The 62,419-nt window shown below is 43.9% G+C and overlaps 1 protein-coding gene across 1 annotated transcript; it reads left to right on the top strand.

The window, feature by feature from the left end:
- The first annotated feature begins 2,497 nt into the window (after positions 1-2,497).
- HSD17B2 (hydroxysteroid 17-beta dehydrogenase 2) lies at positions 2,498-36,810 on the top strand. Its single transcript, XM_016197918.2, has 5 exons — positions 2,498-2,765; positions 23,429-23,641; positions 25,802-25,987; positions 31,485-31,622; positions 36,428-36,810. The coding sequence occupies exons 1-5, from the start codon at positions 2,498-2,500 to the stop codon at positions 36,796-36,798; spliced, it is 1,176 nt and encodes a 391-aa protein (XP_016053404.2). The 3' UTR covers positions 36,799-36,810.
- Positions 36,811-62,419: the final 25,609 nt, after the last annotated feature.

Genomic DNA, 62,419 nt, shown 5'->3' with positions numbered 1-62,419 from the left:
GATGACAAGGGGAAGGGGTGTGTGACGAACTGAATGAAGAAATAAATGAGTGAGAAGAAAGCTGGCAAGAGCCTCTCCATCTGCCCAGGAGAAAAGGGCCTTGGCCTTCTTAAGGCAGTGAGGACTCCTAACAGCGAGCAAAGTGGGCATCTTCCCGTCATTGCCAGGCACAATGCGAGAATTACATCATTCACTTTAAAAACAACACAAGGGAGCGGGGCTTCCTTTATGGAGAGAAGGAAACTGAGTCTCAGGACGGGCAGGTAGCTTGCCCAGTGCTTCACTGCTAGTAAGTGGCAGAGTCAGGATTCACATCCAGTTCCGGGAGGCCTTAAAGCTCATGCGTGGCTTCGCACAGGAAAGAATTAAAATTCAAGCCAGCACAGGGTTTAAAGTGAAAGTGAGTTTATTAGTGAAACGTCAAGACAGAGAATGAGCTACTCCACCGACAGAGCAGCCCCCCCTTTAGCAGAATTTGCTTCCTTTTTGAGGTATATTCAATGGGCGGGGGGCTGGGAGGTAGGGGATTCAATGAAGGGGAGGGATACTCAGGATCTTCTCCTGAAAGGGGTGGAGATTTCTCAGAGGAGCTTCATCAGACATTTTTAATGTGTATGTATTTTTATTGATTTTTAGAGAGAGAGGAAGGGAGAGGGAGAGAGAGAAGCATCTGAACGTGCCCTGACTGGGGATTGAACCAGCAACCTTTCGGTGCCCAGGAGGATGCCCCACCAACTGAGTCGCACAGGCCAGGGCTCATCAGCCCTGCTGTGTCCTTACCTGGGTTTTCCACTACTGGTCGCGGCAGCGCAGAGTGTGTCGTCTAGCAGGCTAATGTATTATAACCGGTGTACAATGAGGCTAGGGGGTTTCCATTAGGTGAAATTAGGTGCCATATTGAACTGAGCTGTTCTCTGCTGGTTTTAAGCTATAAATTCGGTGTTTTTTTGGGGGGGGGGCAAGGGTGGGTATCTTACTCTCTTGACAGCCCCTGTGGCTTTTATTGTTTGCAGTTATTCTACCACATACCCTCTCTCAGCAGAGCTAAAGTTGGATTTGAATACAAATAATCTGACCTCAGAGTGAGAACTTTCCTTGTCTCTCCAGATGTGCCAATGCCCAGCGTCTGTGGGAATCCTGGCGCCTGGCGCGCACTCGGCTCGCCACAAGCCCAGGTGCTTTGGCGCCCTCTTGGGGAAGTCAGCATCGTTGCTGGTGGTCAGGAAGGTGTCCCAGCGTCCCGTGCCGGCTTTCCACCCAGCAAGTCACGAGCTTGGGGCCAGATCCACAGCTACCCTCTCCCAGCCTCCGTTTCCCTCTTTGCAAAGTGGGTGTAATAATTTCCACCTTGAAGTGTTTCCCAAGGTTCAAGGTAAGCTAAGGTAGGGAAGCACTAGTACGTTCCATACTGACTGTCCTTTATTTTTTTTTTTGCCTAAGTAGAGGGGACGAGCATACAGATCTGATACAAGGCTGCTTGACTGCACTGTTGTGTGAGCTCAGGCAGCTCTCTTAACCTCTCTGTGCCTCTGTGTTCTGACCTGAAAAATCACTGCAATAATAAAACCTACCGTCATAAGGATATTCAAAGAGACAGAGCATATTGACTGTTGAGTGCCAGTGTCTGGAACAGAGCATGGCAGAGACTAGGGTCTCAATAGAGAGAATGAATGGATAAGTAGCTAAATATGACCCTGGCACAAATAAGTACCCATAGGTGTGTCTGGGCCTTTATTAGTTGTGTTATCATTGTTACTGTCTCGCCCAGGCACATCTCCCCTCTGGCAAGACCAAAGCACTTTTCATCCGCCACGAAACTCTTCTAGTTTTTATTCCCTCTCCATCCACCCTTCAGCCTGACTCAGGTGGGAGATGGCAGGGACCCTGTGAACATGGACGAAATTAGTGATGCCTCCCTCTCCAAGGTGGTTCTTCTGAACTTCACTGGTGGCCTGGATTCATTCTCTCTCCCTCCCTCTCTCTCTGCCTCCTTCCCCCCATCTCTTTCCCTCTTTCCTCCATCCCCCCCCCCCCCCCACACACACGAGTCAGGAATAGGACTGGACAAACAGACACTCCACAGGCTCCTGAAGAAGTGTATTTTTCTGGGAGCTAGAGATTTTGTAATTCACCGTTCAGAATGAATTTTGTCAATAATTATCCAACTAGTTATCTCTCCAGATGTCATTAAAAAATGAATTTGTGTTTGTTATGTTTGTTATGGGTGAGAAAGTGTGCATGTCATGCAGGCAGTGGGCATGGGGGGAGCAGTCAAATAGGAAGTGCCCTGGCATTTATATCAAAGTGCACGCCGGTTTACATTATCCACTAGGAAATACGTGCCTGTATGAGTATGATTAGTGCAGGATCATTCAGTGTGCATCCGGGCTTTTCCCCTCCTCCCTTCTTGGCTCTCCGTTCATATAATCCAGGCTGCCTCCAACCTGCCTTTCCGCACTTGTCCTGAGCGCAGAAAGGTGCAGCAGAGCCTCTGAGAATGAGCCCTTTCTCCTCAGAGGCAGCTTGGCTCTGCCTGGCTGTCACGGCGGCCCTGGGAGGACTAGTCCTTTGCAAACTCAATAAGAGCCCAGGGCCGGTGGGGAAAAAAGTGGCCTGCCTGGGGGGCCTCTGGGGAGGGGCTTGCCTGCTCAGCCTGCCTCTCTTCTGGGCCTTAATACTCTTCTCTCTGTCCTGTGTCCTCTTGTATATTCACTTATCTGGCCAAGAGTTGCTACCTGTGGACCAAAAGGCTGTGCTAATCACAGGTAAGCGGACAACACTGCGATTCTCATCCAGGGCAGGATCTGGCACTTGCTTTGCCTTAGTGGGGCTTCTTCAGATTTGGTTTAAAACTAACACGCTTGGTGCGGAGTAAAGGAAAGCGTAGCCCCAAGTGGTTCTCGCTACATCGGTTTGGTCTGCTTTCCTCCGGAGGTGTACTCGGGAGGGGCCTGGAAGGTGAAGTGCATCTAAGCCATACTTTTGTTAATTTCCCAGGATAAATATTAATAGGCAAACCTGGGGTATTTCACGTGTTTCATTGTATCCAGGAAATCCCCTAGGTTTCTTTAGGCTTAAAGGGAATTTTGCTCTGAGATTAATGTTTGGCTGGGTTCTAGACTTTGGCTCTTGCTCCCTAGCTGTGCAAGAAAGCTCACGGAGTCAGGCTCTCTTTGTGCTTGGCTGTGCTTTTTAAATACAGGGGAGGGCAAAAGTAGGTTTACAGTAGCATCATGACATTCTTTTGTGTTCTAAAGTTACTGTCCTATTCAGAGCCTGCACGTCGTCTTCTATACAGACAACTGTAATCCCACTTTTACCCACCCCGCTATTGAAGAGACTCACCAGGGCTGGAAACATTGCAGTTTGCCTGGCTGCTGTCAAGAACCTTGCCTCACCTGAACCTTGGTCTTCATATTTGTCATTAGACTGCTAATGCTTCTTAATTGGATGAAGCTGGCAGTGTGTCCAGAAGGCAGTTGCTTGTAGGCTGTGCTGCCAGCTTTTTTCCTCCTTTTGTCTTTCTCTTTCTCCTGCAAGCGTGAGGCCAAATTAAATTCCTATGGTTTGTAAAGCTGGTTTGTTTGGTTGAGAAGATTGAGCTTGAATAGGGCTCTAAGTAGGATTGCCCAGCGTTATCCTAACCCAGAAAAGATCCTGCCAAGAAAGATCATTAACTACAGAATCATTTGCCGGGATGTCAACACCCCACACCCTGTGGCTACACCTGCTGGGGGTGAAGGCAAACAGTGTGGATGGAAGCAAATAGAGGTTTTCTTAATTCACAGGGAAATAGACTCTAAAGTGGTTTGTCTATTTTGCCTTTGACTTTACTCCAATGATGAAAGTCTCTCTTAAAATGAAATGCAAGTTGGTGCTTGTTGTAGTTTCGAAGTGCTGTGGAAAACAAGCTTCTTCAAAGACAAAAGAAAACAAACAACACAAAACATCCCAGACAATTCAAAGGTAGAAGACTCAGTCAATCCATGGGATGTTTATCTATACTCAGCTGGGGTGGGGAACGTTTTCTCTGCTAAGGGCCACGTTATTTATAACATCATTTGAGGGCCTACAAAATTATCAACTTAAAAATTAGCTATGAAAAAAAAGCTCCTAGATTTCTTGAATTTCTAGTCCTACCTGCGGTTGCCTTGGCAGGGCCAGACCAAATGATTTCATGGGCCGTATATGGCCCTCGGGCTGGATGTTCCCTATCCCGATACAGGGATGTCTGGTATCACCTGGAACCATGCATCTAGAAGACTGGCTAGGTTTTCTACTTTTTCACCAGAACTCACTGGATAGGCTCCGGGCGGGAAGCTATAATAACAGTCAATCCTTCTGTTCTCTGTGTTGTAGCAAATGCCCAGGTCTTCAGAATAATTCCAGGTTGAATTTATTTTTTGTACTTTTCCACTTGTGTGAAAGAAGACAGCAATTAACCATGTTAAAAAAAAAAAAAAATAGCAGTGCTGTGGTTGACACTAATGGGACATGATGTCCTGGAGGTCCAAACATTCCTGGGAAATCAGTTTCAGGGAGCAGCACTTCTGAAGCTAATAAATAAGAATACTAAACTTTAGGTATACTCAGGCAAACTTCTAGGTAACAGAGGAAACAAGAACTCTCTTTGCTCGATTATCTTGTCAACATACTTCATCCTCTGCTTTTGCAGACATAAGCAAACAGAAATGCCCACAAAACACACACTCAAGTCAGTTAACCTAGATCAGCCATTGAAACGTCCTGACTTGTGTTCAGTGGTATGCAAAATGACTGATTCAATTAGGTAACTCAAGCCCAGTGACTAATCCCTCAATGAAATGTTTAGTAATTAGAAAGCTGAGGATTAATAAAGGAAGCACATGTTTTAGGGTGACTGAAATGTCCCTTTCAGGTTCTTTGTCATGAGGAATGCCATAAGTTCAATATAATTCTAAAGAAGGTTTCAAGACTTCTGTACTAAATGGAGACATTTAAAATGAATTTATTTAGTTAGCCCAGAACTCATTAAAAAAAGAAGTCATAGTAATTTGGAATAACCTTTGTTTCAGGATGGCTTCTGTTATAAATTGGTAAACATTTTAGTAAGTGGGTGGACTGGGAGAAATGTGGCAGTGTACATAAATATTATTCCTTTATTTGATAAATATTATTCCTTTATTTGAAATGGAAATTTCTTTTAAAGAAATAACCTGAAATATGTAAAAAGGGTAGATGCCAAACAAAATGGCATATTCACAAAGTTGTTCAGTACGATCTTATTTGCAGTTGAGAAATATCAAAAGCAATCAAAATGGTGACAAATTATAATATATCTTCTGGGTAGAACAATGGCTAACCTTCAAAAATTACAGCCACAGCCCTGGACCATTTGGCTCAGTGGTTAGAGCGTTGGCCCACGGACTGAAGGGTCTTGGGTTCGATTCTGGCCAAGGGCATGTAGCTCGGTTGCAGGCTCAAGATCCCCAGGCGGGTCGGGGCACGTTTGGGAGGCATCCAATCAATGTGTCTCCCTCATGTCGGTGTTTCTCTCTCTCCCTCTTCCTCTCTCTCTGAAAAACAATGGAAAAAAATATCCTCAGGTGAGGAGTTAAAAAAAAAGAAAACCACAGGAATGTGTTACACCATAGAAAACTGAACTGAAGGAAAACATACAGGGGATCCAGGTGTTCGAGCAAGCCTACAACCATGCCGCATGAATTTAAAAAACAACAAAAAAACACTGGAAGGAAAAAGTTTGTAAATGATTAGATCAGGGTATTTGGGTGTTTTTTCCCCTAGATGTTTTCCCTAAAATTTCTCTAATGTAGTGATATTGCGTATGCAATAATATGTCTGTGTGTGTATATACACACACACTTCTTTTTTAAAGAAGTTTTTATTGAATGTATTGGGGTGACATTGGTTAATAAAATTATATAGGTTTCACATGTACAATTCTATGATACATCATCTGTATACTGTATTGTGTGGTCACCATCCCAAGTCAAGTCTCCCTCCATCACCATTTATCCCCCCTTCACTCTCTTCTATGTCCCCCCACCCCTCTTTCCCTCTGGTAGTCACCATTCTGTTTTCTGCGACTATGAGGTTTTTTTTTTTGCTTAATCCCTTCACCTTTTTTCACCCAGCCCCCCAACTCCCCCAACACCCCTCCCCTCTGACAGCCGTCAGTCTGTTCTCTGTATCTATGAGTCTGTTCCTATTTTATTTGTTAGTTTATTTTGTTCATTAGATTCTACATATAAGTGAAATCTTATGGTCCTGTGTTTCTCTGACTGGCTTATTATTTTTAAAAGGGATCACATTAAAAGAATAAAGTCCATTTAACTATGGACCCAGGTGTAGGACAGTTACAAGGACAAGTTTGAAACACTAACTTTTTTTCTTTGAGTCGCTTATTTCATTTTGCTGAGGGAATCAAAGGTCTTTTGTCTCAGAAACATACAATCATAGCACAGAGAAGAAAAAAGCAAGCACAGAGCACTGGAACACGGGTTTGTCTTCAAGGTACCTGAAGCTCCAGGGGCCATTTAATTTTTAAAATGAGTGAGAAGCAGGCCCACATGATTACAATAGCATCTCAGGCACCATACCGTGGAAAAGACTTTGAAGTCTGACGGGCTTGCCTGAGGCTGGGCTCCTTAAGGGCAGCACTTGAGATGAGCATTTGCATTGTGCAGAAGGCAGAAACCCTCCTCTACTCTTCAATGTTCTTTTGGCTGGTCTAATAATCAAATCTACATGAGCCAGATTTACATGAGAAAATAACCGAATTTAGGTACATGTGTACATAGGGGAGCCCCACATACATAGGAGGTTCAGGGACAGAAAGTTAAAACAAAGAATATATAACATTTTGAGCTAGGGATAAGGTAGGATGCCTTGGAGGCTTCCAAGGGGAGGAAGGTCATTGCCGGAAGATAAGAATAGTAGCTGCTCGGTAATTAGTAGTTTTCCCTGTCCTGTAGATGGGTCATAAAAAGTTATTTTTGGTAACAACCCTTATTACGGGCAAGGCCCCTCATTTAAATTCTTTAAGGGAGAGGTAAATGTTTCTCATGAGCCTGCAGAATCTTGACTGCCTTCAGCTCAAAATAATCCACATTCCAAAGTGGGGAGGCATCTTGGGGGAAGCCTGTTCTGAACCCCTATAGCATGAAAGGGATTTGTTAGGAAGTTTTCCAAAGAATATTGGTCCTGGAGTGGGGAAGATGCACAGGAAAAGGAGGAGGCCCCACGGGGTGCAGCATCAAGGGAAGTCCATTGAGGGTCAGTTGGCTTAATCCCTGGGGCAGATCTGGAAACAGTGGCGGGGGGGGGGGGGGGGGGGGGACACCTGAGAGCGGTCACCATTGTGGGTCAGGGAACTATAGTTTTTATATCCTCACACCTGTCAATCATTAGTTAAGGGGTGTTACTCTGACACCCCTGGGTGGTGGTGATGAGGGGAGGCTTAAACTGCAGGCACTTCTGGCTCTCCTTGGCCACTGGCATTGTGAGCTCCAGCATCCTGGGGCAGCCCTCGGACAAAGCCGCAGGGCCTGGGGCTGGGTGTGAAGCACACTATCTTTGGCACCCAGATTTGGACTTTTGAACTTTTGTTTTCTCCTCTGTAAACCAGAAATGATAATTCTCTCTCTCTCTCTCATTAGTGGAGGAGAGACAGAGAGGCAGGAAGGAAGAAGAGAATGATGGAGGAGCAGAGAGAGAGAGAGGTGATTTTCTGTATTGGGGTGATGAGAGGAAAGGTAGAAAAATGGTGTTAGGGAGGCCAACAGGGAACAAAAAAGAAAAGGCTGACAGAGAGATCAGGAGAAGAAACATTCATGTATTCATTCAGCAGCTATTTTTTTTTTTTTTGAGTCCTCGGTCTGTGCCATGTATTGTCCAGAAACAATGGGGGAAGGAAATGGAAGACCATGCAATTGTTACGTTGTCAAATGACGGCATCAACGTTCCTAGATTTCCTTGACCTTGGAGCCGGGGCCACTACCTCTTCCTCTACTGGCTATAGCCGAGCGATGGGGTACAGAGGGCCTCCAGGAGGATTCCCAAAGTGCGGTGGAGCGCAGGGGTGGGCATAGCTCCCGTGGGGGAGCTGGGGAAAGCTTGACAAAGGAGGGGCCTCCTTAGGAATTAAAAAGTAGCTTTTTAGAGGGAAAAAAGGTCTTCCAGGCTAATTGGTCAAGCAGCTCCTACGCACACCGCTAGCACTCATTCAAACTTGTTGAGTTGGATAATTTTTAATTGAAATGTTCAAAACTGGGTGCAGTGGAGGATGGATCAGGGAGGGAAAGAGGGATCTGTTTTACGGGAAGGTCCTTATTTTATGTTGCAAACAGTGGGTCCTAGGTGGGCGGTGACCCCTGCTGGAACTTATTAAATAGTCCAATTAAGTTTCTAAAATTGAATACTGTTGGCATCAGCTTGGCATCTGGTGTACTTTGGATTTAATGCTAGATTGTTGAAATGGATGAACATTGACAGTGGACTACGGAACTAAGAGAAATAATATCTCTGTGCTCAGAGACTTACAGATATTTTATGTTTGATTCTCACAACCCTAATAAGTTGTATTCTTATGCATGAGGCAACTATGTGTTCAAAGTTACTAAGCTACTGAATAGCAGAGATGAGACTAAGCCCAGATCAGACCCATCTGCAACCCAAAGGCATACTCTTAACCACTGTCATTATTAGTGTTATAGCCATGGTTACTAGGAGCCTAGAAAGGTGCCCAGGATATAAAATGTGTCCATTCAATGGGCAAGGCCACGTTGAATATATACAGGGTAAAGCAAAAGTAGGTTTACAGTTGTGAGTATGCAAAACAGTTTATTCTTGTATTATTATTTATTAATTATTCTATCACTTTCCATATGAACAACCCATTGTCCACCCACTTCTGCCCCACCCTGTATTATGTGCACAAGACTTTGCTGTCACAGAACTGGGCAATCGATCGGATGCAGAGATGCCGGTGCGAGGAGATGAGATGGTACCATGGACAGGGATTGGGAGGTTTGAAAGGGTGGTGATGGTTTGAGATGAGCCCTATGGTGAGTTTGACCGCAGGTTCGAGTGTGCAGGCAGTGAGGGGACAGTGCAGGTGGAAAGTCATGGTCAGGCGAATAGAGAAACAGACTTGGTTAGTTTGGAGAGGAAGACTGGAGAGACACAAGCAACAAAGTGATGGTTAATGTTGCAAGGGAAGAGAACCTTGACGTATATAGTAAAGAATCAGTACAGTCTGTGGTGAGACTATAATCCAGTCTATCAGAATTTTTTTTTAATAGAGTAGTTATCTTCTTTTAGCATTTAAGCTTTACCTTAATTAACCCTCTACAGAGAAGCATTAAAAGGTATTGTTAACCCGGGTACTTTTATAAAAGTTGGAATGGTGATTTTATCAGGCGTTCTAGATGTTTGTTTGTTTTTTAAATTAAATTTATTGGGGGTGATATTGCTTAATATGATTATATAGGTTTCAAGCGTACATTTCTATGATACATGATCTGTATATTGCCTTGTGTGCCCACCACCCAAAGTCAAATCATGTTCCTTCATTATATATTTGGCCCCTTTTACCTTTTACTACCCCTCTACCCACCCCCTTCCCTCTGGTAACCACCATACTCTTGTCTGTGTCTATGAGTTTCAGTTTTTTGGTTGGAGAAAATTCTCATGGAACGAAAACACCCCCCCCCCCCCCTCCATCCTATATATTAAAAACTGTTTGAAGGCCGGGACCGTGTCCCTCCTCTCAGGCTCTGAGCGCATTAGACCCAGTACAGTGTGAATGAATGCATGAGCCCTGAGTAAACGAACCAAGCAGGAGACATGTCCTCCCCTTTTTGTGGTCATTGGCTAGAAAAAATGTGGTCACTGTCCAAATCTGCCCACTTCCTTGGGTACTTGTTTCTGCTGGTTCTTTTTGCTGGAGTCACCTGGGTAGAAAGGGCAGAGTGACTTGGCTGAGTAGCCGAGGCCCATTGTTCCTCACAGGGCTTTGTGATGACTTGGTTCTAAGTGTGCTTCTGCTTAAGCAGGATGTGGCACAAACGGAGCATCCTCTGTCCCCAGCGGGCTGCTGAAGCTGCTCTCCCGAGGGTCATTGGCGCCCTCCTAGTCACCGGAGTTTGACTTCTGCTCCAGCACTGCTGACGACACTTTCCTTCCTGACACGGCCTCCTTGGCCTTCCAGGAGGTTGCATTTCCACATTTTTCTCCCCCTTCTCTGTCCCTCGAGTCTCCGGGTTCTTCTCCCCCCCCCCCTTTCCCCCAAGGTGGCCCCTGTGGCTGGTCCTTGGCCCTCTCATCTTGCCACAGCCTCTGCCACTTAAGGCCCTCCTGCTCCTGTGGTATCCGTGGCTCTATGTGAGGCCCAGCAAATCTGTAGTTTTGTGTACCTGACAACCTCTTGACCTCCTCATATTTCCGGGACTTTAGGCTGAAGCTTTAAATTTGGCATTTCTAAAACAAACTTACCATCCTTTCTCCTAATCCCTTTTTTTCTTAACTTCTCCAGTTCTCCCCTTTCCCTCAGTTCCATCTATTCCATTCTTTCCCATCCCTCCTCCCACTTCCTTACAGCAGCCACTGTCTTAGAGGTTCTTTTCACCCTTTATTCCTGATTTCTTCATAGGTTCATCTTCTATTGTCTACCCTTCTGATGCCAGGATCCCCCTTTCTCCCCCCTGCCCCCCCCTTCTCTGTGTTTTCCCTTAAGATATGTTTATATTTCTCACACTCTTGAGCAGTGCTCTTATTTCCAGGTACCGCATCTCCTGCCTCCTGCCATCAGCCTCTAATGCTTTGCCCAGATTTGCCTCCTGAACTCTGGACCACACGCCCATTGCCCCCCGAATGTCCCAGGGTGCAGAGGTACCAGACTGCGCTCCCCAACTTTCCCCTGAATTCCAGGCCTCTAGACTCTGTTGGCGGCACCAATGCCATTCGCCCCACTGCACAAGTCAGAAATGTCACAGCCGCCTTTGAATCCCCCGTTCAGTTGGCCCAGATCACGAACTTGAGCGCCCTTCTTGACCTTTCCTCCTCTCTCGTTGCCTCGCCCAGCCAGTCGTTGATTCATAACTCGATGACCTTTCGCTACCCCTCGAATGTCTCCCCTCTTTTTTATTCCCAAAGCTACTCCCTTTGTTCAAAGTGTCCTTGTTTCTCGTATGGACTATCGTAATAGTGTCTTGGTTGTTATCCTTGCCTTTCATTTCTTCACCTTCACTCTGTAGCCAGATGAATGTCATTCTAAAATATAAAGCTAACCAACCCACACTCCCTTGTTTATGAAATCCTGCTAGAGTCCCTCAACTGTATAAAGTCCAAACTTCTTGTGTGCAAAGGTCCCCGACAATAGAGGCCCTGCTATGTGCTTCCTTCATACTCCCCAAGTTCCCAGGAAAGTTCTGGACACTTTCAAAAGTTGTATGCTATCCAGGCAGTGTACTAAGAAAATATTACTATCCTTAAGACAGATCAAGATCTGCCGAGGAGGTAAAACCTGAGGTTTTCAGAAGGGGCCCTGGTACAAGCAAGTTCTAATCTCAAAAAAATGATCCAAGATTATTCTTGTCTACACCCCTCTGGCCAAAACTTCCATGTCCATTTGTTTACATCAGTATCTGAAGCCCATGGATTTTGGAGTCCCCTGGTCATGCTCCTCAAGACGAACTTTTTCTAGATGTTGCTCCTTCACCCCATCCCCTGCCTTCCCAATTTTAGGGTTCAATGCTGGGCCCTCAGGGTTGGGGATCAGATTAGGTCATAGGGTATCAATATATGTGTGTGTGGTAGGACACGGCATAAGCAGAGGTTTTGAGCAAGGCCATCGGCATCAGGTTAATAGGTAGATGGTTCTATTGTTCTGAACCAAGTGGAGATAAACAGATGACTGGGAAGGAGAGTAAATCCAGGTGCTGATGAGGGCAAGCTGGACAGGGATCATGAGGAAGTCTAGCGCAGAGATGGAGCGGAATGGGGAACATGTCTGGCTTGGATGACCCCGGGACCCCTGGGGCTCCATCCCATCCACTACTATCACAAAGCGGCATCTCCTCTTTAACCTAGGATTCGCCTCATGCACCACTCTGGTGCTCCCCAACACCCCTTGCCCACCAGCCCACATCACGAGATCCTTCCCCTGTGTTCAGACTTGCCAACTGCCATGAACTTCATGCCATAAACAGGGCATTGAAAAGAGATGTGTCCACTGGAAAACAATCCTAAAAGTCAAGAACAGAAGCCATTAGGAACATTGTGTTGAATGCCCTTTGTGTACAGAGGACTCAAGGTTCAGGGACTGGGCCAGATACAATTTAATTTGAGACGGTGCCCAACGTGGTCTTAGATTGAATAGAACCTAAATTCCACGTTTATGGGTCAAAGGCTCTGGTAGGTCACCTGAAACACTGGTAAAAGATCTGGGTTTCAATGAAACCTGTTTTCTAAAGATTCACATCTCCTGGGTTCTTGTGACCTTCAGAGCCAAAACAAACGTGGGCATCAAGGAGGGGATTAGAAATAAAACCAAAGCTATGTTCCTTTCTAGAAACAAAATTACAACGTGTGTGCATCTAAATGCAGGTCTGGCTACTGTCATTCAGGGTGGGAAGGAGGGTCCGGGGCTTAAGACCACACAGTTAGGACAATGACTGATCTGGCTACTAGCTCCTGCCATGCCACTTGCCACTTGCTAGCTTTCTGACCTGGGGAAAGCTAGTTAACCTGTCTGAACCTCAGTTTCCTTCTCTGGAAAATGGAGATAATCATAATATTGATCTCACTGGGATTGTTACCTGGATGGAATGACATAACACACATAAAGGGCCATCTGTAGATGGTACCTTTCATTCTTAGCCAAACACAGCAGCATGAGGGTGGTGGCCAGAGAGTCAAATGATGAGGCTGCTGAAAGAGCCCCCCAATTCTAGCAAGAGAAGGGGCGTGAGCATGATAGTAACAAGCCCTTCCTCAGTTTCTTCCTCAGAATTCTCCCGCTCAACACCCTCACCTTTTCCCACTTAAAATTTGAGAGAAGCTTCTAGAATAAGTCACAAGAAGTTTGTGTTCACACAGAGATAAACCAGTAAGTCATCTTAGGAGAACATGGCTGTGGGGACAACGGTGCAGGGGCTAGAGTTTCACAGCATCCTGTTCCCCAGGTGGGGCCTGGCCACATGCAGGGGGTCTCAACTGGTCCCTTCCACTTGGTACAGATCAGTTGTAATATTGGGGATGAGGGGAAAAGAACAACTCATTCTGCCACTTTGGGGTTTACATAGTCATAGATGAACTTTATTTCAACCAACCATCTCCCAGTGCCTGAATACCATTCCTGGGATTATCCATTTCATCTAGTGGGGTTTGAATAACCCCAATGATGGAAAGCTCACTACCTCTTCAGGGAAATCATTCCACTTTTCTACAATGTTAATAGTTGTAAGTAACTTCCTTCTATTGGGCCAAAATAGGCCTCCCTGGACAATCATCACTGCATTAATTCTGCCCTTGGAAGCCGCCTAATCTAATGAAAGCACCCTTTTGCGTGACAGCCCTTGAAAAGTGTAAAGACGGCATCATATTACAGCCAAATTTGCTTTGAACTAAATAGTCTCATCCCTCCCATGGCCTGGTTTCCAGAGCTTTTGTCATTCTGCTCAGTGTCCTCTGGACCATTTTAAGTTTCTACACATGCCTTTGAGATGTTGGCTCAGATTTCATATTGTGTGCCGTCTTGGTATGAGCAATACAAACCAGATGGCGACAGCTGAGGTGAAGACACTGACAGCGCCAAAAGCATGGTGATTGATGAAGTAAGAGGCTATTGTCCAAGGGGTAAAGAAAAAGTCAAAGCTTTTGTTCCAGTTACTTTACACGCCTACTACGCAAAGCTACTGGTTTAAAAGGCAACTTACTTATATAGCAAATCTTCAGCGGTTTGGGGTGCCAGTTATGGTTCTAGGGTAGTTATGAGAATGAAATGAAATAAGACATATGCCAAATGCTTAACGCTGCGTCTGGCTGAACAGTACACACTCGGTGAGTGCGGCTGTGAGATACTGGAGAAGACAAAAGGCATTACAACGACCAGAGAGAGCGTGATGGTGGAAAGAGGACCAGCTATTCTCTGGGCTGCAACAGGCAGCCTCCATTAGGAGCTCTCGTTCCTTTGTTCCTGCCAAGTTAAGTTAGATCTCTCTTTTTACACCCCTTTCCTCACCTTTATCTCCCTTATGAGTATTTGTTCCTCTGAAAGCAATGGTTCTTGACTGGGAGCAATTTTGCCTCTCAGGGGACGTTTTAGCAATGTATGACGATATCTATATTTGAGCTATATATATATATTTGAGAGAGAGAGACATTGATCAGTTACCTCCTACATGTTTCCCTGGGCCAGGGATGGGACCCAAAACCTGGGTATGTGCCCTGACCAGGAATCAAACCAGCCACCCCTTAGTGCACAGAATGACGCTCCAACCGAGTGAGCCACACTGGCCAGGGTTGAGGATATTTTTGGGTGTCATCATTGGGGGGCACAGAAACAGGCTGCTAGCATCTGGTGCATAGAAGCCACGGATGCTGCTAAACACCCTACAATGCACAGGACAGCCCCTCAAATAAAGAATTACCTCATCTCAAATGTCAATAGTGCTGAGGTTGAGACACCCTGTCCTAGAGTTTGAGCTCCCTAGCTCAGGGGCCATATCATTCTCATTGATCACGGTATCCCCAAGTGCCACTTACAAAGTCAGTCATGGGATGAGTGCCCAATAATAATAAAAGGAAATGGGAACTGAGCTGGATCTTAAAGAACAGACAAGTCTGAATGTATTTTTCTTCCGCTTTGAGTACATAGCGGCAGATGGGTGCTGGGAGTTGTTTGGAAACAAAGTTCACAAAGGAAACTGCAAATATTCTATCCCCTAAGGGATGGGAGAGACAGAGCAGCCCTGGGGCTCTACCAGGAGACTGAAACTGTTATAAACAAGTGAGTTTCAGAACAAAAGGCCTGGAACTGCGGGTAACACAAGAACTATGAATAGTTTGTTGTTTTGACAGAATTCAGCCAACCCCTGAAAAAGCCGAGACAGAACGTTAACTAGACAGGAACTAGAGAGTTCCGTTGGTGATGCGCAAAGGCGAGGCTTCTTAGCCCGCGGTGGGCTGCTACGCACACAGAGGCCTCTACCTTGGGCAGCACCTTGAGTCTGGTGGATGTCAACCATGACTGTACATTAGAGTCACCTGAGGACCTTTCAAAACATATTGATGCTTAGGTGCCCACTCCCAGATCTTGGGTTTACTTGCTGATAGCATCGCCCCTGCCCAGGTGTGATAACCCCAAAATGTCCAGACATTGCCAAATAGCCTGTGGTGGCAACATCACTGGCCAGTTGAAACACTACGGGCTTAAATATTACCTTCTTGAGCAGGTGTTCCCTGGTGTCCAGGGGTCAAGTCTCTAGCTATCAGTCTCAGTCTCCATATCTCATTTGTTACTTTCAAAGCATGTTTCTAATCTTGAAATTAAATATACATTTATTTATCTAGCAAGCATCTGTGGCCTCCCTGCCCCATAGACTACTTGAACTACTTCACTCAGTTCTGTATTGCCAGCATCTGACATGGCTGCTGGCGTGCAGTAGGTACTCAGTGAACATGCACTGAACAAATGCATGTATGTACGAATGAGCAAGCGGGGACTGTGGGGCATGCAGTGCTGTCCTCCAGGGTGAGGAGTGATCTGGCAGAGCAGAAAGAGCATGCACTTTGAGGTCAGTGAATTCTGGCTCCCTAGCTCTCTGTGACCTGGGACAGCTTAGTTAACTTCTCAGAGCCTAGTTTTGTCATCTGCAAAATGGAGATACCATCCTTGAGTGTGTGATTAGCTGTGTAGTCCTCCCTGCTCTCTCCTGGACCCCATGTGATTGTGACACAACTTCTTGTGCCTTGACACCTGGTGCAGGTCTCCTCCATCAGAGCTCATCACCAAGGACAGGAATCAACACTGGATTCTCAGATGCTCATTTGGTGCCAAGCAAATTGTAGATGCTCAGCCGATGACCTCTGTGCAGTGTGACCGAGTTGTATCTGTACTTTAATGACAACACCAAGGCTAGTTGGCTGAGATGATTCTCATGGGCTGGTCCCTGGGAAAACATGACCAATCCCAGGTCCCTCCTTGGTGGGTCATGGGACCAGGGACGCTGTGCTCCTGCCAACCTGTGGTGGGCCCACATTCAGGTGGGTACTCTGGCTTTTTGCAGAAAACAAGGAAGTACGGCTAGTGTCCTCTTACCTCACTGTTTCCTCCTTCCCCTCTGGGCTTGGCAAATAACGAATTTGATGACGATATTGTTCAAATGTCTCTTAGCCCTATGGAACCAAGTGTGGGCAAAAATGCTCCCGTCTTCCTCCTTCACCAGAAAAGGGAGACTTCATGACTCCAAAATAGTTATAACAAAGAGCTCTCTGCCCCCAGCACCCAGCCCAGTATGGGGCAGAGAGAAGCTGAGTGAATTAATGAAAGAGATACCTTGGTTGGTGCTGGTTTCTAAAGATGTCCTAAGTCAACTCTGAGACTGTGCACAGAGGAAAGGACCTTGTGTGCTGTTGCCCCTGGAGAGGAAGCTTCATCTCAGGTTGCTGCTGGGGAACCGACACAAGGCTAGACATAGAGAAGGCCTGATGGGCAGGGTATCCCTTTGCAATATGCAAGGGATGTTCTCCCTAGACCACATGACCATAGATAGACGTTCACATTCTGATTTAATTAATCAGTTGTTCCTGATAATCAAAATGATTCAGATGTCAGAGGAGAGGCACCCTGCCCCATTAGGTCAAGACACTTTCTGCTCGAGTCCCTATTATATACCCTGTGAGAGGTCCATCCATGCCCTCTGCAACAGGTTTGCGAACTCCCAAGCTCATCTTTCTCCAGGTCGCCTTGGCTCTGATTTCTAGGGAAGGTGAACTCTTGTTGTCCATCTATTTTGAATCAAAACATGTAAGACTTCCTTTCTCCTAGTAACTCACCCTCAACTTTCCCTTGCCCCTAAAAACTACACATATAGATCAGCTGAAAGCAGCAAGCTTTTCAGAAAATGTTCAAGGGTCTCCTGTTATAGCAGACACTAGGTTTCAGACTGCCCTGTTCATTTTCATATATTACTTTTCATTGAACTATACTTCTTGAACCATGAAACTCACCCTTTAAAGGATACAATTCAGTTGTTTTTAGTATATTCATAAGGTTATGCAACTGTCACCACTATCTAATTCCAAATTTTGATCACCCCCAAAAGAAACCTGTAACCATTAGCAGACTGCCCTGTTCTTAAAATGCCACTTAGTCATTTCTGCCAACTTGACTTCCCATCTACAGACATGTTGCTTTTCAACTCCCCTCTTTCATCTCTTTGGGGTGTTACCCTTTCTCCTTCCCCATTAGTGTCTTTAGTGGGGGGGAACTAGTAAACAGCAGTGCTGTCCAATATATAATGTGAGCCACATAAATAATTTAAATTCTGCTAGTGGTCACATTTTAAAAACTAAAAACAAAACAGGTAAATTTAATTTGACTAATATATTTAATACAATATGCCAAAAAAATTATCATTTCAACATATAATCAGTATAAAATTATTCATGAAGCATTTTTCATGGTACTAAATTTTTGATGATTTGCTCATGTTTCTTCTTTAGAGGAGTAGTCCATAATTTGGCTCCTCAAGGCAGATCCCTGCCTTCCACCTCAGTTGTTCATCAGAGCACTCATTTTAGTTCCTTGGTAGAACTTATACCATAATCCATAAGCCTTTCTTTTTTATAGCATGCATGTATTGCCTGTACCTCACACTGGATGGTAAACTTTGTGAGGACAGTGCTATGGACTAAATTGTGTTCCTTCCAGGTTCATAGGTTGAAGCCCTAACTCCCCAAGATTGATGGTATTTGGAGATGGGGCCTTTGGAAGATGGTTAGGGTTAGATGAGGCCACGAGGGTGAGGCCCTCCTGATGGGCTCAATGTCCTTGCATGAAGAGATACCCGAGAGCTAGCTCTCTCCTTCCCTCTGCCACACGAGGACACTGTGAGAAGGCCTGCATGAGCTCTCTTCCTATAGGGCAATAAGATACTCTCAGCAGAACCCAACAATGCTGGAGCCCTAGTGTCCGATTTCTGGTCTCCAGAACTGTGGGGGAATGGGGTTCTGTTATTCAAGCCTTCCAGTTTGTGGTGTTTTGTTATGGCAGCCTGAACTGACTGAGTCAGATGGGGAGCGCATCTATCTTCCTCACCAGTATATCCTAAGTACCTAGCACAGGGCCTGCCACATAGTATGAGCTCAGTAAACACTTGTCGAATGAATAAGTAGATACAAATGTCAAAAATTAACCAAGTGTAGCAATAGCTACTTAGACAACTCACCTAGAATATTATCCACTGGGAACTTTCCTTTCTGAAGACTGTCATCGAGCTTGGGGATTGTCCTCCTGGGAGTGGCCACGAAATGCAGATTTGCTCGTAATCAAGTCAGACAACAAATAATGAAACTCAGTCCTCTTGTCTGTGAAATGGGGATAAACATGTTGACTCTAGAACCCATTTATTTATTCAACAAATACAGAGTACCTAGTGTACGCCAAGTACTGTCCTAGGTGCTGGAGATTCAACAGGAAACAAAGCAGGGATTTTTTCCTCATTGAGTTTACATCCAAGTGAGGGAGACAAATATTTAGAAATTAATAGACCAATACACAATACAGTGTCGGTAGTGGTAGAAACAATGAAGAAAAATAGCAAGATATCTTAGGTAAGGTGTTTAGTACAGAGTCTCTACTATAATACACGCTCAATAAAAGGTGGCCTTTTATATGCCTCTTATTGTTCAAATTATGACTTACTACACAGTATCTAAAGTGAACCCTTTAAAAGCTAAGTCAGTTCATGTCAATCCTGTGTTCAAAACCTTCTAATGACATCTCATCGCACTTAGAATAAAAGCCACAGTATTCACTATGGTTTAAAGCAGGGTTTCCCAACCTTGCCACTGTTGACATTGGGACCAGGCACTTCCTTGTGGAGGCTGTCCCGTGCCTTGTAGGATGTTAAGCAGCATTTTTAGACTCTACACACTAGATGCCGGTACCACCGCCCGACATGTGACCACCAAAGTGTCTCCAGACCTTGTTAGATGTTCCCTGGGAGAACCGCTGGCTTAAAGGCCCCACATGAACTAGCCTTGAACTACTGCTCCGGTTTGCCTCCTACTGTTTCCTTCCTCACTCACTCTGCTCTGGCCGAAATGGCCTCCTGGTTCTTCCTCTAACAATCATGTCCCTGTCTGGGAGCCTTTGCGTCTGCTCTCCTCTGTGCCTGGTGCAGCCTTCCCTGGGATATCTATTCCGCTGCTCCCTGCTCGGAGTTGCCGTCCCTGACCTCCATAAAGGACACCCCCTGTCACTATTCTGCCTCCCAGCACTCATCACCACTTGACACTGTGTGCGTTTGTTTGACTTCTCTTTGAACGTGTCCCATCTCGCTCTACAATGTAAGCTCCATGGGACAGGGCCTCGGATGGTACCACCATGACTGAGAGGAGTGCCTAGTACATAGTGGTTGCTTAATAGATAGTTGTGAAAGAATAAATTAATGGATACATATGTGAGTATTAGAAGAATAGGCAGGGGTCCACAAGATGGAAAAGGCAGGACATGTGTGAGATAATGAAGAAGTCAGCCCAACTGGAATGTAAAGCAGGCCACGAAGTCGGACTTGGTTGGGTGTGAACAGATTCTAAAGACTGTTGAAACCCAGGTGGGGCACTTCACCCATTACCTCTCAGACAGGGGGAGCCAGAGTCGGTTTATGAGTAGGGGAATGATATTGTAAGGGTTGAGTAGAAATTAGAAGCCTGAATCTAACTAGAAAACAATGCAGTGGGAGCCTGGATCCAATCAGAAGATAACAGTGTTTTGTATGTGAGTGGGATGGTTTCCTCTCTTGTGCCGTCTCTTGTTGGGGCAGGTCGGTTCTAAGGGAGGGAGTGTTTTGACTGATCAATGTTCTGGGTGGCACCAGAAGTGTGTGGTGACTGGAGTGTCAAGCGTTTGCCTTTCCTGTTAAAGGAAACTGGGTCAGATTAACAATCACTAGGCGGTGATTATTAATGAAACAGAGAATAGAGAACTTCTGTAAGTCAGAGCTCCCTCGGGTTTCTGGGAAGTACTTTGGTCAAACTGGACAGGTAGTGTCTTGCACCATTCTATGTTAGAAACAACCGGGGGAGTGTTTGGCTGTGTGTTGGCAAGAATGACATCTTGTCAGCCAGCAACCACCTTTCCCATGATAAAATCCATGGAGATGTTATTAAGGCAGCCCTTTGTAGATGAAACTACAGATAATGGTAGGGAGGAAGAACTAAGTCACTTAGAATAATGAGGCAATTTAACCACATGTCTGGGAGGTTTTCCAGTCTTTGTGTTTTGTTAATCTTAAGTAAATTTACGTTTTATATAGTAGTGTTCTCTTTTTCATGTAGTTGCTTAACATGTTTTTGCAAGTGTTACTTTGCTCGTAAACCTTCTTGTAAAATACATGGGTGAAACCTTTAACAAAATACCACCAACCAAACATGTGAAAACACGGGAGAGTGATGGAAAGGATCCAGCCTCAAAAAGCGCTAATGTGTGATTTTGTTTATTTAAAGTGAAAATCAGGCACAACTGACCCACGCTGTTAGAAGTTGGTAAAGAGAGTTGTGACAACCAACAATATCTCCAAATATTGCCAAATATCCCAGTGATCAAAGTCGCACCTGGTTGAGATCCCTATCTTAGATCAGTGTTTCTCAACACTGGCCAAACGTTGGAATCATCTGGAGAGCTTTAGAAGCTGTTGCCAGTGCTTGCCTCCATACAGATCAACCAAACAAGACTCTCTGAGGGTGGGGTTGGGCACTGATTTTTAAAAAGTATTCCCTGAGTTTCTGCAAAGACACCCATATCAGAGATGGGGCTGGGAAGTCTTGGCCGAGTCTCTTAAGTTCTACCAAAAGGGAGTTTTTCCATGCTTATCTGGATACTTAACACACCTCTGGCCTTGGCTGAGGATTTCTGAAATTCTGGTCATCTCAGCTGGCGGCAAATCATCCCCATCAGCATCAATTTCAGGATGTTAGTATTGAGAGTCATTTCCAGTGTTTCTTAACTGGGATACTCTTAACAGGTGTAATATGAAATTTTGGACAATTATGATGTCATTTTCCGCTGCCCCTGAGAATGTATATCCCCAACATGGTGGCAATCTGATGGCAGGCTGAGCTGAGTTGAGCTGCATTTTTATGCCATGAGGTTCAGAAAAGGAGATATAGAGCTAGATGTCAAAATCTTGGGATGGAAAGGGTGGATACTGAATGGTGGTGAGGATTGGGAGAGAAGGCGTTGGTCCTGGGTAACTGGAAGGAGGGATGCCATCTAGAAGAATAAAGAATTCCAGAAGGTGAAGCAATTGAGATGAATGGTGATGAATTCTGCCTGAGTGTAGGGTGGCAGCAGGTGGAATTCAGGAGAGCCATCAGAACTGTACCGTGATCTGGGAATCCAGCCACTGTTCAATCCCAGCAGGGCTGCTTTGATTGGTTGCTTATCTTACAGCAAGGCTAGGAGTGACTTCCTCGTGCACCACTGAGAACAAATCCATTGCATGTCTCCTTCTGGAAGAGCAGTTGTAAGTAGTTTGTGCTGTTTGGAGGATTATAGGAGTTCATCCTCTGCGAAGGGAGCTGGCACCAGGAATGGGGACCCCTCTCCACCAGAGAGCTCCCATCATTGGTGTCCCTACTTTGTGTATCCCCTTTCGTCCTGTCCAGGTGCTTGAATCATAGCAGTAAAAAAAAGAAACACGCTTTGGAAAGAGCACATCTAGTTTTGAGAACAGACTCCAGCATATCCCAGCTGTGTAGCCTTGAACAAATATTTAATATCTCAGCATCTCAGTTGCCTATCTTAATTTAGGAATAACAGTAATATAGAAGAATCACTCATAAAGGTTATGTTCCAGGAAAAAGGTATTTATTTCTATTAAAAAATTGAAAGATCTAGCCATTTTCCAAGGCCTCACTACCCAACAGTTACTATTCTTTTAGATTGCCACAGGCAAGGGAGATGGGGTGTGAGTGGTACATTGTCAAGGATTTGCTCTTCCTGAATTAGGAGCTGAATCTCGTATGGCACTTGTATGGCCTTAAGTGTACTAGAGTTGTATTTTATTTATCTACTATTTTATCATACCTTAATCTGTTTTATAGTGGACAGGCAGTGTCGACATGAGAGCTGCCAATCGATGGCAGCTCCCTTTCTCCTTAGTTTCCCACAGCTTTATAGGTAAACAACTTTTGACCCAGAGGACAAGTGCAAATGGGACAGTATGCCAAGGATCTTGGGCTCAAAGGCTACAGGATAGGGTAGGTCATATTAGTGAGGAATGCTGGCAATGAAATATGCGTGCAAACAATGGAACGATGAGTTTTGTTCTGAGAGAATGGCCCACATAAGGGGCAGCCATTGGGATCCCCAGCTTCAGCCCATGGGTTCCATGTAGGAATGTAGGTCCAGAGTTGGCCCATCTCCTGGTTAATCAAGAAAAAATAATTGACCTGAATTTTCAGGTGAAATCATCCTATTTGAAGTATTAGTTTAAATTTGTTACAAAATGCACTGTATGGACCACGCAAAACACATATTCAGGCTGTGTCCTCTTATTGATATATAGTAGGTCCTCAATTTGTGTTTGTCCATTCCACTATCAGAAGTGAAATTCCGCTATGAGAAAGGGCCTTGGTACCTCTGAAGATGCACACCTGCTAAGAGGCTCTGCTTTAAGCTGCTATTGGTTGAAGACAGAATTGACAAAGTGGGGACTTAGAGGAGCTTTACGGACAGGGTCTGGGAAAGATGGGGCTACTGACAGAAAGCAGAGCCGTGGTCCTTGGCTGGCTCATCACTGTAATTAGAATAGCTGTGATGACCTTCTAGGATAGATACTGAGCTGAGATCCTTCTGGTTCCAGGACCTAGAAGTAACCAGTTAAAGGATGTTTAAAATGTATAACAAACATTTTAACAAATCCAGATTTAGTAAAGAGAAGTTTTGTTCCCTCCCCACCAGCCACTCCTGGCCATGCCCTCCCATCAGCATTTCTCCTACCCCAAATTCTCCCTCATTTCCCCTTTTTTGTACAGAAAAACTGTCTGTTTTGGCTTCTCTGCCCATTTCCCACTTAGCGAATAAAGAAACTCCCTCAAGACCCACTCTGTCCAGAGAACATGGACTATAAATAGCACGTGGTATTTCCTTATTAAATAATTTCTCCTGTCCCCTTTGTCTTGCCTTGACCACTTGCAGGTGGTGATACTGGGATTGGCCATGCTTTGTCCAAGTATCTGGACCAGCTGGGCTTCACCGTGTTTGCCGGAGTTCTGAATGAAAATGGATCAGGAGCAGAAGAATTGCGAAGGACTTGCTCCAAGCGCCTCTCCGTGCTCCAGCTGGATGTCACCAACTCACAGCAGATAAAAGAGGCCTACAGCAAAGTGGTGCAGAAGGTGCAGAACAGAGGTACTGCTTTCCGCCACCCACGCCCTGCATTGCCCTCCACCTCCTTGCCAATGCCCAACACAGGTTCCAGCCTCTAATGACTGCTGCCCTCTAGTCCATTCTGGCTGCTGGCTATATCTGAAGACACCTGCAAGAAGCACCTGCCACCTGCCTCGGCCTCTGGTAGACACGAGCATGCTAGATATGAGTCAGCATGGTCCGTCTTCACAAAATTCTTTATCCTGTTCCCTCCAACATCTGCTCAGTTGCTCTCCCATTAATAATTGCCTCCCACCCCCTCCTCATTTCATTCCTCCCACTAATAGTAAAGTGTATTAGACTTAAAAAAAAAGCTTCATAATCGCTGTCCTTTCTTAGCCACTTGCCCTGTCTTCCTTCATGGCCAAGCTCTTTGCAAAGCGGCTGCCCTGTTTTCACTTCTTCGCCCTCAGTCTAGCACTGGCTCTCACTGGTCTGGCCCAGCTAATCAGGATTATCCTCAACAACAAGCTCTTAACTTCTCGGCAGTGTTTGAGTGAGTTAAAACCATCACTGAGTGAGAGATGCTAATAGAGGCCGTCTCATCAGCCCTCACCATCCTAATAGCTGTTGAGCTCTTACAACATGCCAGGCACCCTCTCTCTGGATGCTCCCAACATTATTGTGTGTCAATGTCACCAACTCGGGTGTGCAACACATGTGACTTTATGTTCTCTAACTCAGCTCAATTCCTATTTTGAGCCATCTTTCTGACATGTGGCAAAACCCATTTCTGTCATTTTCCGCTTCGTCTCATTTCCCTGGGGTAGCAGCATGTACATTCCTGGGAATGGGACATTTCATTTTGGATTGTCAGTGCTTCATGCTGGACTCTGTGGAGATGCCCGATGCTCCATCCAGCCCTCACGCACCTACCTCCTGGAGGCTATCAGAAGGGCGCTGTTAGGGGCAGTGCCTCCTGCCATTTCTGTGCTCGCCCACCCCGAGGCTCATTCCTCTCCTGTTCATAATACAGGTTTTCACACTTGAGCGTGCAGCAGAATTGCCTGGAGGGTGGGGTGTATCAGGTGCCAAGCTTCAATGGTTTCTGATGCCAGTTTCGGATCCAGCAGGTCTGAGGTGGGGTTCCAGGTTGGCATTTCTAATAAGCTCCCAGTTGATGAGGATGCTGCTGGTTCTGGACCACACCTTGAGAGCCTCTGTTCTAAATGATGCTGAGGTCCTGGGGAACTCAGAGATTCTGCTAAACATACCCTGAGTCCTTGTTACCTTTGTTTCTCTCAGACAAAGGGGACCTGGGTCACTTACCTCTGCTTCAGATCCCTCACTCCCAAAACTTCCAGAGTTTTTCTGTTACTTCTTTCCTACTATTTATGGCAATGGTTCCCAAGCTTCTGTATTGGAATCACCTGGGAAATTGTAAAATTAATGCGAAGGTCTCCTTTCCCCCCCATCCCAGAGTCCTGATCTAATTGGTTGGGATATGGCCTGGGAATTGGAGCTTTAAAAAGACTCCCAAGTGAGCCTAATGTGCAGTCAAGGTTGAAAACAACTAGTTCTGGGCAGTGGTTCTCCAAGTGTGGTCCAGGCCAGCGTCAGCATCGCCTGGGAGCTTGTTGGAAATGCAGATTCTCAGGCCCTACTCCAGATATCTCAAATCAGATTCTCTGGAGGGGGGCCCAGCAATGTGTTTGAATAATCCCTTCTGGTGATTCCTATCAAGGGAATCAGGCTGGTTGGGGAAAAGAACAGAGCTCGGGGTCTCTGCAATCTTCTCAGCTCTTGTGCTCTAGTTTTTCTGTTTCTTGGGACTAGGTCTTCTCATGTAAGGAAAAGGGCAGACAGGCTCTTATGTCATCCTGCATTGTCCTAAAGATATCATACTGTCTGTACACACCCTTTGGAGGGAGAAGCATGAGAAAGGCTCTTATCTAGCTGCATGGGCGTAGGAAAGTTCCTTGGAGCAAAAGAAAATGCCTCCCCAAAATATTGCTTGATATTTCACAACCCCTCAAGGTAGGTGGTTGTAGGTATTCAAGGAGACTAAGGTTCCAGAGTGTAAGTGATCTGTCTAGATCCTAAATCTCAAAGGGGCCCTTTTGACTCCAGAACTTGAAGTGTTAAAAATCGTCCCGCTCTCTAGTCTGGACCTACCTCAATGCTGTTCCTTTCTGTTCTCAGGACTGTGGGCTGTGGTCAACAATGCTGGGATCCTTGGCTTACCCACTGATGGGGAGCTCATTCCTATGGCCCACTACAAACGATGCATGGATGTGAACTTCTTCGGGGCTGTGGAAGTCACGAAGGCATTTTTGCCTCTTCTTAGGAAATCGAAGGGGAGGCTGGTGAACATCAGCAGCATTGGAGGTGAGTTGACCTTTCCCCACAAGGTTGGGCAGTGCCCGTGACATAAGACATGGCTTGCTGCATTCTTTGGGGGCTGAACAAGAAAGCAGGACACACTGCTGCAGGACTGGGTCAACAATAGTCAAATTGCATGTTTACTGTTGATCTTAATACCATGAAACCTTTATATCCTTTAGAATCTTTTTACATAAACTTCTAACATACCTTCTAACTCATCTATTCATTACTGGGAATTTAGGGTTGTTGCATATTTTCACAGTGTGACTGCCAATGAACAAGCTTCCTAGATCTGGACAGAAAATCCTGCATATAGTTAGTGTCAGCATTACAGGTAACCTGTTTTCAACACTCCCCGAACTCAGCTGGCATACTCTTTTGTTTCCTGTAAGATGAGTAGGCAAATGTCTTCATTCTGTTGGCTCTGTCAGAGCCCCATTTCTCAGTTGGCTGCCTACTGGTGTTTCCCATAAGACCATTCCTTTCATTTTGCAATCTCGATAACTGGGCCAGAGTGAGACATTTGATGACTCATTTCTCTCTCTGTCAAAGGACAGATAGTCAACAACTTGAGCCAAGAGTTTAATAATCTCCCTTTCATAAACAATGCTCTTGTGTGTGACATCACGTAAGTGTGATAACAGATGTTATCTAGGCAGGCTGGTGTGGCTCAGTGGTTGAGAGTCGGCCCATGAACCAAGAGTTCACTGGTTCGATTCCCAGTCAGGGCAAATGCCTGGGTTGTGGGTTCGATCCCCAGTAGGGGGCATGCAGGAGGCAGCTGGTCGATGTTTCTCTCTCATCAATGTTTCGATCTTTTTTCTCCCTTCCTTTCTTTCTCTAAAAGCAATAAAAACAAATTTTTAAAAATGTTGTCTATGAGTACTTGGAAGGCCTGGGGCAGAGTGAGCCTCAGTATGGACAGCCGATGCTGGGTATTAAGGTCAGTCCCCACAGTTGCTTTTTTGGGGAGGGTAGGGTGAGGCTAGAAGGCAGGAGGAAGCATAGATGCACCATCAACCCAGGTGTATTACTTTGCTATTGTTGCTATGACAACCACAAATGTAGTGACTAAATAATACAAATTTCTCTTACAGTTCTGAAGGTGGGAGGTCTCACTGGGCTAGAATCAAGGTGTCAACGGGGCTGCATTCCTTCCAGAGTCTCTAAAGGAAAAATCAACTACCTTGACTTTTCTAGCTTCTAGAAGCCTCCTGCATTCCTTGGCTCATGGCCCCTTCCTCTATCTTCCGGTTTCTCCTTGACTCTGACATTCCTGCTTTACTCTTATAAGGATTGGGGTAGGGGGGAAACAGTGCTGCTTTAAATGCTTCTCTGGGAGATGCATAAAAAGTCAACCACGTTATGAATACCTCTTTCTCTCCCACATTTCCCATTCCTAAAGAAAGGAACATGAAACAGAAAAAATGAGAGAGATATCATGCAGCTCTACAGGTAGAATCAGGTTTCAAAAAGGAGAGGAAGCCAGCTAAGCAGAGTGGAGGTAAACTGCCCAGGTCGTGGTCCTGTCATTACCACTGGCAACTGAGTGACATAGAACAAAGTCCCGAACCCCTGAGTTGCAGCTTCCTCATTTTACCATGGGGCTAATAATTGCTTCTTTTTAGGGTTGTGGTGTGATGAGATGAAGTGACACGTGTTTAGGCATCAGCCATACCTGGCATGTAGTGAGCTGGAGACTCAGAAGCCATCCACCGTGACAATGGGGAAGAGGCTGGCTATATATGCATTGGTGGCTTTTTACCCTGCTAGCTGCTGGCATCCCTACCCCTGATTGTGCCAATGAGTTACCGTCCATCCTGCTGCTTTTAGATTTGACCATGCCTTCTCTGGTATAATTTTATCTCCTGCAATCATGTTCATCATCCTTACCATAGAAATACAAAGGCCCTTTAACCCAAATCCTGGGAAAGCGGTTAGCTAAATATTTAACCAAGGAAGAGAGGAATTGGATTGTACAAAGGGCACTTGAAATACCTTTACGTTTCAGAGGTCTAAAAGCTTTTTCTGGCCAGTTTGCCTCTTAAGGGTGTCCCCCCCAAAATGTATACACACACTGTAAAGACCGTGTTTATTAAAATACATTTTATTTTCAAAATTGAGCTCTCAGCTGTTAAAGTGTGCATACAGTTTTGGGGGACACCCTGTATAACTAGTTCCTAAATAAATGCTACTGTCCCTGGGCAACTTTCTCAAATTTCAGATGCATTATGATCACCAGAAGGGCTACTTAAAAACAACTGCAGGAAGTCAAAACTACAATGAGATCACACTTCACACCCACTAGGATGACTATAATACAAAAACCCAGAACACTGCCCTGGCCGGGTGGCTCAGCTGGAGGGTTGTCCTGAACACCAAACTGTTGTGCTTTCGATTTCCGGTCAGGGCACATATGGGAGGTAATCATCGCTGTTTCTCTCTTCTTTCTTTCTCTCCCTCTCTCCCTTCCTCTCTCTAAAATCAATAAAAACATATCCTCAGGTGCGGATCAAAAAACAAAACCACCCCTGAGAGGGGGGCGTGTGGGAGGCAGCCATTCGATGTTTCACTCTCACATCCCTGTTTCTCTCTCTCTTCCTCTCCTTTTCTCTCTCTCTAAAAATCAATTAAAATCTTAAAAAAAAACCCAGCCCATTTGTGAAGTGCAATACATCGAGGTACGCCTGCATTCATCCTACCCCCTTGCCTTTGGAGGAAGGCTGTCCGGTCAATGGTTCTGTGTTTCTGATGAAGAGAGACAGCCTGGCCAGCCACCAACCCTCAGCCCCTGGGCGTGGAGACTGGGGTGGGGGCTTGGGGTTGGGCATGTGACCTGAACTGAGCCAGAGTCCTGATATATAATTAAAAAAATATATATATCTTTATTGATTTCAGAGAGAGGAAAGGAGAGGGAGAGAGAGAGGGGCATCAATGATGAGAGAGTCATTGATCGGCTGCCTCCTGCACGCCCCCGACTGGGGATCGAGCCCGCAACCCGGGCATGTGCCCTGACCCGGACTTGAACCCCGATCGCTTGGATCCTAGGTCGCTGCTCAACCGCTGAGCCACGCTTGGCAGGGCCAGAGTCCTGATCTAGATGGTGGTTTTTAAATTTATTCCCGGCTAAGTGCGATAATGGTGAAATAACCCTCAGGGACCATTTTGCCGCCACATCAATAGTAAGTAAGCAAAGGAAAGCAGAGGAACAAACAGGAGAGCAGAGAGTTGGAGGTGGGGGTTAGGAGGAAGAAAACTGGGTGGAGGTGGGGGAGAGTTACAATGATCCCAGCTTAAAACTGGGTCCAAGCCAGTTGGTGAGTGAATAAATGCCCCTCCCCCCCCCTTTTTTTGTTTAACCTAGTTTGAGGTTTGATCCTGTCACTTAAAAGGAAAAAGCCTGAGGCTTAACTGATGACATTTCAACAACAGCATCTGGTTGCATACTATATGATTCCATGTATATAACATTTTTGAAATAAAATTATAGAGCTAGAGAACAGATTTGTGGTTGCCAGAAGTTGGGAATGGGGTGGCGGTGGGGGTGGCTGTGGCTATAGAGGGGCATCTTGGGGATTCCTCGTGGTGATAACAGTTTTGTTAGTAGTTACAGGAAGCTACACATGTGATAAAATTGCACAAAGTATGCCCTGGCCAGTGTGTCTCAGTGGTCAGAGTGTCAGCCCATGCACCCAAGGGTTGCAGGTTCGATTCCTGATCAAGGGCACCTACCTGAGTTGCAGGTTCACCCTGCAACTTTTGTACACCCAAAGGCCTACATGGGTGGGCTTGTGCAGGAGGCAACCAATCTCTCTCTCTTTCTCTCTCTCGCTTGCCCTCTCTCTAAAACATAAAAAAATCAATGGGAAAAATATCTTTGGGTGAGGATTACCAACAACAAAAAATTGTACGGAACTATAAACACACACATAAATGAGTGCAGATATAATCGGTGAAAACTGAATAAACTCTATTGTACCAATGTCAGTTATACGGTTGTGATATCCTACTATAGTTATGCAAGACATTATCATTACGGGAAGCTGGGCTAAGGGTAAACATTATCAAATACATTTTCCTTGCAACTTCCTGTGAATCTATAATTACTTCCAAACAAAAGGTTAAAAATACTCCCTTTAAGACATGCTTATGGAGGGAGAATTACCTAGCTTCCATGGAGGCCTTCGGGTGTACAAAAGTCATAAGGTCTCCTAATGTTTTGGTAAGTAAAACTAAAAATTTGCATCTTTTTGAAGTTTGCCTGGGAGGTCAAAAAATCAAGGCCTGGCTTATTTGTAAAAGATAAGATAAGCCCCCTTGCACAAGCCCAGGCAGGATAGTAAGAAGCTAGGGAAATTCCTTGACCAGCGGAATAAGGGAAATAGACAAAATAATTAGACAAGGCCAAACAATTTGCACTATTTATAGCCAGCTAATAAATCACAAGGCTTTATCTTCCCTAATGGAGGACACTTAGGAGTAAATGGTTTACACATTCCAGACTGTCCTGGGGCTGACCCACAGACAGGCCTCGGTCCTGGTCTCTCTTCAACAGCGTTCTTTACAAATAAAACTAACCAGAAAATAATCCTGGTCCCTTTACACACACATTTTGATGAATCAACATATTGAAGGACACATCTGAAAAGCTAATGAATATTCTGTTAAGAGCCTCCCCGAGGGGTGGGTGGAAGTGGAAGAGGGTATAGAGGGGATAAATGGTGAAGGAAAAATCAAATAAAGAAGAAAAAAAAAGTGTGTGGGGGAAGACCCTCCCCTGAGACCTCCCCCAGGATTACAACCAGCCAAGGAAAGATAAAAAAGCCTCAAGACAAAGGATCCACAGTGCACTCTAGCTAGAGCACACCCACACCTCGGATCTTTGCTGTTTTTCTCCTAAACTCTAAGGGACCCCATGAGACTTGCAACCAGGGAGTAATGGCAACGGCAGCTCAACCCAGGCTAACCCACTGAATCTGCCTCCAAGGCCCCCTTTTCTCCGACTTTCTCCTGTTCCTTCTTTTACCTTAAGGCCTTTTCTTTGTTTCACTGTCCCCAGCTTTAATAAATATACCCTCAAAGTCACCTGGACTTGTGTTCTTCCCTGCACAAAGTCAAGAACCTACACACCACCAACGGGCCCTAGGCAGACCAGCTCCTGGTCCAGATCCCATCTGGAGTGGGATCTGGTAACAAAGCTAGAGCTTTAGAAACAACTGCCAAGGCTGCAACCAACTTTTTTTTTTTTTTTTAAATTGAGGTATAATTGATACCCAATAAACTGCGCACATTTAAAGTATACAACTTGATAAATTGAGACATATGTATGTACTCAGGAGACCATCACCACACAATCAAGATAGCGAACACACCCATCATCGCCCCAGATTTCCTGGACCCCCTTTCTGCTCCCGCCCCGGCCCTACAGCAGATACATACTTAGTGGGGGATACAATGAAAACATCACACTTGATTTCTTTTTCTCCCATGATTTCCACAGGAGTTGTCCCACTTTTAAAGACGGCAGCCTACGGCTCATCCAAGGCGGCTCTGGCCATGTTTTCAGCAGTCATGCGACAAGAGCTTTCCAAGTGGGGAGTTAAAGTCTCTACCATCCATCCTGGAGGCTTCAAAACAAGTAGGTGTCGGAGCTCAGGAGCCTTGCAATGTTTGTCCTGGGAGGGCTGCTAAAGGTCCTTTGTTCTGCTCAAACCGAATGCCTTAGGAGTCAACTAAAGAGGGGTTGAGATGGGTGGACCTCTTAAATTCAGAGGGGCAAGTGCGAGGCTCTTTGTTTTAAATTTATTTTTATTATTGAACATATTACAGATGTTCCCTCTTTCCCCCCCATGAACCCCCTCCCCCCGCTCCCACCCCCTCCAGTGGCCTTCCCCGCACAATTGTCTGTCCATGGGCTATGCATATATGCATATAAGTTCACTGGTTAATCTCTCTCCCCACCCTCCCTCTGAACTATGTCAGTCTGTTGCGTGCTTCAGTGTCTCTGGATATTTTTTGTCTGTCAGTTTATTTTGTTCATTAGATTCCACATATAAGTGAGATCATGTGATACTTGTCTTCCTCTGATGGGCTTATTTTGCTTAGCATAATGCTCTCCAGGTTCCTCTGTGCTGTCCCCGAAGGTAAGAGACCCTTCTTTTTTAGCCGCATAGTGTTCCATTAAAAACTATACCACAGTTTTTAATCCACTCATCTACGGATGGACACTTGGGCTGTTTTCAGATGTTAGCTATTGTAAATAACTCTGCTATGAACATGGGGGTGGGTCTATCAGTGAAAATTATGCAGTGTGAGATATCTGATGTTTTGCTGCCTACATTTTCTTCTAGGATTTTTATGGTTTCATGACTTACATTTAAGTCTTTTCTCTACTTTGAATTTATTCTTGTGTATGGTGTAAATTGGTGGTGCAGTTTCATTTTTTTTGCATGTACCGGTCCAGTTATCTCAAAACCATTTATTGAAGAGACTGTCTTTACTCCATTGTATGCTCTTGCCTCCTTTGTCAAATATTAATTGACCATAATGGCTTGGGTAGATTTCTAGGTTCTCTGTTCTGTTCCATTGATCTGTACGCCTGTTCTTGTGCCAGTATCAGGCTGTTTTGATTACAGTGGCTTTGCAGACCACCCCCATGGCTCAGTGCTTAGTTCTGGTCCATCAAGCATTTAATTGATGATTGAAGTAAAGATATAAGAAAGCCTGCCGGATAAAAGACCATAAACTGGGAGGGATTGCTAACATCCTAAAGAACAAACCCTACAAGTTTGAATATTAACCAGGAGGAACAGGACTGGATGAAAGGCCTCTTCTGGGAGGGAGACTGAGAAAAAGGGACCTGGTCCACCCAGGTTGAGAGGCTAGACCAGGGCTGTAGGAATGAAGGGGAGATGAAGTCTTGAGAGGGTTTTCTACCTTGGGGACTCCCTGGGTGGAGGGGAGAAGTGACTGGGTCAAATGTAATGCCAAATGTGATAGACTGGAAGACTGGGATGGAAGACATGAGTGACACAGAGAGAAGAAAGTTGACTGACAGCTAGCGTGAGGGTTAAATGATGAATTTGACTTTGAACTTGGCAGGAGGCTTGAGAGTTTGGTGGCACAGTCAAAGGAAACTTCTAACACACAGATGTGACTCCATTTGGATCAGAGAGCAACACACTCCAGTTAAGCTGCAGTTCTGAGGATTCACTGAAATGGTTATGGCTGACATTTTGGGGGAGCTGCTCTTCTCAGACACTAGCCATGTTCTAAGTATCCTTCCCTGATATTGTCGATCTTACTCATTTTTTTAAATTGAGAATATATACACACACAGTTTAACAAATTATTATAAAAACTCATGTCCTTAACATCCAGATAAAAAAATAAAACATTTCCAGCACCCAGAAGCCCTGACATGATCCTTTCAGTCATAGCCGTCTCCCATCCCCAAAACGTGCCCACTCTCTTACTTTTTGTAATAATATTTTATTTGTTTTTCTTTACAATGTTATATCCATACATGCATCCCCGAACAATAGAATTTGCCTCTACTGGTTCTTGAACTTTGAATGGAATTGACATGTTTGGATTCTATTGTGTCTGGCTTCTTTCACTCAACATTGTTTCCACAATTCATCTATGTTATTTGTAGCTGTGGCTCATTTATTTTCACTGCTGTATAGTATTCTGCGAATATGCCCAAATTTTTCTACAGCTGATGGGATATTTGGGTCACTTTTGGACAATTATGAAGAATTCTTCTATGAGTTATCTCCAAATTTACTGGATAATACCAAACTGTTTTCTAAAATACTGTTCCAATTTATAGCCCCACTCTTTCCATGTATGTCTTAGTCTGCATCACAGTTCTGAGGGGTAGATTTAATTGACATAATCCTCCAGGTGAGGTGGGTAATATATATCCAGTGTGGGTTTCTGGCACACCATGAAGGTGGGAATTTGAAACTAGATCCCTAGATGCAGTGCTGGATTCTTTCTTTGATACCTGATTACCCTCAGATGGGTTATCTGTCTAGGCAGGAAGCTAGACAGTGAAGGGCTGAGGACTCAAGTTGGAGAATGATGCTTTGGGGTGGGTGGGGAAAGGGCAAGAATAAGAGCCTTCAGGGACGCAAAGAACTTCTGAAGACAGTCAAGGAGACACGCCAGATTTTTTAGTAATAAAAGTAGCTAACATATTGCATGCTTAGCAGGTTTTAAGCACTTGACATGCACACTCTCAATCTTATGAAGCAGTCATTTTAATAATCATATTTTATAGGGAGAAAATGGAGGCTCAGAGAGGTTAAAGAATTTTGCAAGCCACAGAGCTGATATGAGGCAATCTGAGGCAGAGATGGGTTTTGAGTCCAGATAGTCTTAACAATTTCATTGTGTGCAACCCAAAGTGTCGAGATGGGTGTGTGTGCGTCAAAAGTGGCAGATGAAGGTTGACAAAGGACTGGTGGCTTTGACACCAATAAAGAGAGCTTTGGGGAATCTAGATAGAGTACCCACAAGAGTGGTTAGAAAATCTATGAGGTATTTAAAGAGGAAGTGGAGAGGGAAAGGAATCCCCCAGCCTGTGAAAGCAGAGAATGGGGTGGGGGGAGGTAGTTGGAGGAGCAATAGTTCATGCAAACATGTTTTTCATGACTCAGAAATCTTCAGAACAATTGTCAGGGTAATCATTTCTTTAAATATGGGATGCACCTTCATGAAAAGAAGTGAGCAATTGAAACCCAGTTTACATTCCCATGAGTATAATTGGATTTCACTGACTTACATTGCACAGCGAGGCTCCCCCACAGTCCTGATAATGGGGAGTCAACCAAGCTCACAAACAAAGGCTCATCCCCACAGCAATCCCTGAGCAATCACATACTTTGCAGGAGATAGCATGAGTTGCTGCAGCCTTTCTGGAAAAAATCTGGCAGTAGCTATTAAAATTTTAAATGCACCTGTCTTTTGACCAGGCAACCACATTTTGGGGAGTGTAACCTACAGAAATAAATGCTGACATACAAAAGGGTATAATATGCAAGAGTCACCTAGAATGGTGGCACCTAGGAAAGACTGGAAAGTTCTTTGATCGAGACGTGGTTGATTAAAAGCTGTTCAATGGAAAATTCTGCTGCTCTGGTTTTAGTCTACAGCCATTGACCAGAAGGCAGGTCTCTGATTTATTACTAAGCAAAAGCAAGGACACAAACATGAAAGCAGATCCCTGGAAAAGATGTATAGTATGATCCTTTTTGTTTTTTGTTTGTTCCTGGTAAAAAAAGAATCGACCCGAAGCCTTGTATGTGTATATATGTTTGTATGAACAAGGAGGAAATGTAAAAAGACATACAAAACTGTAGGTTGCCTCTGAAGGAGATTAATTTTAAAAACATATACATCTTATTATTCACACTATGTAGATACATATTTTATATATAACATATATTATGGTGTGTATATTATATTTTATATTGTATACAGTAGCATGAAAAGATATGTACTGGAATCTGGAAACAGCCCAAGTGTCCATCAGTAGATGAGTGGATAAAAAAGCTGTGGCACATTTACCCCAAGGAATACTATGCAGCTGTTAAAAAAGGAAAGATCTCTTACCTTTTGAGACAGCATGGAGGGACCTGGAGGGTGTTACGCTAAGTGAAATAAGCCAGTCAGAGAAAGAGAAGTATTACATGATCTCACTTACATGTGGAATCTAATGAACAAAACAGATCCAGAGACACTGAAGCATGCAACAGAAGGATGTATTTCGGGGGGGGGGACGGGGACAAGAAGAGATTAACCAATGAATTTATATGCTGGACTGACGGTGGTGCGGGGAAGGCCTGGGGAGGGTTGAGGAGGTCAATGGGGGGAAGAAAAGAGGACATCTGTAATATTTTCAACAGTAAAGATAAATTTTTTTAAAAAAGAAAAGATATGTACTGGAATGTTCGTGATAGCATGATTTCTAAGAGCTCCAAATTGAAAACATCCCAAACGCCCATCACAATATAATGGATAAATAATTTAGAGCATATTTATGGCCATAAAATATCATGGATGGACCTCTCAGCATCATGTATGATTCCATTAATATAATGTCCAAACCCAGGCAACATTGCTCTCTTCTGTTCGTCGGGGCAGTGGCTCCCGGGAAGGGGGCTGAGGTGGGGGCTTGAGCATGGTTTGTACTTTTCTTGATCTGGTTGCTGGTTACATGGGCTTTTCAGTTTGTGAAAACCCTGTCATCTGTGCAATTTTCTGTTTAAAAAATATAATAAATGCCACTATAGAGCACATATTTGAAAAAGTGTTTGGGAATGCCAGTCCGTCTCAACAGAAGCCAAGTCACAAGGGCCTGCTTCCCTGTGAGGGGTCAGCCTGGCCTGTCCTGTCCTCCCAGCATCTGAGCCTCCCTTTTCTCTGGCACCCCAGATATTGTAGGCACGAGTGAACTGCAGGACAAACTGGAGAAAGACATCCTGGACCACCTCACCCCTGATGTGCAGGAGGACTACGGCCAGGAATACATCCTTGCGCAAAAGAAGTTTTTCAACCTGATCAATTACCAGAGCTCTGACCTGTCCCCTGTGCTCCAGGACATCCGGCACGCCATCTCAGCTAAGAGCCCCTTTACCTTTTACACACCGGGGCCAGGGGCTTACCTGTGGTTCTGCTTCGTTTCCTTTAGCCCGACTGGCATATTTGATTATTTTAACAAAAAGGTTCATAGCTTTCATAACAGCACGCTTAGAGTATGTACGGTGCCTCACTGGAAGAATAAGACCATGAAGGCACATGAGTGAGAAACGTTCTCATCTTGGAGTGAAAGGGAAATCAGAGTTTTCCATTAAAGTTGTTCTTTCCTACCTTGCGTTTCCTGTGAACTCTGTTGGTTGAATGGGGCCTACTGGTGAGAAGGCTGGGGGGTAGAAATGACCACCACGAAGAGCATTGAGTGCCAACTTTGCACCAGACACATTTGAGACATTCTCTCATCTAGTTCTCATCAGAGAACCGAGGTAGGTATCTTCACCCCTGCTAGCAGGTAAGAAAATGAAGGATCAGAGAGGTTAAGTTCTTAGTTCATTGTCACACAGCTAGCAAAAGGCAGAGCTAGAATTGAAATCCAGGTTGGACACCACTCTCTGCCGGAAGAGAAGGAAATGAAAAGAGACTGAAGAGAAAAGGGGAGAAGGGAGGAGAAAAATGGCAATGACCAGAGTCAAAATGAGTCTTTCTCACTGTGCACTGATATCCCACAGTAACTGCTTCACTCAAGATATTAGGTTTCTTGTATATAATCAGTGCGCTGTGCACCTCCTCTCCCTTCCTCTACCAAGAGCCCTGGAGATAACACGATGAGGTCTCCCATCTCAATCAAAGCCCCAGAGGCCTATTGGCAGACCCAGGATGGGTGACTGGCTGGCTCGGTGTCCACAGTAAACATCCGGGTCACCTCCATCTGCAGCATCCCAGAATGCAAATCCAGCATGATTACCTGGAGAAGCCTGGCTGAAGGGAGCAATGTCAGATACTAAGATAGGTGCTGCCAAATTCACCTGGGGTAGGCGAAGGGAGAGTGGCTGGTGAACAGAGGGGGCAGAAAAGAAATTAGAACAAATAGCAGCTTGATACGGGGAAAGCAGAGGTCCAGACATCTTGCTCACCGCAAACCTCCCTCTGTCCCATTTCCTTTCTGGAATGTGCAGGTTCTTTTTCTATTTTCCAGCCTCATGAAGATTTGGGGAAAGTAGATAAACGGACAGTGCTCTGAGATTTTTCTCCAAAAGAAAATAATAAATAACAATATAGTGAGATAAATAGTTAGGAAATTATTAATACATTATATATACATACATTTTATTTTTCAATTACAGTTTACATTCAATATTATTCTGTATTAGTTTCAGACATACAGCACAGTGGTTAGAAAATCATGTATTTTACAGAGTTGTCCCCCTGATGTTCCGAGTACCCACCTGGCCCCATACAAAGTTATTATGATATTATTGACTGTGTTCCCTATGCTGTACTTTACATCCCCAGGACTGTTTGGTAATAGCCAATTTGTACTTCTTAATCCCTTCACCATTTTTATCCAGCTCCCCCAATCCCCTTTCTCTCTGACAACTGTCAGTCTGTTCTCTAATACAATACATTTTTAATGGCTGGTCATGCCAACTGCCAGTGGTTCTCCACCATTGCTTCAGGGCAAAACAGAAAAAAGAATCAAGGTAAGTGTCAATTTCCAAAATAAGCACTTTTGCCCGGCCGGGCGTGGCTCAGCGGTCGAGCACCGACCCAGGATCCAGGCGATCACGGTTCAATTCCTGGTCAGGGCACAGCCTTTTTTAGGGGGGAAGGGGGTTTGGGTGAGACTGTCATTCAAGGCTCCCCCCCCCCGCACCTTAGGAGAGGGCATGCGATCCAGGCTGGCTAATCGACCTCTGCTCTTGCCTGCAATGACCCAAGAAGACCCAATCGTGCCTCGGAATGGTGGGAGGATTACTAATGGGCACCGAGAGAAAAGGTATCTGTTTCTGTGGTTACGACCATGTTAAACTGAAGCTTCTAGAGCCCACCAGAAGGAGAGTCTGGTTGAGAATGAAGCCGTGATAGAGGAAAGTGAAGCTGAATGATGAGGAAAAATCACGGTTTGATGATATCGTTTGATCTTAGCTATACCTACAAATCTACCCTTTGGATAGACTTTCAAGTTGTGCGTTTCCTTTAAACTATTTTAAGTAGAGTTTCTAGCTTTTGTGATTTAATTTATTCCTGACAAATATACACTCTAGGGAAGGGTTCAGGAAAGAATGAGAAAAATAACGCTTGACAGAAAAAAATAGGCAAGGCAGCCATGTCCTAGGGGAGAAAGGAAGAGATGAGACTAAAACAAAAAAGGGTATTAGTGTGAGTGATATTATTCAATAGCCCTCTCGTATAGAAAAGCAATTTTTTTCAGTTAAGCTTTCTTTGGGGGCTTTATCCCCAAAGTCTGTGAGTTTGGTTCTTCTGAAACAAGGTGAAACAAAATCCTTACTGAGCCAGGGGCTGAAGCCAGAGATATCAACTGATCTCGGGCAATTCTAGACTCTTGGAATCATGGTAGGTGAAGATGACAGTGTATAGCACACTGCATCTAGCATGATAGAATATTTTGTCCTGGATTGCCAAAAAACTTTTTTACCACATTGCAAAATATGGAGAAGACTAAGGTGAGAATCCTAGCCATGAAAAACGGGAAGATCAAGAAACACAATGAAGGCGTTTGTCCTAAGCTATTTGTTCTTCTCAGGTCATTCCATCCATATGAGGGTATTCTGGCCACCAGGTAATTGCCCAGGGAATTTTAGCACAGAGATATTTTTGTTTAGCTTCACTTTCTGTTCTTCCTCCCATTTTGATAATAGGCAGTGATTCACTGCTGGATATAATGGAACCTCTCTCTTTTGCATTGGCCTGTGCTCTCTCTCTCCTGACCATCCAAGATGAACTGATTCTATATAGAGAAGGTCCTAACTTGAAGCATGCCATCCTTTGGCCTGGGTATGATTTTTAGGCAAGACAAATATTTGTGCAAGAAATTGTCGTTGATGAACACAAAACTCACACTTTCATTTTGAGTATCCATGGTGACTAGCAAAACAGAAATGAAGAATCAGAAGAAGGAGGGTAGGCCAACACATGTCACTAACATTGTAATGCTAAATTTGGGGGGGGGGGCAGTGTTTGGAGGGCGCTGTTCATTATCCATTTACTTTCCTATTTGGAAGTCATTCTCCAGGTGTGAGATCTTGGAGGAAAGCAATGCTTTTCCTCCAACTACAGAAGCCAGATGTCTAAATCCTGCCTCTTTCATCATCTTAGCCTCTAAATTTGACCATCATAAACCAATGTATGACCTTCCCTAGGATATGGAATGTCAGTTGAAGGTTATGAAGAGTCCTGGTGGCAGTCTCCCACAAATGGTGGTTGTTGGGTTTTCTCTCTCTTGGCCCTTTGGAGATACTTGGTCCCAACACTCCAATTTTCCAAGCCTGATCTTCTAGCCTTGCCTTGATTATGTGAATTATATATATATATTTCGAATAAGTCCCATTTTGTTCAGACAGTCAGAACTCAGTTTCTGTTGCTTGCAACCACAAACATTCTAATATACATCATCATCATCACAACACACACAAACCCACTCCCAAAACACAGCTCCACATATTCATGGGTCCTTAGTGTAAATGGCTCCAAGAAGGATGCACCCTCTACAAAGAGGATGTCGTATGCATTTCCCCTGTGCACCATCCCAGCAGCTCTCTCCTCTTTGCTCTGTCGAGCTCTCTGCCCCACCCATAGAGACACAGTAAGATGGGGCCCCAGGTAGGCCCTGGATGCCCATCTCTCTTTTTTTTACTTCTACTGGAAAACATAAACATCATCAAAAACCCAGATCTTGAAGTGACATCCCCCCAGAGTGAAGGCCGTGGGTTATACTCTAAGGGGCGAGACTAAGATTTGACCTGGGCAGGTTAAGAGAAATGAAAGGGAAAAGGTCATTTAAGGAAATATTTTCCCAGGGAGCCTTATAAAAAGAACTAGGGGACTCTACTAATCTCTCTCTGCTTTAAGGTCAAAGGACTGCTCTCCTCTCCCCCTGCACAGTGTTGTGGTTTTTTTTGGTGTTTTAAATTCTGATTGATTGCTCCAAACATGTCACACTCTTTGTGGCAGAGCAGCAAGGTGGCATAATATGGGCATTTTGGAGGTACACAGTGTTATGGACTGAATGTGTCCCCCCAAAATTCATGTGTTGAAATCTTAACCCCCAGTGTAGCGGTATTAGGAGGTGGCACCTTTGGGAAGTGATTCGTTCTTGAGAGTGGAACCCGTGATGAGATTAGTGCCCCTATAAGAAGAGAAAGTAGAGAGTGTGCCTTTCTTTCTCTCTGCCAAGTGAAGATACGAGAAGACGGCCATCTGCAAACCAGGACACCGGCCCTTACCAGACACCAGATCTCCCGGCACCTTGATCTTGGACTTCCCAAACTCCAGCACTGTGAGAAATAAATGGTTGTTCAAATCACCCAGTCTGTGGTATTTTGTTATTTCAGCTAGAACTAAGATGCCTAGTCTTGGGTTCAAATTCTGAGTCTGCTGTTCAACAATTGGGTGACCATAGGCAAGCTGTTTACCTTCTCTGCACCTTAAGTTTTTTTCTTTTCTTTCTACTCTAAAAACAGGGGCAGTGGTCATGCTAATATCATGAAGGTGTGATCATGAGATAAGACAATAGTGCAAAGGGTTTAGTAATAATGTCTGGCATTGAGCCAGGGTCCCATAAATGTAGGAATAATAATTGTTTTCTTTTTCTTTGTATCTGAGCGCATTTGCTGTGGAGATGAGGTCATATTGGTATGTCCTTTCTAGGTTGAGGTCTGATGGTGGGAAGGCCAACATGGCCCTGAATCTTTGCAGCCAGGACTTAACGAACATCTTGACCCAAATGGGAACTTTCACTGCTGGTTGGCTAATGCTCCTCCCTCCTATGCGAGCACAGGGAGTCTTTCATGGACAAACAATAAAGTTTGTACCTCTTACTCTTCCTGCTAATCACCCCTATTGCCTTTTATTTAAGTTAACAAGCATTTATGGCTTCTTATGTGCTGCCAGAAACTCTGTTGAGCAATTTGCTTGGATTAACTAATTCAAGCCTTACAGCAGCCTCATGACATAGGTACTATCATCATCTCCATTTTTATTTTAAAAATTTTATTTATTGATTGATTTTAGAGAGAGAGGGGAAGGGAGATGGAGAGAGAGAGAGAGAGAGAAGGAGGGAGAGAAACATCGATTTGTTGTTCCACTTATTTATGCATTCATTGGTCAATTCTTGTATGTGCCCTGACTGGGGATCGAACCCTCAATCTTGGTGTAACAGGACGATGCTCTAACCAACTGAGCTACCCAGCCAGGGCTCATCATTTCCATTTTTAGATAAGAAGCCAGAAAGTTTTAGCAGTTAACTTGCCCAAAGTCATATGGCTAGTATGCAGTGGAACAGAGTTTTTATTTTATTTTAATTGTATTAAAATATACATAACACAAAATTTACCATTTTAACCATTTTTAAGTGTACAATTCAATGGCATTAAGTACACTCACAAAGTTGTACAACCATCGCCACTCTCCATTTCCAGAACATTTCCATCATCCCGAGAACTGAGCTTTTTAAGCTGAGTTTGTTTAACTTCTAATTAGTGAAAGGAACAATCATGCAGTGGTTAAGAGGATGAATTCTTCCAGGGCTCAAATCTCAGTTCTGCTATTGATGAGCTATGAGGTCTGGGGAAGTTACCTGTGCCTGGTGCCTCAGTACCTTCATCTGTAAATGGAGAGGATGATTATTAACAGTGCCTCTCCTAGAGTGGTTATCATATTAAATAACTTAAGCTATACAGTATTAAGTTCTTAGAACTTACCCGGTAAATAGTAGGCACAGGATAAGCATTAGTTATTATTACTCCATGCTGGAATTATAGGGTACTGTAGGAATGACGGGACAGGCTCTAGAACAGAGTGTTAGGAAAGATGTTCGGATGTGGAGGAATCTTGACTACATAAAGTTTTATTCAAGCTGACTTCTTTGAGTTGAGCTTGAAGTGATATATCACTTCCTTACATAATGTTTGTGGGATTTCATTAAGTCACTAAATTTTCCTCTGGTGCTGAAAGGCAACATGACCTCTCTCATCACTAGAGAATTGGGTGGCCCGAGCAGGCCACTAATAACATATACCAACGTCTCCACTGACAGAGCTGGCTCCCTGGCAGATGGAGGGCCTGGGATGAGTTGCAGAATGCAAGCCCGTGTAGGCAACATCCTCAAACCCCTCTCTTTCTCCGGACTCCATCCAGGCCAGGAATGCAAAACACACGACTTCCACGCCACCTCCCTCCTCCTTCCACATGTCAAGGAATAATTTTGGGAAATCTCATGGAAATGCATCAAAGTTTTATTTAACTCACTAATGAGAGAACCAGCGGGATGGCAAAGCTGGCTTCAAAGAGGATTTTAGAAACTGATATATAAAATATAGTGCTTTTAAAATAATCAAAGGATGGTAGAATTAGACTGCTAAATTAGATACAAAACTGATCAAGGTTCTACAGAGCAACAAACTCATAATCTTTGGGTCTACTGATCAGAATGCATCTCCACTGGACAAAAATAATTTGTACCCTATACATTTTCTCCAAATTAGTATCTACTGGGCCGCTAGTTAATATATAAGTTGTAAGCCGAGCAAAGTCATATTTCCTTAGAGTTAAGTGGTCCTGAGATGGTCTTTTAGACAATGCTCTGGCATGATACTAAAAAGGCCACAGATATCTTTTTACCTTATTTCCAAGTTTTAGATGATGTTTTCATAACAAAACCAAGGTACAGATTTCTAAACAGTTAGAAATCTTTTTCCACCATGCCTAGGTCAGGCCTCAGATGGTTTTTCTGCACCGTGCTGCATATAGCCGCTACCAATTAATGAGAACTGGTGCAAGGGAGGAAACCGGTTAGCCATCCAGCCCTCGATGATGACCATGGCTTGGCTTAGAAGTTCTAGATAGTGTCTCCTACGGCTGGCTGAGGCTATTCCAGTGACTCAGTCAAAGCTCTGGCTTAGCCGTGAGGAAAGACATCTCTCACTGAAGGAAAGTAAGATGTCAAAGAAAGTGAGAGGCCCCCCAAAAAAGCTCTTTTCCATTGTAGGTGGATGTCTGCTTGCTCTTCCAAGTCAGTATTGCACAAATAACTTACATGGCCTCAGAGCCCTTTATCTCATTCTGATGGGTTGTTTTGATTGTATTGGGTGTAGAGGGTTGTATGTTAAATAGGTGAGGAGCTTGCAAGGGGATGAGAGATTTGTTCTTAGTTATGTTGGGTGCTGCTGCTAATGACCTTGTAGAGTGTATGGTCCCTCCATCCAGTACATGGACCTATTGTAATCAAGAGAAATGGGAATATTAGGACCCAGGAGGAGAAGCAATCATCCTTCATTCATTCCAAGGCATCCATTATGTGCCAAGCTTTAGTGAAGTCTGTTGTAAGCCCCTGGAGAATCTCTCCCCTGAAAGGATTAGGAGGCCTTCTACTCCATACAGGTTTCCTAAGTGAGCTATGCTAAGGCCTATGTGCTTCCTCTCATAAATGCATGTCTATCTGCAGTGAGAGAGAAGTCTTAAGCAGTGTGTCCATGTCCTATGTTGAAATGTTATTTCTCATAATTGCACAGCTTTCAAATCGTCAACAAAATTTCCTGCTTGAAAATTACACTTGACATTTATATTTCTATGCAAAATTGAGGAAAAGATGGCTCACCAATAAGGTAAAAGAACGCTAATTCAGCGTCATCTTTGGTCTTTCACTTCTGTCCTATGTGAAAAGATAAGAGGGGACAGAACATTTTCCCTGCCAGGACAGCTGCGAATAGGTAGTTGAAGAAAAGCATAAGGATCGCACAAGGAGGCAGAGGCTATAAGCTGAGCCGTGAACACCTGGCATTGTGACTTGCATGCAGTAAAAGGAAAGTGGAACATGTGACATCTCTATGTCTTGGCGTCTTGTGACTTCTGCTTCATGTTAGATAGAGGGGAATGAATCACTGTGTAGGGGCAGGAATACACCAAGACTTACCTCAGTTCTGAGGTCATTCTCCACAAAGACATTGTGAGAGAGTGTCAACAAGAGAAACATCCTAAGGTTGAAAGTAAGAAGACAAAAGAAGATATTCCATGCAAGTCCTAGCCAAACATAAGTAGGTATAGCCATACAATGCCAGACAAGCAGTAGAGTTTAAAGGAGGAGGCATTTCATATGTTATATATCCTGCACATCCCGCCTGGAGCCCAAATGTTTCTGCTCTGTTATTACTTGGCCACTCTGCCTTCGCGGATCTGCTCTGAAGGTACAAATGCTAAGCCGGGTCATGGCTGGACACTTTGCCCACCCAGCCCACACTGTTCAAAGGAGAGAGTCCTGTGTTAAACCCAAACTTTAGGTTTTCTCTTTCATTTCTCACCCATCAACTCCTCCTCCCACTCAGCCGGTTTTTATTGTACCAGCCGTGGTGCTTGGCACTGGGGGCACATCCAGGGACACAACAGATGGATCCCTGCTCTCCTAGGAATTGGCAATATAATGGGGAAGACTAACATGCAGCAACTAAATAAACAAAGTTGTTTGATATAAACATGTGATCAGTGCTATTAAGGTTGAGTGTCCAGAGAGTTCTCTATACACCTATCCAAGGGGTTCCTGATTTTAGCTGTTTCATCAGGGTTCCGACCACCACTGGCTCTTCTGAAAAGAACCCAGTAAAGGATGGAAGCCTTATGACCAGGAAGTGTAAGAAGGGTAACAGCTCTCCCCTGAATAACTGCTTGACGTTCCAGGGTGTTCAACTCACAGGGTGTTCAGGTGCCATCTCTGGCTGAAGCTGAGCGAATGTATGCAACTCGCAGGGCAGGGGATATGGATGATTTTAGTAAATCATTTAGCTCAATGATCATCCATAACGGGCCTCATTGAAAACTGGCTTGTCTTTAGGCTGACTTCTTTCAGACCTACTCAGAGAAGCCTGTAAAATAAGGCTGCTTTGCCCTTGCCTTCCAAGACCTCAGGGTCCTGAGTGCTGTAGGAATTCTGAATTCAGCCAAAGCCGGTGTCCCTTCCTGTCTTTCCTGGGCTAAGTTTCAGGGTGGATGCTGGCTTCTATAGTACCTTTTGCAAATTAGTAAGCAGTTTTACTAATTGCCTGCTAGACAGACACAGTCCCAAGGATGAATGGCGTGGTAAAGGGAGCAAAGGCTGGATTTCAGGCCCCTTTATCTGCCTTAGCAGGGTATATTGTGAAATGCACAACCTGTGCAAGCACGTATGCCAGCCTTGCTGAACTTCTATGTTTCTCCAAAGACAGTTTCCGGCATTCCCTCTTTAGAATGCATTCTGTGAGACCCGAGATAGCATTAGACTCAAGAGATGAGCAAGTAGAAACTGGAGAAGAAAACGTAGTAATCCAGTTTTTATTCCACCTTCCTGCAAGGCCTTCTGCTCTAGAGACACCAGGAATGATTTTGGATCCTGAGCAGCAATTCGTCAGGATAAAGCACACAGACTCTGATAGGACGCCCAGAAGGCAGGGCAAATTTGGGGTCCCAAAGGTCAGACTAACAACCAGGAATGGCTGCTATTACCTGTTACCTTGCTGTTCTCAATATCTTGCAGGAGGCAGCCTGGCAAGCATTTGCAATGGAAGAAGACAAGGAGATTGGAATGGGAAGCAAGGAAATAATGGGTGCTGCAAGGTGCTGGAGGTGATGGGAGGGAACGGGGCAAACACATAGGGGAGGGCCAGTGAGCAGAGGGGATGGAGGCCGGCCGTAGGGCAAGAGGATGATGGACCTTGGTGGGGTGACATTGTACCTCTTTCAGGTTGGAGTCGGCCCAGTCCAGAATGCTGAAGGTGCTGCGGGCCTAGAGTAGTCATGGAGAGCCTCTCTGAAGAGGTAGCATGCTGAGAAGAAGGGTTGCGGAGGAATTAGACATAATCATCTCTAATAGAGATGTAAAAAACTGAGTATTGTTTTACGTACAGCACACCCATACACGCCCCCCCCATACACACACAAACACACACAAACACACACATACACCTTAAGCATACGGCTCAGTGAGTTTTGAGAAATGAATACACCTGTGTAGCCCACGCTACTCCTGGGATTAGGGGTCAAGGCTCACTTTTTTCCATGTGGATATCCAGCAGTCCCTGCACAGGTTACGTCGTGTTCGCTCTTGGATTCGTACGTTCCGTGGGTTTGGACAAATGTATAATGCCATCATTGCAGTTTGTATAGTGTATTTTCACTGCCCTAAAAATCCCGTGTTCCATCTATTCTTCCCTCTCCCCCAACTCCCCAACCTCTGAAAACCGCTGATCTACCTACCGTCTCCATAGTGTTGTCTTTTCCAGAATGTCATATAATTGGACTCATTCAGTATGTGGTCTTTTCAGATTGGCTTCTTTATCTTAGTAATATGCTTTTAAGTTTCCTCCATGTCTTTTCATAGCTCAACAGCTCATTTCTTTTTAGGGCTAAATAATATTCCATTGTCTGTATGCACCAGAGTTTATTTATCCATTCACCTACTAAAGAACATCTTGCTTGCTTCCAAGTTTTGGTAATTGTGAATAAAGCTGCTATAAACATCCATGTGTAGGTTTTTATGTGGACATAAGTTTTCAGTTCCTTTGGGTAAATCCCAAGAAGCGTGATTGCTGGATCATATGATAAAAGTATGTTTAATTTTGTAGGAAACTGCCAGACTGTCTTCCAAAGCGCTGTACCATTTATGTTCCTAGGCTACACAGTTTTGATTTCTGCTTATTACTGTGGCTAAGTTCCCCCGGTGGCCACTGGGACATTTTGTCTCTTGTTTTTAGCTTTGGCTATATGTTTTTAAATTGGGGGAGTAGTCTGCATCTGTTTAGCCCTCCAAATTGAGCAGACACATTTAAAATCAGGAACATTTAGAGCGTCGGCCTGAGGACTGACCCAGGCAGAGAAAACAACACCTGCATAAGCCCTACTGTGGTGAACGGTTTGGAGAGAAGGCTCTGTGATCGTAGTGTCTTAAGGAAGAGGGAGAGCTCATAAGGTAAGATGCAAAGTCAGGTCCAGATGACATGGGGTCAGGGTCAGGATTTGGAGTTTATTCTCAGTGTCATGGAAAACCATAGAAACATTTTATGTGAAGTGACATGATCAATTTCCAGATTTGGAAAGTAATTTGGCATTTATTGCTGGCTTTCCCATTCTCTTTACTTCTCCAGCTTCTGGGAGCCCCTGATTTTACTTTCATATACATATGTCAGTTTCCACAGCCTCCAAGCATTTACATTTTGAGAATGCCTCCCGCATTATGAATAAAAGTTTCCAACATTGGTCTGATGGAAAGAAATCATGTCAAAGCACTGGCTTAACCCTGGGTTATAAATTGCATAACTCGCCCTGGCTGCTTTGCTCAGTGGTTAGAGCATTGGTCTGCAGACTGAAGGGTCCTGGGTTTGATTGTGGCCAAGGGCACGTACCTCAGTTGCAGGCTCTATCCTCAGCCCTGGTCGGGGCATGTGTGGGAGGCAACTAATCGACATGTCTCTCTCACATCAATGTTTCTCTCTCTCTCTCTTTCTGAAAAGCAAAGGAAAAAATATCTGCAGGTGAGGATTAAAAAAATAATAAAAAATTGCATGACTCATAAGAAGCAAAAATGTAATTTGCATTAGATTTAGCTGTGTTTCATTAAATTAAAATCTATTAAGTCATTATTCAGCAAATGCAATGCAAGAAAAAGAGGGAGATGGAGTAGGAAACCTATAGATTAAAAGAGACTTAAAAGAAATATCAACCAGTCACAAGGTAGAGGCCTTATTTGGATCTCAATTTAAACAACAAAGTGTAAAAAAAAAATGACATTTATTAGATAATTGGAAAATTTAACACTGATCAGATATTTTATGATATTAAGAAATTGTTACTTTACATGTGGTAATAGTTATTTTAAAGGCCCTTATCTTTCAGACATAGACACTAAAATATTTTCAGATAAAATAGGATGATATTTGGGATTCGATTCAAAATAACATAAAGCGGGGTAAGTGGGTGAAAGTATAAATGTAACAAGACGGCTATAAATAAATAAATAAATAATTAATGGAGGCTGGAAAATGGGCACATGGGAATTTATACTATTCTACCTACTTTTGCATAGGTTTGACATTTTCCACAATAAAAATCTTGGAAAGAAAGTAAAAGAAATTTGTAATTTTTAAACATTCAGTATGAAAACATAAATTTAATCAATATAAACTTTCAGGATAAAAAAGTGTCTGATCCTCCTCTTTTCCAATAAGTCTTTTCTTGAATTTATGTATTAACTATCCATCTATCCATCCATCATCCATCCATCCATCCATCCATCCATCCATCCATCCATCCATCCATCCACGATTCTATCTATCTATCTATCTATCTATCTATCTATCTATCTATCTATCTATCTATCTATCTATCTATCATCTATCTATCATCTATCTATCTATCTATCTATCTATCTATCTATCTATCTATCTATCTATCTATCATCTATCTATCATCTATCTATCTATCTATCTATCTATCTATCTATCTATCTATCATCATTTATCATCTCTCTATCATCTCTCTATCATCTATCAGTCATCTGTCTATCTATATCAGTCATCTGTCTACCTCTCTTTTATCTGCCTATCTATTTTCACATTACCCATAAAAAATGTTTAAATGCCCGGTTCCAAGTTGCTCTCTGAATTTGAGTTTCCCAGAAGCAGACCCTGAGATGAAAATCCAGGAGCAAGCAGATTATTTTAGAGGTGCAAGGAAACTCTTGGAGGAGAGTGAGGGGAAAAGAAAGCAGCCAATAAGCTGCCTTATCCAGCAAGTCAGCACTAAGAGCAACTGGCACTAAATTCCTGAAAAATTCTGCAAAATAGTGTTACACAACTCCAAATAGTCACTCCTGAGTAGCGATGGGGTGTTTTGATATCAACTCTAATCAGTGATTAGTAGAGGGCTGATTCCAGAAGCTAAGTCTCTGGCACTTCCAGTGTGCTGTGCCCAGGCAGAATGCTCAGACTCAAATTTGGAAAGAGGCTTTGGCACACAGATGGGAATTCTGGCAGTTGGAAGTTGGCTGGAGTGCACTGAATGGTAAGACCTAAGGGAAATGGGCAGGGCACCAATAGCATCTGCTGTCATCTGCCCTTTACAGTGCTCAGGCCTACCTGTGTTCCACATTAATTCCTTCCATCCTGTCAGTGCTTCTTCTAGGTGGTGGCCAGTCACAATTTCAAAAATGAAAACTTATGCCATAGCCGGTTTGGTTCAGTGGTTAGAGTGTTGGCCCGGAGTCTGGGGTTTGATTGATGCCAAAGATACCTACCTTGGTTGCAGGCTTCATCCTTGGCCCGGTTGGGAGGCAGCCAATTGATGTGTCTGTCTGTCTGTCTCTCCCTTCCACTCTCTGAAAAGCAATGGAAAAAAAATATCCTTGGGGGAGGATTAAAAAAAAAGGAAAACTTTTAATAGTAGGATTAGTGAGACAAGTTACAGGCCCTGCTGCTGCAGTTGGGCCTGATAATACAATGAATATTCATTATTTCTCTTTTCTCCACCAATCCTAGATTCCCCTCTTTCTCGGCAGCACTTCTGGTGGTTCAGGTTGCTTGTCCATTGAGGTAACTCAGAGCTTCATCTCTGAAAATTGTGAGACTCTGGTTACCAAGCCCTTGTTAGGTGGTGGTTCATGTAAATTTCCATTTCTTGTTTTCCCTGGACATGGAGGTACCAGCAGGAGCCCCAGTGAGTTCCTGGAGCACCACACATACTCCTCTCTGCCCTGGTTATGTAACAGCACCCTTCCCTTCTCATGGGATCATCCATGTGAGTTTCTCCTGCTGGTACAGTAACTCTTTCCTTTGCCTACTGGTCTACAGCGTGCTGAGCTTGGAAAGGTCAGCAGCTGTAACCCCAGGCTTAGTGGAACACTTACTGTGTCCTCTACTAGAAATCTTCTACCTGAGAACCAGAACTTCTAGCCCAGGAAAGCCTACAGCTGAAGGACAGGAAGAACACATCCTCCAAACAGGTCTCTAGAGTGGTGGCATGGGGTGGGGTGTGTGGGGGGGACTCTCCTCTTGTTCTTTGATCCCTTCATTCTTGGGTCCATGAGCATTAGTCAGTTTCTGTGGAAACCAAGCCTGAGATGGGGTTCCAGTGCAAGTGATTTACTTAGGGATGCTCGCAAGGGGAGCCTGTAGGAGAGTGAGGAAATCAGGATAGGGCAGGGGAAGATTCTAGACAAAGATGGTTCTCGTAAAAATAAATAGATCAATTGTGCAGGTTCAGAGAGTCCAGGGGTACCACTGCATTTCCTCCTCTTGTTACTTTTCGGTTTCTTCTTTAGCAAGAAAATAAAGAGTTAGCTGGGTTCCATTAGTTTCTTTGAACTAAGAGTGATTTAGTATAAAATCAATTCTAAACAAAGACAGTATAAATTCTAACACTTTACGTCGAAAATCGGCATGTTCTCGAGTGCAGCCACCCAGACGTCCCCATCCCAGTCCCTCCTTATCAGGGCCCACCTTTGACATAGGGGATTTACTGAGGTTCCGAGTCAAGACTGGCTATGTTATTCTCACAGTCACATCCTGGGCCCAATTTCCAGCAGGATCTGCTGTTCTTTTCAAAGCAAATCCCACAGGATCTTGAAGCAGCCTAGTTGGGGTAGTTAAGAGTGTAGACCCTCTGAGCTCATTTTCCAGTTCAACAGATAACAAACTGCCCCAAACCTTGGAGCACACAACAATAACCTCATAGTATTTCTTATGATTCTGTGTGTCAGAGAGAAGAGAAGGAATGAGACCTCTCTGTTTCTCTCGCTGGCCCCTCCTCCCTTTCCCCCTCTTCTTATTGCCTTATTTATTGCCTTTATTTTCTCCCTCCCTCCCCTCAACTTCTCTCCCTTCCTGTCTTCTTTTTTCCTTTCTTCCCGCCTTCCTCCTTACCTTGTCCTTTATTTTTTCTGTTTATTTTTCAGCAAGAAAATAAAGCGCAAGCTAGGCCCCATCAGATCCTTTGAACTGAGAATAATTTAGAATAAATTAGAATTTTTGAATCAAGACAGTACGAATCCTCACACTTCAAGTTTTAAATCAGTATGTTCCGACCTACATAATTCATACTCAAAGTTGTTTTTTCTCTTTATGATTATTGTTTCCTTTTGTATTTGAAACCACTGGAATCTATTTAATGCTTAAAAACACACACCTCTGGATCTCTGATTATCTATGAGGAGAAGTTAAAAAGGCTGCTATAATTTGTTTTATGTGCAAGTTTCACATACAGGCTGAACAGGCAACCATTTCATGGGTGATTTCAGAACCATTCACAATTCCTACACCAACAAAGCACCAATGCCCTTTGAAACTTAAAAAATAAATATATAAAATGCAATAGGGATTTTTTTTTTTTGTAAGCCAAATCAAACATTCATACAGCAGACTTGAAGCATAATATTGATAAAAACATAATGGATGTCAATTTGGTAACATCATTCAAAAGCTTTTTAAAAATAAGCACCATCTTGTCCTAGAAGTCCCGCTGATATTATTATGACAAATGTGAAATGTTTGTACAAGGATGCTACTGAAAAACTTCATGTAGATGATCGAGAGCCATAGTTTTCTGCTGAGCTGTCACACTCAGCAGGCCTCTCTGTGTGATATGCTTGCAGGCACTAGCTTTACAAGCCACCCACATTCTCTCCCTATCCTCAATCTAGAAGTTCCTAGAGAACTATGTGGTAATGTTCTCAGCCTCGAAGGGTCTGGGTAATATCCAACAAATCTTTCTTTTCCTTTCCTGTTACTCTCTTTTATTTTCAAACTGATTAAGAGGCAATGTTTGGGAAAGTACTTGACCCTGAAATATCATATACTTGTACCCAGAAATAGTATATACTGAAATATAATATTTGTGACTGATTGAATTATATTTACACTATTGGCTTTCAATGATTTTTTTTCATTCTAAAAGAATTCATGGGTCACTGAGTAATCAGTAGTAGGTTATGACATTAAATGTATTTATATCATCTAAATCTGTGTATATCATATCTATAGTTAATGAAATTTTAATATTTTGGTAAACTATGTACCAAAATATCATGCACCTTTGACGAAAATACTTCAATCAGTAAAGATCTTATGACTCTTTTAAAAAAGACTTCAGCCCGGATGGCGTGGCTTGGAGGTTGAGCATTGATCCAGGCATCCAGGCGATCGAGGTTCGATTCCCGGTCAGGGCACATGCCCGGATTGTGGGCTATCCCCAGTCGGGGGTGTGCAGGAAGCAGACGATCAATGACTCTCTCTCATCATTGATGTTTCTCTCTCTCTCCCTTTCCCTTCCTCTCTCTAAAATCAATAAAGATATATTTAATAAATAAATAAATAAAGACTTCAGCCCTGGTTGGTGTGCTCAGTGGTCAGAGCAATGGTCTGGTCACCAAAGGGTCTCAGGTTCGAATCCTGGTCGAGGGCATGTACCAGGGTTGCAGATTCGATCCCAGTGCCCCAGGATGTGCGTGAGAGGCAAACGATTGATGTGTCTCTCTCCCATCAATGTTTCTCTCTCTCTCTCCCCCTCTCTCTCTTCTCTCTCCTTTCCACTCTCCGAAAAGCAATGGAAAAAAATAACCTCAGGTGAGATAAAAAAAAAAAAAAAAAAAAAAAAATCAATGGAAAAAATATCTTCTGGGGATGATTAACAAAAAATCAAACTCAAAAAACTTCTTGTTTCCCTCAGTATCAGTAAGGATCTTATGACTCTTTAAAAAACACAAAAATACGACTACATGTTTTTCTCAGTTTTGTTCTCCAGCTGCCATGTCTAAAACATGGAAATGATTCAGCTTCGGATTTAAAGTTGCTATCTGCTATCAATGCGCGCTGGAGGGTGTGTCCCAGCCTCTTGTCATCTCCATGGTTAGCACCCCAGGTGTTTCTGCCTCTACCACCAGCGTAGATTTTCACTCACTGTGGACCAACTAGGCTTCTGATTTTAGTGCAGGAGACCCTCAGGTGCCCATGTCACATTGGCTAAGATAATAGAAGCAACCTCAGAATTGTAAATTTGGCAATTTTTTGGTGATACTTTCTAAAAACCCTCGATGTCAATTTCCCCATAATCAAGGGGGAAAGGCCATACTCCGTTGGTCAGCTCCTCCCTGGACACCAACCACAGAGCTATTGTAGTTCTGAGCAGAAATGTAGCAACTGACCCAACATTCTGGGATTTTTCCCCCCTTGAAATTTCTTTCTGAAAAGACTTGTTCTCTGCTTTATCCCTCATTACTGGCATGTCCTGGCTATTTCAGAAGAAAGGTTTCTAAGGCTGAAAATAAGGCAAGGATGCTCACTCTCACCACTTGCATTTAACATTGAACTGGAAGTCCTAACAAGTATTAATATGGCAAGAAAGGGAAATAAAAGACATATTGATTGCAAATGGATAAGTAAAATTGCCCATTCACAGACAACTTTCTTCCTCCAGAACTGAGAGTAGACAAGTTTCTGTTGCTTCAGCTACACACCCAGTCTGGGTACTTGGTTTTGGCTGCCCCAGGGAATGAGTGCAGGGAGCCTTGGAGAGGACTAGGGTTGGGTGAGGGTGTGTCAGCCAGGATGCCCCAATTTGGTTGGAATCGCAGCCCTGACCCCCCCATCCCCCACGTGGGAGGGGACTGAGCATGCCTCACACACAAGACCTAGAGTAAAGCCATCTGAGATGCTTGCACATTTTTAAATGATCGTTTCATGTTTGGAAAACAAGCACAAAAACGAAAGTTTTTATCAGACAGACGTCAGAAAGCAAAGCTCAACAAATCCCAGAAGATACAATGATTCTCAACTCAAGGGTGTGGGTGTGTAGGAAGGTATATGTAAATATGCGATTTTTGTTTGTCAGAAGGGGGCATGGATTGCAAAACAGGGCAGGTCTGGCTCTGTCAGGGTGGTGAAGGTGATTCTGGGTGCCCTCAGGGAAGGGGAAATGTGCCCTGTGACTGTTTCGCAGAACCAGGTCTATTTAGGACAAAAGTTGCAAACATTACATCTGCAGGCTTGGCTCTATCCAGTGTCTGAGACATCTAGGATTATTTGCCAACATTTAAAACAGGGGAAGTTGCATTTACCGGTTTAGAGTTGGAGTTTCTCTCAAAAACTCGTCTGAGTCTTTTCTGCCCCCTTGTGAAACTGCATAGAGGTTGCTTCTCTCTGCTTTGCCACAGTCCCTACCACTCCCTTTGCACTCTCCCTGGCCTGCTATGCTGGCTGTAAAGATTATGAGCCCAGATTCAGGACAGTCTTCCTGTAGTTGGTTTCTGGTTCCCTGAAAAACACAAAGCCTTTCATCCGGAGCCAGCTGTTCCTACCTCCTAGCCACTCTACTAAGGCCAACTTCTCTAATCTCCTGTCAAGATATTGATCTTCAAATTCAAGAGGAAACGAGCATTTTGATTACCCTTAGAAGCCCCAGATGAAATCCTTTGCCTTCACCTATGCTGACTAAATTTATCAATGTACATAATGCTTTGTACTTGTTCCCTGAGGGGCTGTCCAGACTCTCTTGAGATTTAAATTAAATTTGAAATATAATTTTTAAAAACCAAGGAGCCAGGTCAGTGTGGCTCAGTGGTTGAGCGTCGACCTATAAATCAGGAGGTCACAGTTAGATTCCCGGTCAGGGCACATGCCCAGGTTTCAGGTTGGATCCCCAGTAGGGGGTGTGCAGGAGGCAGCTGATCAGTGATTCTCTCTCATCACTGATATTTCTCTCTCTCTCTCCCTCTCTCTCTCTCCCTCTTCCTTCCTCTCTCTGAAATCAATAAAAACATATTTTAAAAAATTATTAAAAAACCAAGGAGCACTACAGAAGGAGTTACATAAAAGCGCACATCTTCCACCTGCGTTATTTGGGACAAAAACAAAACAAAACAAAATAGCTGACATCAAAGCAATGGGCAATACCAGGTGCTCATAAGGATGAGGTGCCAACGGAACTCTCATATGTTGAAGAGTAAAACGGTCTACTCACTTTGGAAAAACAGTTTGTTTCTTATAAAAAGCAAACACTGTGAAAACCAGCAATTGCACTTCTAGGTATTAATCCAAGATAAATGGAAATGTATTTTCACAAAGACTTATACACAATTATCTATAACACCTTTATTTGTGAAAGAACAGAACTGGAGACAGCCACAGACCATCCAGAGATGAATGAATAAAATAGATTTGGGTATAGTCACAGTATGGAATGCTAGCCAGCAATCAGAAGGACTGAACTGTCAAAACATGCAACAACATGATGAATCTCAAAACGTTATGCTGAGCAAAAGAACCTGGGAACAAGATATAATATTGTAAAAGTTCAGTTATATGAAATGTTAGAACAGGAAGAACTAAGGTAACGGGACAGAAACAGAACAGTGATCGGCTTAGACAGTGGCTGGGAATTGAGTACAGAGAGGCAGGAGGGGATTTCTAGGACAGATGGAAACATTCCATGTCTTGATCATGGTAATGGTTACCCAGGTGACTGCATTTGTCAAAATTCATCAAACTGTAGACTTCAAATAGGTACATCTTATCACATGTAAATTATACCTCAATGCTGACTAACAACAATTCATTTTACCGGTTAACAATGTCAAAATAAAAGAGACCTATGTGGTGAAGATCTGGTCCCAACCTTTTATTTATTAATTAAAAAAAAAAAAAAATATATATATATATATACCTTTATCAATTTCAGAGAGAGGAAGGGAGAGGGAGAGAAAGAGAAACATCAATGATGAGAATCATTGATCGGCTGCCTCCTGCACGCTCCCTGCTGGGGATCGAGCCCTCAACCCGGGCATGTGCCCTGAGCAGGAATCGAACCGTGATCTCCTGGATCCTAGGTTGATGCTCAACGGCTGAGCCACGCTTGGCCGGGTTATTTAGTAATTTTTTTAACCGTCACCCGAGGATAGATTTTCACTGATTCTAGAAAGAGAGGAAGGGAGAGGAATAGAAGAGAAATATTGACCGGTTGCCCCTCAACCCCCACCACTGGGAATCAAACCCACAACCGGGGCACGTGCCCTGACCAGGAATGGAGCCCACCACCCTTCTGTACACAGGGATGCTGCTCCATCCAACGGAGCCACACTGGCCAGGTGGTCCTGACCTTTTAAAAGAGTTACTTTAAAAACCTTCAACTTGTAGCTAATCTCTTCCTTGGCCCCTTTTTGGGGAAGTTCAGTAAAGAGTTTTTCATTTTCCTCCCCTACACCTTTCTTTTTCAAGAATGTTATTTACCCTTCATCAAGGAAATGAAGAGTGAGCTTATATTAGAATTTTTATACTGAGTTGATTTCATATGAATTAGAATTTTTGGAATAAGACGGTACTAATTCTAACAGTACTTCACGGAGGAAAGCCCGCCAGCTTCCAATGGGCATAATTCCCATTCACGAGAGAGCCTTTCTTAGCTTCCCCGCACCTCTGAACTCACTGGCCTTTAGTTGTTACCTCTTCACATTTGAGAAGTAAACGCAGAGAGTCTTCAGGTGTTTGTTTAATTCTTCTGCTCCCAGGTATAAAATTGGAAACATCCAATTCCTTATTTGAAAATTGCTTGCTGCCAACCCATGGGAGCTGGGGGATGTTTCGAAACCTTCTGTTCTCACCCAGCTGTCACTGTCTCAACATGAGCACTCTTTCAACCAGCAGGACTTCTGACCCAGTAGGGCGTCTGCCACTTTGCTAGACATGATAGAAGCAACCCCAGAATTGTACATTTGGCTCTTTGGATTGTCATTTCTAACAATCCAGACGCCAGCGTTCCCGACATCAAGGGGATAGAGGCCATAATCTGTGGAACAGGTCTCCTCGAATCAGCTACAACATTACTAGTCCGGTGTAAGGATGGGCCGATCACCAACTCAATGTTCTGGGATTATTTTCTTCCCTGGGAATTTCTCTCCAGCAATATCTGCACTGTAGTTTACCCCATAGAGCTTATTTCTTCTTGCTAATTCAGAGAAACTTTTCCCCCTCTTTCAAACAGTGTCATCAATTTACAGGGGATTCACAGGGGTTCACAAAGAGCTTCGCAAACTCACTAGTAGCCAGAAAAATGCAAATGAAACAAACATGGAGATGCCAAGCCTCGTACACATAGGACTGGCAAGTGTTTGAAGTTGGTGTTTCACTTACATATTGTTGCATAACCAACCGTCCACAAACTCAGTGACAGTGCCCTTAAGATTCTTGGAATCTCTCTTACGTAACAAAGAGGGCCCAGGGGGCACCCCCTTCAATCTTTCTGACATCTCAAAATGAGGAAATGGTTTTATAGCAACATCCCGGACTTTGAGGATTTACCTCAAAATTTACCCTGAGATCAAATTTTGTTGGCAACACTTCAGACTTGATCTTTGTATTTTCTTACTTTGAGAACCTTTTGCTTGCCATGAAGACCACCCTGGGCCCTCAATTTTCTCCAAGTTCTGCTACAAAACTGAATTGTTCTTTCAGTAGTTTGTCTTTATGTCTGGTTTGTATTTTACCACAAGCAGCCAGTGAAAACCATTTGTCACTTTTAATGTTCTGCCTGGATAGTTCCCCAGCCAGATTTACCAGATGCAGCAGGTCCTGGAGTTAATTCTGGGAAGGATTAGCCTTAAATGCTTTGCATCTTCCACTTGACAAAGGAGAGCAGAATCAGATACCTGGATTAAGTCAGAAGGAAGAAGTACATCCCAACTAAGAATTTCATTCTGACTTCCTGGAGGAAACGCTAATATTCTACCCCACTGCTCATGAATGAAGGATTCTGAGTTTGTGAATACATGCCCGCAGATAGAATTATCTTGCGAAACAGTGAAGTATGCAAAATCTTTGAGGAGTTCAACATTTATTAAACAAATTCACAGAAGAGAGTTACAAAAAAAGTTATGTGAGGTTAGGTAAATAAGAAAAACTTTTTAACCCACTTTTTACAGTGCTCTGAGTGAACACCTTGGGGCTGGAACCAGACAAAAAGAAGCTGAGGCACAATCCTTGCTTTCAAATTGGATATTTTATAGAATATGATCTAAATAAATTTGTGATGACATATAGTTATATTCCAAGTGAGCACTCACCAAATAATTGTCTTCCTGATTTTTTTGTTACCATAGATTTGCCTGTATAATCTTTAACATGGGATCACTAATATTGAGAATATCCTATTTATGTTATTAATCACTTGTGTCAGAAAGTGATTGTTGATGTGAATTTAACCCATATCATCTGTAAAAGGTCAATTTATAAAAAAGGTAATATTGCCCAGCCGGCATGGCTCAGCTGTTGAGCATCGACCTAGGATCCAGGAAGGAGATAGTGGTTCGATTCCTGGTCAGGGCACAGGCCCGGGTTGCGGGCTCGACCCCCAACAGGGGGGGTGCAGGAGGCAGCCAATCAATGACTCTCATCGATATCTCTATCTCTCCCTCTCCCATCCTCTCTCCGAAATCAATAAAAATATATTTATAAAATAATATAACTTTAGCCCTCGCCAGTTTGGCTCAGTGGTTAGATCGTTGGTCCATGGACTGAAGGGTCCCGGGTTCGACTCTGGATGCAGGCTTGATCCCCTGCCCCTGTCAGGGTGTGCGTGGGAGGCAACCAATCGCTGTCTCTCTCAAATCTGTTTCCTCTCTCTCCCCCTTCCACTTTCTATGAAAAGCAATGGAAAAAATATCCTCAAGTGAGGATTAAAAAAAAAAAAGTAAAAATAAAACTTTGACCCATAACCTGCAGCAACCTGCTCAAGAAACCAATCCCTTCTCTCTACTAAACTCAGGGAGCCAACCTTGCAGGAAGCCAGATGGTATCTCCAGTGACAACCTACGAAGCTAAATAATAATTTCTGTAACAATCAGCCCCAAAGGTAAGGACTTACTAATAACTGACAACTTCCCTAATTTTTGTCCCCGCTTCCAGCTTAGGACCAACTCGAGTCAAATAAGCATCTCTAACCAATCACAGAGTATACTCTGATTCTGTTGGTCACCTACAGCTTCGCCAGGCCAACAGCCTCCAGTAAAGGCATACCTGAAGCCTTCCGTTTTATTTTTATTTTTTTTTCACAATAGGGCTTTCCCTTTCCTGTCTGCCTTTTAGTCTGCCAAAGCACAAATGATGGTGGCTGAGTCCCTTGCTACGTAGCATGTATTGAATAGTCTTTTTCTCATTTGGTTGGTCTTTATTTCCACAGCACTGTGGGTTAAATAGGCTTTGTAGGCCAATTGGTTTCAAAATCATCTATTATTCATTCGTTCACTGAAGAAACATTTACTTTAATATGGGCCACATTCCTTGCTGGGCATGGGCAAATGAAAAAGGTACAGTTCCTACCTCAGGGGACAGTAGTAGCTTCACAGCTGAGGAGATGAACATGAATGGCACAGCAGTCAAATCAAAGGGTGTTACTGTGCTGGGGCCGTGTCTCCCAAAATGTGGTATACTAACTGCTGGCTACATGAGAAAACTCCCGGGAAGTTGTAAATGGCTGAACATTTTTACTTGAATAGCAGTAAACTTGAATGCAGGTTAGAAAACGAAGCATTTCGAGCCCACCAAACCCACAGTTTCACAGATGCTTTGGGATGAGTCTGTAACAGTCAAAATCTAGTCAGGAAGTAAAAGCCATCCTATTTCAACAGAGAAAATCCAATATAAAGAATTGTTAATTGGGTATTAAAGATCTAAAAAAGGAAAAAGAGGACATTTAAGGTATCAAGAAGGAAGCTGCCACTCTTAGGGAAGAGCCTTGAAATTGTTCAATTTTAGAAGGCTGGAGAGGCCCCAGGGAGCTGAAACCCAAGACCCCTGGCAGATGAATGGGTGTCTGAGCTGAATGGGGTTGTCCTATGGGCCAGAGTACTGGGCAGAATCTGAGGAAGGAGCACTGAGTAGTTGGTATCAATGCCGTTACTGAAACACCATCCTCTGCTGCAGTGAAGAGGGGTTTTGGGGAAAGTAAAGGGTAAGCGGACAGAAAGGACCAAGCTTCTCCTTCCTCCTCTGGACTTGCCATCTCCCTCTGGGCCTGCATCGGCCAATTCCAGCAAGGAGCCAGCTGGCAAAGTCACAGCCCAGCACCAAACGCTGTACGGAAGGGTGAGCTTGATTCTGAGAAACAGGTTGGCATCTACGACAGTCCATCTCCTCAGGCCATTCATGATCCACATGCATGCACTTCTAAACATGATTCGTCTGCCCACAAGAAAAACAACTCTTTATTAGCAAAGTTAACTCTCTAAATCCCATAAACAATGTGAGAAGTGAGAAGAAATTAGCACCTCCCCCCACAAGGAAGAAAATATGTGTAACTGCTCGGTAACTTGTAACTAATTGGTCACAAAGCTATAGTTAGTAAGCTTCATTCTCTGTCTTTATATTCCAGGTTTTCTCATCCCTCGGCCAGGATCTGATGCTCAGGGTTTATACCTCATAGGTGACCCAAAACTTCATGGCCTAAAGCAGGGGTGGGGAACCATTTTCGGCCATACAAAATTATCAACTTAAAAATTAGCCTGCTATCTTTGGTCAAACATTAATTAACTCACTCCTTATGTGACGGCTGGAACTGCTTCTCTTTGGCGAGGCGTTGGCAGGGCCAGACCAGATAATTTCTTCTCGGGCCCTTTACAGCCCGTGGGCCAGATATTCCCCACCCCTGGCCTGGTGGGTCAAATCATTCCTGCCTTTTTGAGGTGGTTGTAGTTTTCCATTCAAGTTTGTCACTGGACATGGAAGTGCTATAAGATGCCGCTGGGTTCCACGTACCACTGTCCATCACCCACTGTGCAGGAATAGCACAAATGCCCGTTTGCCCTCCTGCACCAGTCAGGAAAGTAAACTCCTTTGCCTAGTGGTTTAGTGGCAAAATGGACAGATTGTTTCAATTTGTCTGAACACTGTTGTGTTCCCCAGTGGGAACACACCTCCCTTAACTCAGACTTCCAGAGCTCAAAATTGAGAGGAAGAGAAACATTTGTGAGTGTTACTGGGTCTAACAGCGAGAGGAACCTCTCTCTACCTCTGCTTGATTCCAGACCATATTTTCTGACTACAATGAGATCAACAGTCCCATTAAGTGGTCACTAATTCAGAGCATAAATTACATTTTGTAAGATGGAGTTTTGTACCCCACCTAGGGCCATAACAGAGTCTTTAGACTATTTCACCATTTTATTATACCAGCTGCTCCTTTACGTGGGGTATGGGCTAAGGTCAGTGAGTTCCAGAGGCACAAGCCCATGGCTGCACTTCTTTGACTGTGAAATGGGTTCATCTATCAAAAGTAACACTGTGCAGAATGAAGGTGAATGAGACATTCCATAAATTAATGGATTATGGTGCTGGGAAAGCATTGAGAATTTCTGGCTTCTGCCCTGGGATATAGAGAGCTGGAAGGCACACTGTGCTCACCTTCACAATGAAAAAAAGCCAGATTAACTGCAAATTCATGATTTTTTTTTCATAACTCAGTGGAGAGCTGAGGTCACAAAGCAATAAAAATTTAAGGAGATTCAGCCCGGCCAGAGTGGCTCAGTGTTTGAGTGTCCACCCATGAACCAAGAGGTCAATGGTTTGATTCCTGGTCATGCCTGGGTTGAGGGCTCGATACACAGTAGGGGGCATGGAGGAGGCAGCTGATCCATGTTTCTCTCTCATTGATGTTTCT

This window comes from Miniopterus natalensis, chromosome 18, assembly GCF_054644295.1.
Source record: "Miniopterus natalensis isolate mMinNat1 chromosome 18, mMinNat1.hap1, whole genome shotgun sequence".
Lineage (NCBI taxonomy): Eukaryota > Metazoa > Chordata > Mammalia > Chiroptera > Miniopteridae > Miniopterus > Miniopterus natalensis.
The sequence above is the reverse complement of the archived record's forward strand: the minus strand, read 5'-3'. Positions and strand labels throughout refer to the sequence as shown.

Excerpts from the sequence above, each read along its gene's own strand:
- HSD17B2 (XM_016197918.2), top strand. The coding sequence starts at position 2,498 with ATGAGCCCTTTCTCCTCAGAGGCAGCTTGGCTCTGCCTGGCTGTCACG. Across the intron at positions 2,766-23,428 it reads AAAGGCTGTGCTAATCACAG|GTGGTGATACTGGGATTGGC; the intron begins GTAAGCGGACAA and ends GACCACTTGCAG. Across the intron at positions 23,642-25,801 it reads GCAGAAGGTGCAGAACAGAG|GACTGTGGGCTGTGGTCAAC; the intron begins GTACTGCTTTCC and ends TTCTGTTCTCAG.